The 62,338-nt window shown below is 45.2% G+C and overlaps 3 protein-coding genes across 5 annotated transcripts in view; 2 read left to right on the top strand and 1 right to left on the bottom strand.

The window, feature by feature from the left end:
• Positions 1-1,687: 1,687 nt before the first annotated feature.
• Positions 1,688-16,841, top strand: ftsj1 (FtsJ RNA 2'-O-methyltransferase 1). Of its 2 annotated transcripts, none has more exons than XM_083655077.1 (11): positions 1,688-1,731; positions 2,575-2,712; positions 4,852-4,921; positions 6,615-6,729; positions 8,431-8,509; positions 8,615-8,667; positions 9,555-9,608; positions 10,563-10,665; positions 11,726-11,809; positions 13,890-13,993; positions 16,119-16,841. In XM_083655077.1, exons 2-11 carry the CDS (start codon positions 2,592-2,594, stop codon positions 16,266-16,268), a joined length of 933 nt encoding a protein of 310 aa, XP_083511203.1. In that variant the 5' UTR covers positions 1,688-1,731; positions 2,575-2,591; the 3' UTR covers positions 16,269-16,841. The 2 variants fall into 2 exon arrangements, with proteins under 2 accessions (XP_083511203.1, XP_083511204.1); XM_083655078.1 differs by having other exon boundaries at positions 1,707-1,731; positions 2,572-2,712.
• A 5,124-nt stretch (positions 16,842-21,965) lies between these two features.
• Positions 21,966-53,388, bottom strand: hrasa (HRas proto-oncogene, GTPase a). Of its 2 annotated transcripts, none has more exons than XM_083655081.1 (6): positions 53,186-53,388; positions 32,440-32,629; positions 30,418-30,596; positions 27,165-27,324; positions 25,477-25,601; positions 21,966-25,250 (listed from the first exon to the last, which is right to left on the bottom strand). In XM_083655081.1, the coding sequence occupies exons 2-5, from the start codon at positions 32,548-32,550 to the stop codon at positions 25,482-25,484; spliced, it is 570 nt and encodes a 189-aa protein (XP_083511207.1). In that variant the 5' UTR covers positions 32,551-32,629; positions 53,186-53,388; the 3' UTR covers positions 21,966-25,250; positions 25,477-25,481. The 2 variants fall into 2 exon arrangements, with proteins under 2 accessions (XP_083511207.1, XP_083511206.1); XM_083655080.1 differs by having other exon boundaries at positions 32,440-32,620.
• Positions 53,389-56,571: 3,183 nt separating this feature from the next.
• The window catches only part of lrrc56 (leucine rich repeat containing 56), a gene marked incomplete at both ends in the record, with an annotated part of 16,590 nt that continues 10,823 nt past the window's right edge, over positions 56,572-62,338 (top strand). The window contains 5 exons of the mRNA XM_083654733.1: positions 56,572-56,730; positions 57,801-57,888; positions 58,644-58,704; positions 60,065-60,161; positions 61,378-61,575. Coding sequence (XP_083510859.1) covers positions 56,572-56,730; positions 57,801-57,888; positions 58,644-58,704; positions 60,065-60,161; positions 61,378-61,575 — 603 coding nt within the window. The remainder of the gene's footprint in view (positions 56,731-57,800; positions 57,889-58,643; positions 58,705-60,064; positions 60,162-61,377; positions 61,576-62,338) is intronic.

Genomic DNA, 62,338 nt, shown 5'->3' with positions numbered 1-62,338 from the left:
TAGTACAAATATAACAGGGCATATGAGTGCAAAAACAACAAGAGACACAACAAGCAATAAGGCAGTAGAGTGATAAGACAAGTCAGACAGTGGCATATTCACTGCACATAAGTGCACATGTCATGTGCATACTTTGGACGTACTTAAACATTTTAAATTCGACGTATTTGACGTACAGGTGCAAATAGCATATACCTAATTAAACATACAATTAAACATTAGACATACATAATGGTAGCATCTACAGTGCGGTACAGTAGCCTACAGCTACTACACTATTTGTGTATGTTAAGGATTCTCGTGGCCTGCGGGAAGAAACTGTCCCTCAAGCGATTTGTGCGTGCTTTTGGGACCCTGTATCTTCTCCCTGAGGGTAACAGGGAGAACAGGGTGTTGTGGAGATGGTTTGTGTCTTTGATGATCTTCAGGGACCTCCTGAGGCACTGCTGGTTATATAGTTCCTGCAGTTCTGGCAGCTCGTCAGCAGGCTTTCAATGGTGCCTCTGTAGAAGTCCCTAAGGATTTCTGGCCTTAGCCCAAATTTCTTTAGGCGCCTGAGTCTGTGTAGTCGCTGTTTGGCCTTTTTGACAACAGTGGCGGTGTGACCGGCCCATGTCAGGTCCTGGTGGATGTTGACTCCCAGGTACTTGAAGCTGTCCACCCTTTCCACCACTGTGCCGTTGATGGTGATTGGGGGGTGTGCACCCCCCCCCCCTCCTGTAGTCTACAATGATCTCCTTGGTCTTGGAGATGTTCAGAGAGAGGTGGTTGTCCTGGCACCACTGTTCTAGGGCCTTCACCTCCTCTCTGTAGGCCGTCTCGTCGCCCCTGGAGATCAGCCCCACGACTGCTGTGTCGTCTGCAAACTTCACGATGGTGTTAGAGATTTGAGTCGCCACGCAGTCGTGGGTGTAGAGGTCGTACCAGAAGGGGCTGGAGACGCATCCCTGGGGCGCTCCTATGCTAATGGTCAGTGGGGAGGAGGTGAGGTTGCCCACTCTCACCACCTGGCGGCGGTCTGTCAGAAAGTCCAGGATCCAGTCACACATTGCTGTGTTTAGTCCCAGGACCTTGAGCTTGCTTACCAGCCTGGAGGGTACTATGGTGTTGAATGCTGAGCTGTAGAATCTGTATCTCATATAAATCTATTAATGGGTGATCATGAATCGCAATAAGTTCACATTTCTTTAAGTTTAGCTGTAATCCAGATGCTTTAGAGAACACATCTATCTTCTTGATTACCAGAGGGATCTGTTCTGCCCTCTTGAGGAAGATGGTGGTATCATCTGCCAACTGAGTTACACTCAAATGAATACCTAGCACATTTAAAGGTTCAATTTCTGGGCTGTTTTTAATGAAAATAGACAACAATTCTGCTACTAAAATAAATAATAAAGGGGAGCTGCCACAACCTTGAGTCTGACGGTCTGACCCATTGACATAGGCCTATATCTGACCACAGCCTTGAGCCTTCGCATAGCCTTCGCCATCATCCGAAAAAAAATATCGCAGACGGCGAGAGACCAGTGCTACTGCCACGCCCCCTTAGGAGACTGCTCAGCCAATGAAACAAGCCGAGAACCACGCCTATTTAGGAGACCGGAAAAGTTCGATTTCAATTGGCGGAGCATGGAATGGGGTGTCTCCTAAGTGTCTCGTCTCTGCCAGGGGTCCTTCCACTGTCAACACGGAACACGTAGGGAACACGTGACCAACCTTGCTGTCCCAGCTGTGAGTAAAATGGCGTTAAATCCGCTCAAAACGACTATTTACGGGATACGTATTTTATATTTCTGATGTGTAATATTTACATTAAGTATTAATACATTAAACCTAATGCTAAGTATTTACTAAACATCGGACATCCAGCCCAGGTCGCCATGATTATGTGACGGTCTCTCTTGTACAGAGGACTGCACGCCAAACTCCATTCAAAAAGCGGGCGGGGTGGCCTGTCTTATCGGCAAGGTTCCACTTATACAGTCCATGGTTCCACTGAAGAGCTGCTTAGACTTGTTATGATACACTCTTCGATTCGGCATGCAATATCACTTCTTTCAATAAAATCTGCTCTGTGTGTCCAGTTAGTAGAGCAGGTGCATGTGAAGATGGGTCACTCATCTGACTAAGCTAGCTGCTGATGTGCTCTGCTCACTCTGTGTCCAGTAGTAGAGCAGGTGCAGGTGAAGATGGGTCACTCATCTGACTAGCTGATGCTGATGTGCTCTGCAGTCTGCACTGTGTGTCCAGTAGAGCAGGTGCATGTGAAGATGGGTCACTCATCTCACTACTGTAGCTGCTGCTGATGTGCTGTGCTCTGTGTCCAGTAGTAGAGCAGGCGCAGGTGAAGATGGGTCACTCATCTGACTAGCTGCTGCTGATGTGCTCTGCTCTGGGTCCACTGTCCAGCAGAGCAGGTGCAGGTGAAGATGGGTCACTCATCTGACTAGGCTAGGCTAGATGCTGCTGATGTGCTCTGCTCTGTGTGTCCAGTTAGTAGAGCAGGTGCATGTGAAGATGGGTCACTCATCTGATTAGCTGCTGCTGATGTGCTCTGCTCTGTTTGTCCAGCAGAGCAGGTGCAGGTGAAGATGGGTCGTTCATCCAAAGACAAGCGGGACATCTACTACCGTCTGGCCAAGGAGGAGGGCTGGAGGGCCAGGAGCGCCTTCAAGCTGTTGCAGCTGGACCAGGAGTTCAGCCTGTTTAAAGGCAAGTCTGCAGCATGGAGGCATGCCACATGGAGAGATGATTGGCTTACATCAGGGGTGTCAAAGATATGGCCCAGGGGCCAGAACCAGCCAACAGAGGGTCCAATCTGGCCCACAAGATGACTTTGCAAAGTCCTTCAATCCAATTTGTCTTTCAATCCAATTTAATGCATTTGTGAGGGCTAGGGGGAAGTACCAGGTTTAAGGAGCAAGTTAAATAGTAAGTAGCCTATTCATGTTTTCTGTATTTGTCACTAAATGATCAACTATTTTCATTACCCCTGAATATATAGAATTGCACCGTTGCTGTCAATTGTAATGCACAGTTACAGATAGTAGATTTGATAATTTGTTTGATAGGCCTGTGGTAGCTGAGATAACCCTATGTGAAAATGTGTTCTTAAAATGTACCTGAAATTCTTACACAAAAAGAAACTGGAACATATAGAGGAACAATTTGGTTGTTATTTATGGGTTATTATGCATTGATTTTCTTTGTCTGGCCCACTTGAGACCAAATTGGGTCGCATGTGGCCCGTGAACAAAATGTGTTTGACACCCCTCCCGTAGATGATCAAATGAAAGGTAAAGGTATAGTTCACCCTCAAATTAAATTCAGTCATTAGCCCCTGTCCCTCCCCTGATTGGAGTTGGCACTGCCAATTTGCCTGGGAAATTTGCCCATTTGAGACAGGCAAATGTCTCAAACAACAGACTGATATCACAGGATGTTGTGAAGAGTACATGGCTATATAAATTGTAAAGATTTTATTATAAAATATATATGCTGTATTCTGATCAGAATTTTTTTTTAAAGAAAATTTTATTTCAAATCATTTTATTTATTTATTTTGAATATATTTGTAATAGATTTCATGTATTTTAGTCTGTGATACTGTGAAACCATGGTATGTTTGTCCAAGGTTATCATACTGTCAAAAACTCATAACAGCACATCCCTACTGTACATACCATTTGTTTATTATTTCGCAATCACAATCGCAAATCGCTGTATTGTCCACAATCCTGTGTACTCATACAACGCCACGACAAGCGCAATGCTCTACCACTGAGATAAGTTGGCTGGCTGAGCCTGGCTCTTCCTCGTCTCTGCCTCAACCCTCCATCCATCTGCTCAGTGCCACACACTTTAAAGTGAGTTTTAGCTGCCTATATGCAGCGCCTACACGGCTTAAAGCCCACACAAATGTGTTTAAATATCTAGGCTTCTAGGTTTTTATGTTTCACAGGCTATGCAATGCTGTGGGAATATGCAATATCTTGCTTGGCACTGTGGAAATAAAGCGTTTGATTGAGCGCAGGGGCGGAGGCAGAAATTCAATTATGGGTGGGCCTGGATCAAATTGGTGGGGCAATTGCATGACGAAATTTTGCGCGCGAAGCGTGCAAAATTCCTAGATGTCGTGAAGTCGTCATGCATTAGGCTCTGGAGATGATGTGCCCTGCGTTTTTAAGCTACAAAACCATTAGCTAGCAAGGCAGCAGCAAGTTTGCCTCTAGAAAACAAACAATTATTATTTTTATTTTTTATTTTTTGGGTGGGCCAGGGCAAGAAGTGGGTGGGCCTGTGCCTACCCAGGCCCACCCGTAGAAACGGCCCTGATTGAGTGCAAAAAACGGTAGAAACGGCCCTGATTGAGCGCAAAAAAAACCGCATTTGGTAAATCTGGCATTTACAATTAATCAATTGATGGCTCGTTAATGTTATGATGATCGATTCAGAAATGTGCGTACAATTTGCATCTCTAGACCTTTTGAATTGAAAATGTGTAGGAACCATGAAATACAGCTCCTGTTAGTTAGCTCCTGTCATCTTTTTACAGCTCCAGGATACAGAACATGGCCATCAGGTTTCACCAAACATGCAGCAGAATCCAAGTGTTTTATATCCAAGACTGGGTGTGGGTGCTTTGGGCCGAGGAGTACCAACTTTTACCTCATTATCTCCTTTATTAGATCCGCTGATTTAGCCTTCTTCCTGCTATACAGCACTTTGTAACATTTGTCGTAGGAAAGCTCATCCTATTGTAGATGACTCTCTCTCTCTCTCTCTCTCTCTCTCTCTCTCTCTCTCTCTCTCTCTCTCTCTCTCTCTCTCTCTCTCTCTCTCTGTCTGCAGGTGTGAGTCGAGCGGTGGATCTGTGTGCTGCTCCTGGCAGCTGGAGCCAAGTCCTCAGCCGTAAACTCAGGTGGGTTTCTGAACAGACAGCAGACCAATCCACTCGGCCTTCAGTCAGGCAGATCCAAATCAAGTGGGACTGTTATCAGTAGCTGCTAGCCAAATGCAGCTAAATTAGGTTTGGCCAATGCACCGGACAGCTGGGCGTTTTCTGCTTAAAATAAATAAATAAATAAAAATGCTAATTTTAGATGTTTACTAAGATCATTCTATTATCTATTGGAACCCAAAATAATATTTGATATAGCCGTAAACTTAATAACTCTGACTTTAATAAATATGACATTGAACCAATTTTGGAGACTGAGTGACTCATCAATGTGCGAGCGTGTGTTTAGGAAGAATAAAGCCAGTGTGAGACTGTGATTGCGGACTGGACGGGGATTCTCCTGGTGAAACATCTTGTAATGTGTGATCCGCTGTCACAGCTCAGTCATAAGCCCCTTTTACACAACCTGTGAAAGCCATGTTCGTTGCGGCGTCATCACGCCTCGCCTTCTGTATAAAAGTCACAAGGACGGAATGGCATGTCATTTTGTTACGCCTTTCGTTCCACCAGTCGAGGTTTTATCAGCCCCTAATCAGCCTCTGTTTTAAAAGACAGAAAGACAGGATCGAAGTTCAGCTCATTCATAAAAAATGACAGGAGGACTGAGGGGAAACCACCTCCAAATTGAAGTTCTACCATCAGAAATAACTAGATATCATCAATACAGCAGTGGAAAGAAAGGAATGGAAAGAAATCGCTGTTACTGCAGTCTTGACTGTTGTGTGAAAAACAACTACGGTAACGTTATAGTATTCCTGCGGATTTATAGCCTACTAATAGCTTTTATCCCAACAAACCCATAACTCCCTATAGGAATATTTAGATTTGACGTTATGGCCGTCACAGCAATAAAAAGGGGAAAGGCTGAAAAGAAAGCGAAAAGCGATCCAATCCTTTTCTTCTTCTTCTGATTTTTACACTTCTGTGTAAAAGTGGCTAAAGACTCCTGATTACAAGACAGACAGTTGTGTAGTGTGAAAGGAACAGTGACTATATACCACCACTGAATGCATATAGTGGAAACCCTGTCACCACCTTACACCAAACGATTGAGATGACGGGAGCGCGCCACAACTCTAATAAAACTCATGATTTCATTCCTACATTGGAAATTAGTCTGCGACAGTGCTTGAAAACTGGACCTTGAAGTGCTTGAAAACTCTTTTGGTGTAAGGTCAGCATAACTGTGAGTGTGAGGGACTAAGGTATTTTCAAACTCTTCTAGTGTATTTTAAATGTGGTATTTTAAGTCTTAAAAGTCGAGCTGAAATGAAAAACAACTTTTTAACTATTTTAGATCACATCCCTGGTCACAGAGTGCACCTATTTAACAATGTATGCCCAACAATTCAAAAAATCCAGTTTATTTGGTTTTTCACATCAAAATTCAACCATGTTGTCTTTATTCATAACAAAATCGACAGTGCGCTTACGTCAGCGTTTACTATAAAATTTCAACCAATAGCATCATGACTTGACAGCTGTCAATCTCCAACTGTCATTCTCCGTCAACTGTGCGGGGTGCGATGCTGACCATCGGTGCTGACACAGGGCTAACGTTAACTAGCTACGATTTTTCTGCAGGGGAGGAGGTGGGAGGCACAAACATGTACGGCCTCTACTTGATGCTTTTCCTTTGCTTTCTCCCACCCAGAGTGAAGGAGGGAGAGGAGCAGGGAGAGGGTGAGGAGGTGAAGATTGTTGCCGTGGATCTGCAGGCCATGGCTCCTCTACCAGGAGTGACGCAGATCCAGGGAGACATCACCAAGGTGACGAGGAAGAGGGCATGTCAGATTGTAAAGGACAACACCCATGTCATTTTGATTTGCAGCCCATTTACTTCTGTCTAGTCTAGTTTAAATTTCCCTCATATTTTCTTCTTCTTTTTACTCTTACTCCTTTGTCATCATTTTAGAAATCCAACCTTTACAAACCTCTTCTAAAGCCACCTATTTCTGAAGAAAATGGTGAAAACGACATACCCAAACTAAAATGCCTACTGTGGCTGAACCGCTAGGGTTACAGACAACTGCCTGACCTTTTCTGAAAGGTAAGACGTTGGAGTTTCTGTTCCAAGTGTCAGAATGACTCTATGTGTTGCTGACCCTGAGTAACGCCAGCTCAAACACAGTGGTTGATTCTCGCCTAGAATAAAAAACACTTTTAGAGTGTAAACAGTTACCTGTGGTTGTTGTATTTATGGCTAGAAACCCATTGGAGACATAGCCACAGGCCTTACCACATCCCAACTCAAAGAAGATGAAAAAATACCAAAACATGAGTATTTGGCAGTGGTTTTTGTAGGGAGATACCTAGGCGGATTTCCAAAAAGCCATTTGAAAAAGCCAAATAATCTGAAATGTTGTCTTTGTCTTTGTACAAAGACGGCTATAACTTCCGCTGTGTTGATCTGATCCGAAACAGGAAGACATGGTTTGATGCGCAATATTCAGACGATTAGTTTGGCATGTAGCATGAACAGCATTGTTCAGAATTAACCACCTAATTCATCACGTTAATGACAGATGAACAGCAAAAAATCAGAAACGTAACGCCCGTGTTACGGTGCAATGCAAGAGTTTTAAACCTAGCTTGAAATGGCACCGGAATAGGGTGGACAACAAGTCTTCTTCTTTCCCCACTTTCAGGTGTTCTAGTTATAAAGTGGTAACATCTAATTGTTAAGCCAGGTATTACGGCAGCCCCATAGTTATGGGTGGGCCTTGATGTGCCTATAGGCCCGCCCACTTCTTACCTAGGCCCATCTAATCACAAGACGTAACACGTAAATTTCATCATGTAAACAGTAATTCCCATGGGCGTCGTTAGGCATGGGCATTTGGGGCTATAGCCCCGAATGTTTTATGAATAGCCCCGGATAAAATAAAATAAACGTTTTCTTATTTTTTTGAAAAATTGCCGCAGCCCCCAGATCTATTTATCTGTCATTCATACTTTAAAGCCCTCAAAATCAGAATCAGAATAACTTCATTGATCCCCGAGGGAAAATTGAGTCATGCTACAGTTGCTCGCACTCATGCATGGAAAAATAAATATAAACATCAAACATTATAAGAGGCATAGGAATGTACCATAAACAATAAAATAGAAGTTGCGTAGTCTATGTACAGTAAAGTGTCACAAAATATGTGCCTTCTCCAACAGTCATTCTCAAGTACCATTTAGTAGAGTGAAATGAAATATCTGAGGCAGAGCAAAACAGAGCGCTTCCGGTGTGAATGGCCAGGCTCCTGCTCGATGCTTCCATGACGCGCTGCGACGGAGACGTTCGGTTTCTGGTGTGTCCCAGGCGTAACCATGACAGCCGATGAGGCAGGAGTGGAAGAGGGGACATTTGTCTATTCAAAATGAAAATTCACAAATGAGTAATTTGACTGGTTTCCAGTGCTTGTTACAGTTTTATACCTGATAAAGAAAACTTTCCCCTGTTTCCCTTCCCTCTGCTTCAGGTGTCCACAGCGCAGGAGATAATCCGTCATTTCGAGGGCCGGCCTGCCGACCTGGTGGTTTGTGACGGAGCGCCAGACGGTGAGAAACCTACAGACGGGCCCTCTGCACGGCACGCAGCAGCTGTCATCTGTCATCTGAAATTCAAGTGTTTTTTCACACGCCGCAATTCTTTTGTTTCCGTAGTAACCGGGCTTCATGATGTGGATGAGTACATCCAAGCTCAGCTCCTATTGGCTGTAAGTATGGCGGGTGGGTGGGGAACGGTCAGTGTAGGAAATTTAAAAAATATTTTGGGGGCAACTTTTGCCCCCACTGTCTAAAAACTGGGGGCATTTACAAAAATGTGGGGGCACTTAAAAAAGTAATTGGTGCATAATGTTACTAAAGCCTAGTGCAGTGGTTCCCAACCTTGCGGCCATGACTCACGACCCCAAGTGGGGTCGCCTGGGCTTTCTGCAGCTCCCGTCTCCTCCAGCTGTGAGAGAACATGCCGTTGATTGTGTCTCAAACTGCCAGGGCACGGTAAATGTTTCTATTTAGATTGCCTGCTTAACGTTATCAGGTTCCCTATTAGCGCTGGGTCTAAATCCGAAATATTTTCGCTTTGATACCAAATCTTCTGCCATCGTCTTGTCGGTTAACTCAACTCTCACGTAGCCTTTTTTGTTTTTTGTTTTTTTTGTTTTCCGTGGAAAAAGCACTGCCACTTTTTCTGAGGAGAAATAAAAAGCGGGTCATGATAAAGTCACCTGACCTTAGCTTAGCAGCTGCTAGCTCACTAACCGGCTCGTTGGCTCTTCTAGCAGACAATACAATGTTGTGGAACAAGCAAAGGCTTACCAGATATTTCCAATACATGTCTATATATACATTTAGCCTTGTCACGTGATAAGTGAACTCTGACTCTGCTCCTCTGTGCTTTCAGTTTCACTTTCAGTTTATAATTGTAGCATCCGTAGTGTGGACGCTGGGTTTTATTTCTATTATATATATTTAAAAAAATGCTGGTGGACAAGTAATGTAATCAGTGTATGCTCGACCACCATGTAACACAGACTACCACGGCAAGCCTATCACATACTGCTGCTAGTCTCTGATGGATAAACACTTGTTTTCCTCGTAGGCTCTCAACATCACCACACATGTCCTGAAACCTGGAGGAGCTTTTGTTGCCAAGGTGCGTCCAACGTATTGAGCATTTATTCTTTTATGATTAAAAAATAAAATAATAATAGTTTTTTCCAATGAGATATTCGCACATCCAATTCTCTCCGATGCTAGCCTGGTAAACCAGCCGGTCTCATGAACTCACATTTCATTTGGTTATGCGGGACCGTCTGGCCTCAACTCTGGGAGGGCTGTCTGCAGAAACTACAAAGCGGACGAGCCAATCAGCGACCTGCCTCGTAGTTGACATCGTAACCGGTCAATCAGAACGTCGCTAGCAAAACAGTAATGGCCGCCTCCTTGCCTGTCTGCCTTGAGGAGTAATGTCAATGTTCGTCTAGTTTAAACAGCCATAACAATTAAACAAGTACAGAGTATGCAACAGCGGAGTTTCTGGGCGGAAAATATGTTTTTGCCGTTCTCCCGAGTGGATTTGGGTTTGACGGGATCCAATGCTGATTGGCTGAAGGCAAGTACACCCGCCCAATTTCCGCCCACTGCAAAGACTGTTGTGAAGGCTTCAGGCCAAATGGGAACAAAGAACTAAATGAAATGTGAGTTCATGTGACCGGCTGGTTTACCAGGCTATTCTGATGCAGGTGCGTTGGAAAATATAACCTGAGTCTTGAGGAAGGAAGATCCCGCTCTTGCTCAGGATCACAATTTATTGATGATCACACGTGACGTGATCAATAAATTGTGATGCTGAGCAAGAGCAGTCTGTGGGATCAAGAGCAGTCTGCGGGATCAAGAGCAGTCTGCGGGATCTTCTTTCCTCAAGACTAAAGATTATAAAAAAAAACTGATCACAATCAGAGGCCCACAGTAGAGTAGAGCCTGCCAGTAGAACCTCACCATAGAACCTGTCAGTTGAGCCTCTTAGTAGGGCCTCACCATAGAGCTTGTCAGTTGAGCCTCTCAGTAGAGTGTCAGTAGAACTCAGCTCTCACCCTCCTGTCCTCAGATCTTCCGGGGGAAGGACGTCACCTTGCTGTACTCCCAGCTGAAGATCTTCTTCAGTAGTGTGACCTGTGCCAAGCCACGCAGCAGCCGCAACTCCAGCATTGGTCAGACACACGCACGCGCACGCACACACAGATACACAGACCCTCAGGCAGACAACAGGACTGTTACATGATGTTTATATAAGAAAACATCCATGGAATAATAATACAATTAAAACAGAATATACACACAATCACATATACATAATGCTCTCTTACTCTCTTTTTCATTCAATTCAAGGTGCTTTTTTATTATGCTATTACAGATACAGGGTTCATGAATAACATTCAGAGAGCCTATCATTGATCTGCAACTACTCAGAAATACATGTACAGTATATGTGTGAGGCTGATTAATGTATGATGGACACATGTCCTTGAGTTGTAGGGACTGGTGCTGAGGAGGTGTTTGTTCAGTCTCTTCTAGAAGGCATGAACACTGCTTGATGTGATGTCTCCCACACCCGCAGGGGGAAGCCTGTTCCATGTAGTTATGGCAGAGTGAAGAAAGCTGCTGTCCAGGCATTTGGTGTTTGCCCTGGGGAGGGACAGGGCATGGTTTGGTGTTTGCCCTGGGGAGTGACAGGGCATGGCTTGGTGGTTGGACCTGGGACATGAGCGGGGGGTAGCAGACAGTGCAGGTAGACCGATGCCGATATGTTAAAAAATGACTAACATATGATTGCCGATATATCGTGTATCCCTAGTTGCCAAGTCTGCCTGTGAGCAGACTGCAGAGTGAACATAGCCGCTCCTCTCTGGGTTGCCAGGTCTGTCTGTGAGCAGACTGCAGAGTGAACATAGCCGCTCCTCTCTGGGTTGCCAGGTCTGTATGTGAGCAGAGTGAACATAGCCGCTCCTCTCTGGGTTGCCAGGTCTGACTGTGAATGGATTGAACAGCCGCTCCTCTCTGGGTTGCCAGGTCTGCTGATTTTGGCCACAGCCAGGCTGTGTTCACGGAGTGTATCTTTTAAGGATTTTCTCAGTCACAATAGTCAGGTAATCTACCATCGTATACTGTCTGTTTAGGGCCAAATAAGTTTCTAGTTTGCTTTTGGATTGTGTTAGTTCTCTCCAACATGTTTCATGTTTTTCTTTTTTCCTTTGTGTCTCTCCTGTGCAGAGGCCTTTGTTGTGTGTCAGAATTACTCTCCACCTGAAGGTTACGTACCCAACATGTCCAACCCTCTGCTGGATCACTGCTATGGTAACTAACACACACACACACACACACACACACACACACACACACACACACACACACACGTACACACACACATTTGAATGATTTCTTTATGTCCACATAAATACAAGTATTCACCTTTTTCCTGGACTTTGACCTTTCCCATGATCCTCAGCTGTAGCCGGTTGTCGACTTCCTGTTTACATTATTTTCGCTAACAAGGAAGTGCGCATCGCTGTCAAAGAGCTATTGTGTTGCTGCATTTTAGCTAAAATGGCTAAAAATAGTACGTGGTTGCATTCATTTTTGAACGCTAAACGTCCAAACTGGAACTCTTCTATTTGGTAGCATTTGTGACCGAAACTCAGGGCCTGAAATTCACTTTGCAAACTAGTGGGAAATTTCCCTAGATAAGGGGGATTTATAGACTTTGGGGGGGTTTCTTTGGTTTTCTTTGGTTGTTTGAAGCCAGATTTATAGGAATATCTCATTTTAAATTAACATTAGGATTACCGTAAATTCCGGACTATAAGCCGCACCGGGCCGCACCTGCAAAGTTGACTATTTTTTTCTTATATAAGCCACACCGGACTATAAGCCGCGGGTGTTTTAATGGTATTTTTTTTTTTTTTTTTTTTTTTTTGTGTTTTAATGTTTAATTACCATATGTAAGGGTTCATGCACAGAGGGGATTGTCGGGAAAGAGATGGCTGTTTGAGGAAGCTCCCATTTATTAACATTTCAACAAAACAACATAACACAACACCACCTGTGTTGTTTTTTACAGTGCACACAGTGTCATACAGTGTCATACAGTGTGGTGAAAAGAGGGCAAGAGAGGAAATTAAAACTTATTATAGTTATATAGGATTTATAGTTAGAAAGAGTGCTAAAAAAGAGAGATTTTTTTTTTTTTTTTTTTTTTTTTTTTTTTTAAATCCATAGATAAGCCGCACCGTTATATAAGCCGCAGGGGCCAAAAAAGCCCAAAAAACGGGAAAAAAGGTGCGGCTTATAGTCCGGAATTTACGGTAGATGGTTGTGATGTCATTATTCAGTCTTAACCATCATATTACTCTCATGTCGCCCCACCTGCTCTCCCCGCAGGGCTTGAAATTAACTTTTGTGATCACCAGCCAATATGGCTGCTAGATTTTAAAGTTACCAGCCAATTAGAATTTCCACTAGCCAAGATGTTTTTCTTGAAATAAACCAGAATATGAGTGCCACTGGGTTAATTTAAGTATCAGTTAGTTAGTATCAGTAAAAATATGTTATAGCATAAGGAATCTATAAATCACAGTATTTCACTGATAAATTGTGTGATTTCAAATTGTGTTTATTTATGTGTGTTACTCCCCTCACCTGTGTGTTGCCGAGATTTGGGTCTGGATCGAGGCGACAAGGAAGAGTGTGTGTGTGTGTGAAGAAGTGATGTCACTCAACTGGAAGTGATGTCACGCAATTGCTCGACTGTGATGTCATCAGGCAGTTGTGATGTTATCAGTGATGTCACTCGAGCAATTGACTTCTTATTTAGTTAAAATGACAGAATGGACCTTTAATAGTTCATCACATGTGACAAAATGATTTGTTTTAACATGCTGGTTGGCCAAGGTGAGACGGAGGAGATTTGCCGTATTAAATAAATAAATAAACAATCAAAAAAGATTATAATGCAATTTTATTAATATTTATTCAAATCAAATTATATTCAAATCTCAAAACTCGTTCCAACAGCCCTACTCCATATTGAGCGCCTACCAATAATAGCAGATGGTGAACAATACTCTTTCTCAAGGGAGACCAGCCATCTCTCTCACACACATACACACACACTGCTGCTGCTCAGCCTGGTAACTACAATATACGATTTGTGAGTTACTACCCCTACTAGCCAGATAAACTTACAAACAAAGTGAGTAAGTCACACTATTAAGTCAATACATGTAGGGAGAGATGTAAAGTTACGGTGGGGTTGGTTAACAGTAGGAGCAACACCTAGTGATTAGGTTAGGCATAACTTAATCCTAATCATAATAACGAGCAGTGATACCATTAGGCTCTTCCTGTCTGTGTAACACTGGCTTCCCTCTGTCTCCAGATGTGGACTTCAACCAGTTGGAAGGTGTGAACCGGATCATCGTTCCCTTCCTGGCCTGCGGCGACCTGAGCGCGTTTGACTCGGACCGGACCTACCCACTGCAGGTCTGACCCGTTCCACACCTCTCCCCTGTCTGGCTAGACCCAGCGGAACACTAGATGGCGTAGATTTGTACGTGTCATTACTAGCATCCCAAACACTTGGATACAAAACAACCTACGAAGCTTTGTTTTCGTGTTTCGTTTCCAAACAGCTTCTCCGTAGCTCAAATGGCCTTCAGAAGAAAAGTCCCTCAAGATAGCAAAACCTGAGAGATAAAATGGAGTAAAATATAACTAACATTAGCAAGAGCTCCCAGTTTGCAAAAGCAGAAGACCATATTGGAAGTTTAATAGTAACATCTGTATGATGCTAAGACAAAGGAGGAATGGTGAAAGTTTGAGCCACAGAGCAGCTATTTGGAAATCAAACACAAACTAAAATGAAGCTCTTGGTGGTTTTGTACAGAAGTGTTTATGATGCTAGACGGGAGACCTGAGATAAATTAATTAATCAATGAATTAATACTCTTTCATTTTGTATTCAGTCTAGTTTAATTAGTTTAATTTACCGTAGTTGATTTTCAGTGTTTGGTAGTTTTTGTTTATTTTATTTGTATTTCTTTTTTTCTTTCTTTTTATTTTTCTTACAAATCTTTTGGTTTAGTTTTGATGTATAAATTCCGGACTATAAGACGCACCGGTCTATAAGCCGCGGGACCAAAATTGACTATTTTTTTCTTCTATAAGCCGCACCGGTCTATAAGCCGCGGGTGTTTTGATGTTTAATTACCATATGAAAGGGTTCGTGCACAGAGAGGAATGTCGGGAAAGAGATGGCTGTTTGGGGAAGCTCCCATTTATTAACATTTCAACAAAACAAAACAAAAGTCAGGTCACTAATCCCCAGACAAAATCACACAACAATAGGCTATATGTGCAGCAAACCTGTAACCAGAGAAGTCAAGTCACTAATCCTCGTCTTCCTCTTCTTCCTGCGTACTGAAACCACCAAAGTCCTCATCTTCAGTGTCGGAAACGAACAGGTTCAGGGTGGCTTCGTCAACCACTCTCCTCTCTCCTTCATTGTCACTCAAAACCAACGAACTCCTCTTCATCACTGTCGGCATCGAACAGCCTCTGAAGCCTCTGACGGCCCTCAGCGCCAGCTGTGGCGGCGTCATCCTCTTCATCCCGCAGCAGTCCAGCGTTTTGGAACCCGTTGGTGATTGTGGATGTTTTCACACTCCTATAATATTCCGTGATCTTCCTTTGTGTTTGTCCTCCTGCTGCACCGTCCAACGCCTCACCATTGACTCATCGATGCCCAGGTTACGCGCGGCTGCTCTGTTTCCCTCTTTTAATGCGAGATTGACTGCTTTCAACTTGAAAGCTGCGTCGTGTGAATTTCTGCGTACCTTCCCCATGGTAAGTGAGAGTGTTGCTTCTACTGCTCGTCTTGTTGTGAATATTCCTTGATCTTCCTTTGTGTGAATTCGCCGAAGTTTGTGATTTTCTCCTGGTAGTCGGGGGAGGGAGTTGATGGCCGAGTGGCCGTTTGCTTACCGTAATTACCATATGTAAGTGGTCACGCACAGAGGGGATTGTCGGGAAAGAGATGGCTGTTTGAGGAAGCTCCCATTTACCGTATTACCGTAACATTTCAACAAAACAACATAACACAACACCACCGTTGTTTATTTTTACAGTGCACACAGTGTCCGCGGTGTGGTGAAAAGAGGGCAAGAGAGGAAATTAAAACAGAAGTGGATTTATAGTTAGAAAGAGTGCTAAAAAAGAGAGATTTTATTTGTATTTTTTTTTTTTTTTCTGAAAAAATCCATAGATAAGACGCACCGTTATATAAGCCGCAGGGGCCAAAAAACGGGAAAAAAGCCGCGGCTTATAGTCCGGAATTTACGGTAGCTTCAGTTCAAATTGTTATTATTTTTGGCAGGGTGTTCAGATGGTATTTCATGAATGTTTGCAGTTCTTTTAAAATGAAATACATTTTTCAATATATCCTCCACTAACTGCACTGTCTGCCCTGACTTCAGACCAATTAGCTCAAGTCATCCAGATAGACTTGGGTGTTTTCAGTCTGTCATTTATTTATTAGTATTTTTTATTTATATTTTCTCACATGAAAACAAATATAGCCTAACACCCTGCTTGTCCCTGTGCTCCTCAGCTGGATGGCCGGCAGCAGTACCAGTACACCCCCCCCACCCAGCCGCCTATCTGCCCTCCCTACCAGCAGGCCAGCCTGCTCCGCAAGAGCAACCTGCTCGCCCGAGAGGACCAGAGCCCAGACCAGAGACTAGAACAGACCACAGACTAGGGACTAGACCAGACTAGAGACTAGACCACACCACAGACTATAGATGAGACCAGACCACAGACTAGAGACTAGACCAGAGCCGAGACCAGAGACTAAACCAGACTAGAGACTAACCTAGAGCCCAGACAAGAGACTAGACCAGACCACAGACTAGACACTAGACCAGAGACTAGACCAGACCACAGACGGTCTGACCAGAAACTAGACCAGACACTAGACAACAAACCAGACAGGAGACCAGACCACAGACTAAACGATTTAGTCTCTAGTCTGTGGTCTGACCAGAAACTAGACCAGACCAGAGACCTAGACATGAAGAGAAAAAGACACTCAAGTGGATCTGTGGACAAACAGCTGCGCTGTTTCCAAGCATCAGAGGACGGAACGGCTGGAGGAAAGTGTTGAGTGTTAGAGGAAATGAGGAGGGAGACTTATAATTAAAGGAGAAAACTACTATCACATACATCACATACAGTTTAGTCCAACAAGCCAGGTTTCCTTATGATATTTTATGAAATGTTTTTGATTGTTTTATCTGTTTAACGTCATGTGCGGTTGGATGAACAAATAGTTAGGGAGAGATGTTAGAAATCATTTATTGGAGATGGAAGCATCTGTGGAATTAAAGTCAACTTAATTCAAAAGAATGAGAAAATGTGCATCCTGTGTGTCTAGAATTGCAAAAGCAGTTACATCTTGTTAAGTTATTCTGCAGACTGGTTTACAAAATACTTTTCTTTCAAAACAACACAAACTTCACAACCTGGCAATATTTGCATTACTGAACTGATGGAAGAAAAGGGTAAGAAGATTTTGTTTAGGGTTGTGGACGGATCCTGCAACAGGACAAACTATCGAAAGCATCTGGTTGACAACAAGGGAGTATATATGTAAGGGATAATGTATACTGAGCCGGTGATTACTGTGGAAATAATGACCGACAGGTGAATGATTTAGCCCGACGCGCAGCGGAGGGCTTAATCATTCACCTGAAGGTCATTATTTCCAGTATCCCGCTTAGAACACGGCCTACAACTAAATCATTCAATAATCTGACAAAAATAATTATTCAAATAGATTTTTTAATAGCGTTTTCAACACAAAGCGGTTTCATTCGTAATTGGCACACAAGACACCACAGCTGCAACTGGTTGGCCTAATTAGTAGCGTCTGCGGACAAAATGCTCTTACCAACTGATTAATCCAGGTGTGGCAGAGCAGCGGTCGGTTGTCGAGAAATAATGACCGGTGAATATTGTTGATTGACCAATCAGAATCGAGTATTCGAGAGAGCCGTGTTCTAAGCCCAAATAAGCAACTACACTTGGGGAGGGGGGGGGGGGGGACTACCAATATTTGTAACAACTTTACAGAAAAACAAGTCCACAGTCGATTAGAATAAACACGTGGACTTGCAATGCCAACTGTGACTGTGTGTGATCTTTGCCTTAACTCCAAGATAAACCTTCAGCAGACCTCACACCTAGTGGTCCTTTTTCACAGCAGCCATTTGGTGTCGAAAAGGCATGAAGGGTAAATGCAGGTGCAACCAAAACATTAATGAGGGCCCCAGCACTGGAACACCTAACACCTATGGATTGAAAGTTGGAAACCCTCGTTCATGTTTTGGTTGCACCTGTGTTTTAGCCTAGGTAAACCCAGCCACCACGTGACCTGCTCTCTCAGTTCCCAGTCACTATCATAGTGACTGAGAACAGGTCTGAGAGCAGGTCACGTGGGGGATGGGTTTACCCAGGCTACCTGTGTTTACCCTGCCTTGTAAACACAAAATGACTGCTGTGAAAAAGGCCCATTGTAACTCACAGTCGTGTGTGTGTGGGTCCCAAATTGGTCAGCCATGGTTTATAATACAATCAGAATCACTTTTATTGCCACAGTATGCAAGTTACATACGAGGGATTTGTCTGTATGCAGCGTAGCGGTCACATCAATATACAGAGATAAGAAGTAGGAAGATAACTAAAGACAATCACAAAGTTGCAAGTGCAATCAAATCGAGTAAATATATACAATATTTACATGAGTGGTGAAGTGTTCTGTGGATAATAAATATGAATTTACGTTGAATTTACATGAGATTTACAGACTAAGTTAAATAGGCAGTGGATTTACATGAGTTGTAACATGACCAAACAGATATAAACTTTATCCGTCAGTTAATTGAACTCTTTTAGTTTGGCACATCAGAAGGCCTAAAGTAGCACCAGGAAAACAAGTAGGCTATAGCGAGGAACCAATTAGAGAAGGGCAGATGGCACAGTGCATACAGTGTGCATTGGACATTTTATTTCTACAGCCACATTATCCACATCATTCTTATGCACAGCAAAGCAAAACCTATACATCACAATAGCTTCAGCCATAACATGAAATGATATTTGGTGAGTGCTTTTAACCAAAATGCTTTACGCATAGATGGCAAATACACCAAGTTTGCACATCGCTTGTTGTCATAGAGGGGCATGCATTTTCTCAGTAAATATAAACAAAGTTGTAAGAAATTTTTGAAAAGTGCAGAGTTCCGTGTACATTCATATAGGCGTAGAGGCTGTGTATTCGTCAGCAATTTGACAACAGAAAAATGTGATGGTTGTTGAAAACAATTGGACATACTGTAATGTGGTTATTTCTTTGTCTCAAGGCTTGACTTACTGACCCATGAAATCAGCAATGAACACCACTTGACATTGACAGACATTTTACAGGCAATAGACAAACAAATAAACCACACCAACAGCTAACAGTTGGTTTCATTTTCTTGTTGGAAAGGTTGACCATCGTCTCTGGTCAAAAACAGGTATGAATTCCTATCTGTGGCCTGTCTGTGGAAGTGTCGTGAACCTGGAAGCAACAGATTGATTAATAAGGTCTCTCCTTCATAAACAGGATGCCTTGTTTATTCTCAGACCTAAATATACAAGTGCTGAACCTGCTCTCACACTTGAAGCAGGTGTGGCCTAGACATGAATCATATTTCTCTCTTATCAGCATCAAACCTGTATGTGGGCCAGATGCACTGATGTTGTTTTGGCACAATGTGGAGACCTACTGTCTGCCTGTGTGTTACTTACAAGAAGCTTGTTCTGCCTCTGGATGAAGAGGTCTTATGCACACAGGGGGGAATTCTCCAAACACAGCAGCCATCACCTGAAGCAGACTCACTAGGTCACAATCAGTCTGATGGGAGAAAGGACAAGTCAAGCCAACATGGGTATAAGGCTTACAACTACCATGGACTGTATAACTACATCCTGGTGTAAACGTCAGTGCGTCTAAACAAGCTGTTCTTGAGGTCCTATTGAATGAACTAGCAATTTAACTTGGATGTTAAAAAAATGCACCGGTTTCTCCTGCTTCAGTGTTTATCTGTTTATAGTCTGACAGTGTGAATTTAGCTTGTTGCCATTATTCATCTCATCATCATCATTAAAACGGACTATAAAGGCGGGCGGTGTTAGTCACGATTTTGCGGTGTTAGTCACGTTTTGTGTCACTTCATGATGCAAATCGTGACATCATCAATGACTTGTGATGCAAATCGTGACATCATCAGTTACATCATCAGCGATGTCATAAATCCCACATGTTGCACCCAGATTGCACCTCCAGTCTCCACCCTAGAAATCAAGCACGTGCGTTACACAGTAACATCATCATCATTTTGATTTGTGACGCAAATCGTGACATCATCAGTGATGTCATAAATCCCACATGTTAGACCCATGGCACATCGTCTCCACAGTCTCCACCCTAGAAATTGAGCGCACGCACCACGCGAGATTGCTAGTTAGATACGGTCCTGTCCAATAATACAAAGTTCAATTCTCTCACATGCTTCCACTCCTTCAGGTAAGGCAGCATGACTTCACCATTTCTAGTGATGTGCTGTGCTGTGAGGATCATCATCTCTTGGGTGGGCTTGACATAGCATATAGGTGCAGTGTGGGGGTAGCTTTCTGCAAGCCATAGGCATACTGGGGTGTTGTAGGGCTTGGCTTGTAAGAACAGAAAGAACATGATTTAAATTAGTATACTATGAAAGATTATTCATTTTTCTCCTCACTTTCTTCTGAATTGATCTGAATAGACATGATAAAGTCAACTTATATGGTTATATTTGATGATTTGGTGCAATTGTTACCTTTATATAAGACAGGAATGGTTCCTGATACACTCATTAAGTCCTTTGTCGTGCCATTGTTGAAAACTGTACAAATAGGCAGCGTTGGTTATATCACATATACAGTAAATACTTGTTCAGATAACTGAATGACACAGTTATGAATCGCCACATGTGAATTAGCATTATGGCAGGCAATGAGTAAGCAGAACTGTTGTGCTTCTTACCATATGTATCCATCATGGGCACAAGGCTTTTGTAGTGGGTCACTGCAACATATATTTCACTCGCCACATGTTGCCGTTCAACATATGTCTTCATGAAACAAACAACAATCAGACAATGAAAAACATCTTCAAGTGAAAATAGTAGACTCAACGCTGATTGATTTTCTTACCTTCGGGAGCATTTTCTTAATCGTATCCACAGTGTGATTGTATGTCATGATTATGGATTGTCTGCAACAAAAATCTAGACAGATTACTACTTTTGTTTTGTATCCTTTCTATCACCAACTCTCAACCGAGTCTTAAGAGTTTCCTCTTGCATGGGTTTATGGATAACTACTTATCTTTTATCGTTTGTCCTTGTGGGCCAATAACTGAGCAGCCTCACAATTATGCAAATCAAACGGAGCCCTAAAAAGCGGTAACTAGGCTACAGGGCTTAAAACCTATCTGTTCTCCCAAGTTTACAACCTCCCCTACCCCTGACCACCTCCTCCAAACCATCACCCTCCCTTGAAAAGCGCTATATAAAATAAATGCATTATTATTATTAGGGCTTGAGCAAACATGACAGGAGTATATAATGTGACCCAATTAACCAACTTATTTTAGTTGGTTTTATAGATAATGAGAAAGGTGCAACTGTCAGTTGGGCCAGGATTAACTGAATCCAATTAAATGAGCCCAATATCTGCAGGTATAGACCATTTATTTCACAAGTCTGACCTCCCTTTCATAAATATTAGAATTGTTTGATCAACATGAAGAAACATCATCCAAAGCTTTTTCTTTGATGATGTGCTCTAGAGCCATGTGTTGTGATTTGAGGAAAGCTTCACTGAGGTCAGTGGAAATGTATTAGGCTGCTTGTTTACCTGCACAATCTAACAATCCATGTAAATGGCATTGTTGATAGGAAGCGTGAGACGCTTTATGCCTGTTCTTTGAACCTTCACCATGACTGTGCTTGTCCACATTATGACCAGTAAATCAAGCTTATGAGTCACAAATGCATGATCCAAGTTGTGCCAACCAGACAGTACTGACGGCAGACACAAATTTCTATGTATTATGTATTCTGGTTGCATAATAGCTCATCGTTAACCAATCAAAATAAATCAATTTGTTCCCGTCTATGTTTGGTTTGAACCACTCACATTACCCATGGTCATACCATTGGGTCATACTGACAAACACCAGATCTGCCTGTAGATGGCAGCAACTCTCAAACTGGAAATGGAGGGAATCATTGTGAAAGTTGACAGATAAGGGACCAAGAAGTGGGTTCATCTTGACATCTTTATTCCTGCCCTGCTATACATTTGCCACATCATTGAAGAGTAAATACATCTTAAATAGTTAAACAGTTGACATTTTCACAAATCCCTTCCGCACCGCTCATTCCACAGTTTGCTAGGGAGAAACAAGCCCTTAAGCCCACTGTATCCTTGTGCAAAACTCCCAATGGTCCATACAGTCTTTGTCATGCTTGCCAGCTATTCAGACATGTATACTTGTGGTTTTCTGGCTGAGTATCCCTGCTGCAACATGACAGTTATTCTTATTTCATGGGAATGCATAGATTTGTGAAATGTGATGGTACTATCGTTGATGTACTGTATAAAGATAGACACAGGGAAAGGACAAGCATACTATGGGGACTGTAAATATATGTTAAAAACACTGGGTGGAAAATAAACGTTAGTCAATACACAACAAAAACTAGAACCAAAGACCAACCTTTCCACATATCTCAATATTGTGTATTTTCAAACACAAGGCTTTTTTTGTCGAGTAAGTTACGGTAAAACAGTTCCTCAGCGCAAACCAAACAATATCTAATAACTCACTTAAACACATTCACAGTTTAGAACCTCCCTCATAAAAATAAACAAGACAACCTGACCACTATCATCCACGCATCTAGATGATCCTCATATTTCTTTAAGCCATGCCATGTGAGTACGGTAATAAGCCTCACTGTAACTACAAACTATAAATCCAAAATATTAATATCATGGCTTGCCTTGAATCTCAGGAGACCGTTGTGAAAGAGCATTCCAAGACATTCAGATGTCTGCTAACAATAGCAGGCTTTCACACAAGAGGTCTGAGATGTCTTTTGGAGGTTTGCATCTTAATAATATTGCCAGAACCTGTCTGCACTTCCTGGGACTCTTGTCACCATGCATGGTCATTTCTCAGCTCAGTGTTTGAAGAGCTTTTAAGGTTTGAGTCTCTAAACTCACTGTGCACATACAGTACCAATAAAGTCATCAGGAAGTGGATGGAAAAAGGTTGTAAAAGGATTCAAAACCGTTTGTTGTGATCAACATCACATGTTCCAGTTGAATGGACTTTCTCAAAGGAAAAGAGTTCAAAGGGCTTCAACTTCATATTCTTTTAATGTATATTCACAATTCTGACCATCTGAATGAACTATGGGAGGCAGACAGAATCACTTGTAGTGGGGCCTTGTCAAAAGCATTTTCTTACCATTGTTGTATTTCAGTCGCTTTAAACACATTATCGCGTTCAGACGGGCATGCCATAAAAGAAAAACCTTTCGATCAGTGTAGTGTTTTGGGGGGTGGCGTGTCTTTCTTTCTTGGGTCAATTAAAACATCAAATACTGTACAGTGCAAGTCTAACCTCGACACACTTCTCTACTTCTTCAGTTGCACATTATAGTCAAAAAGAACAATGAAACGTACAGAACACCAAACATGTGTCCCTGGGAGACGTCACTGACTCACTGCATACATGAGGTACTAACTAGCACAGATAAGGCAAGAAACACAGAGCGGTCATTTTCATTTAGGCAGCAAATGGATGCGGTTACATTTTGGAGAGCGCAGGCTAGTCAATATTGAGAATCAAAGCAGTGCACCCCCAATATCAATCATCTCGTACACATAACAGTTCCACATATCAGTATGGTTCTGACGACGTTAGCACCTAACTGGTTATTGTTCCTTTCGAGAGCTGAGGTGGCGATTGTGACGAGAAAGAGGAGCGGTGTGTGAGGATAGTTTGGTGTGTGGCAAAAACTGACGTTACTGTCCGACAGGTGGTCCGTACTCTAAGGCAGGACTTGTGCGTTACACTCTGCAGAGCAAACTGGTGACACGCCTACTCTTGGGGGTCCAGGACCACGAGATGGAACCTTCCCGGACCCCAATTCCTGAGCCTTATCAACAGTGAATGATCCTTGCAATCTATAAAATGCCTGTAATATCTCCCCTTACAGTACGTAACAGTTAAGACATCTAATTAAATGCAAGAAAATCATATTGTCTCAAACCATAGTCTGTCACTGTCAAGGCCTCTGTGCGACTGTATAGGATTCTAAAAAGGAACCTCTTCAGCCTGGACAACTTACTGTGAAGATGACGGCAAGTCAAAATGTCATGTACGGTTACTGTACCTCTCCTTCCTAAAGCAACGAAATACAAGAAAATAAGCAGGCGTGAGAGATGATTTGTTCCCCAGTCCTTTTGCCTAATATCAGACAGTAAACAATCCTATTGCACCAGAACCTACACTAGCCATTACTATTATTATTCCACAAAGAGTTAACCCTTAGCATGTAAACATCAGGGTCCTGTGAGGGCTGAATGCATCTGCATTCTGTCAAATTACTCCATCTTTTATTTTCTCCGTTAAAAGGTGGAACACCATCCATCCGCAAAGGACTTCCAACTGAGCCGGACAGGTCATGAAAAATGTCAACCATGTGTCACCCGAAATAAACTGCTCACTTAACAGCGCTCAGTGACGATCGCTCTCAAATCCTCCAATCACAGAAAAAGTTCCATATCAAAACAAAATAAGATATGTTTTTTGTGTGCGCGTGTGTTTTTTCTTTTTTTTTTTATGACTAGGCTAACTGTTAAAACAACAACAACAAATGATAGTAATTCCCATGTGGTGTCTCATGTCAGACTCCACCCCCTGTATCCAGTATAATGAGGTTACTAAACAGCCATTTGAGGGAAGCAAAAGGCGGAGGTGGGATGGGGCATTTATTTCGAGGGGGAAACTAATGTCCATTCCAGTCCAGTCCAGTCAGCTGTTCCAGGAGGCAGGCGGAGGGAGTGGAATTAGGCTTTCAAGGTGGGAGGGGCTTGCTTGACGCCCCCTTTAAGACCAGTGTTTAGACTCAAAACAATAAGTTAGCAGGAAGTTGTGGAGCTGCCCAGCGAGACCACACTGGAGTTGACAAGTCATTAGTGGTGTTGCTCACAGGCAGACATGGACCAAAAGGGGGGGCCGGACCAGGCTACAGCCAGCCACTTAGGCAACGGTCCACATCCTCCTGTCCATAAAGGTCTATGGTAGAAGTCAGCTCTGGTGGTTTCCATAAAGGTCTATGGTAGAAGTCAGCTCTGGTGGTTTCCATAAAGGTCTATGGTAGAAGTCAGCTCTGGTGGTTTCCATAAAGGTCTATGGTAGAAGTCAGCTCTGGTGGTTTCCGTGCGAGCTTTTGCTTCGACCATCATCTTTTCTTTTTTTAAAGTTTATGTTTCATCATTGAGTCATTTCATCTTTCGACCTTCAAGTCCATGCTGCCACTATGCGCCGTAGGACCTCTCCTCACCCTGCAACAGTGAGCTGGTAGGGGAAACAGGAGAGAGGGACAGATGTTGGTGCCATTGTATTGAAGAAAAAAAGAAAGAAGAAAAAAGAAAACATATTATGGACTACATATTTTTGGAATTTGACTGGAACAGTCATGTTCATTAAAAGCTCCAGCATTAAGGACATCATTTGGGGTCCAGCCACATAACTAGCTGTAGCTGTGAAACATGAAAGTGTAATCTGTTGAAAAATGTCGGACCTGCATCACGATACCACACAGCGACAGCTCATACAGTCTGTACCACCGTCATCTGGGGGGTTCAGCTTCCTCAGCTTGTGCTGTCTGATCTCCCTCACCAGTGTGTAGAAGGCGTCCTCCACTCCCTGCGCACACACACACACACACACACACACACACACACACACACACACACACACACAGGTTTGAGAAAAGCGTCAATGCTAACTAAAGCTACACTGCACATCAATTTTACTGATGCAAAGGCCCCCTCAAGCGTATTCACCGTTCAAAGGCTGAGCAACATCAACATGGCAACCATGACCATGTGAGACGCTGTTTATCAGGGAACCATACTATCAAAAACAGGTTTGCCAATTCTTGAATTGAAATGACTGACATGCTGCAGTTTCACTGTTGAATGTGAGTGTATGTAAAGTACATCATGTGTGACAGAGGGAGGTGACATGCTGCCGTTTCACTGTTGAATGTGAGTGTATGTAAAGTGCATCATGTGTGACAGAGGGAGGTGACATGCTGCCGTTTCACTGTTGAATGTGAGTGTATGTAAAGTACATCATGTGTGACAGAGGGAGGTGACATGCTGTTGTTTCAGTGTTGAATGTGAGTGTATGTAAAGTACATCATGTGTGACAGAGGGAGGTGACATGCTGCAGTTTCACTGTTGAATGTGAGTGTATGTAAAGTACATCATGTGTGACAGAGGGAGGTGACATGCTGCCGTTTCACTGTTGAATGTGAGTGTATGTAAAGTACATCATGTGTGACAGAGGGAGGTGACATGCTGTTGTTTCAGTGTTGAATGTGAGTGTATGTAAAGTACATCATGTGTGACAGAGGGAGGTGACATGCTGCCGTTTCACTGTTGAATGTGAGTGTATGTAAAGTACATCATGTGTGACAGAGGGAGGTGACATGCTGTTGTTTCAGTGTTGAATGTGAGTGTATGTAAAGTACATCATGTGTGACAGAGGGAGGTGACATGCTGCCGTTTCACTGTTGAATGTGAGTGTATGTAAAGTACATCATGTGTGACAGAGGGAGGTGTGCAGAGACTTGTCCTTGTGAGACCTTTTCAATAGCTCAGTTCTTGAGCCAAGGTAACCTGGCTATGAGTCACTGCCTGCAGCATAATAAAACGCAGCACACGTGTACATGCAGCCACATTCACCACTGTGAAAATGTAAAATAATTGGCCATAACACATAAAACTCAGAAATGTTGAGAAATACTATAATAACATTTGTTGGTGAGTATAGAGATAGTCGGCATGTGTGGGAACGCGAGTGGGGTAAAACCGCCCATATCAATGGGTCGACTCGCCAAAGCAAGGTGCTGCGGCTCTACACTACAGGTTTGGGGATTCTAGAGCAGAACACAAGACGTCTGTTCAGATGTGCTTTTACTGCAGTGGTCAAATCCCCGATCGTGTCTGTCTGGGCTGGGCTAGCAGCTAAATTCTATCTTTGCTGAATGGATAGAACGGGGGGGGAGACACAGGAAAATACTGGAAATGTACCCAACACCCAGAAAATCTGAATAGTGACATTAATCATGACTAATGTTCATAATGTCAGAGAGAGAAAGACAGAAAGGAGGAGAAGTGTTTTCTCTCTCTCTCTCTCTCTCCATGAGACGTGTGTGTCTCTTGATGCATGTTGGGTGCGTGCTCAATGCGTGCTCAGTACCTGTCGTGTCTTGGCGGACGTCTCGATGTAAGGGATCCCGTAGGAGCGGGCCAGCTCCTGGGCTTGCCGTGTGTCCACTGTGCGCGCCGGGAGGTCACATTTGTTACCCACGAGCACCATGGGAACATCGTCTGAGTCCTTCACACGTTTGATCTGTTCCCTGCGAGTCGACAGCAAAACAAGAGAATAAGACGTCTGGTCTAACGGTAAAATAACATGCATAATGTTCAAATATAGTCGGGGGCAGGGCCTCATCACCTCTATGCTTTACATGTTTATCTGCCATGTTGTGACTGTTTCCAAACAAATCCCAGCATTTAGTCTCAATTCACAGAGTCATCTCCCCTGTGTGGGATCCTCCCTGCTTCATACTGTAAAACAACAACAGCCGCCCCACCACCAGAGAGCCAGCCACCCGGGGAGCTCTAGGACCCTGAGGAAGAGCTGGGGCCCCGCCGGAGCTGTGCTGCACTTCTGCACGAGGGAGGGAGGGAGGGAGGCTGAGAGGAAGGGTGGGGGACGGACAGCATTACCTCATCACTACAGCAGCCAGCAGCCACTGACTGATCAATCTATCAGCTCACCCTCCACCACAGTACAGCAGCTTACATTAGCACACAGCTAACAGCTAACAGCCCCTCTGCAGTCAACACGGCTTCTGTTAACTTGTGTCACAGCGGCACGTCACTCGTGATTATAGGTTATATCCTGGCGACTGAGGCAGGTATTTCAAGTCTAATGGTGGTAATGAAAACGCCTGGGAAAACAGAAAGCAGATCTAATCTCATCTGCGTGGCGCATTGTTGTGTCGGGGTATGAGAGCGCTGGGTTAGGTTCAGATGAAGAGAGGAGTGAAAACACAGCCTGTGTAGAGCCTGGGCCTGGACTGTAGGCAGGTGATGTGTTGTGTGCCAACATCAGCGGAGACGCCGGTGAGCGTCAAACAGAAACGCACATCCTTAAATAAGTTGGCAGCTGGAAGCAGACCAGCACAGACTCCAGCATCCCAGCCTAAGAGCCAGCACAGACTCCAGCATCCCAGCCTAAGAGCCAGCACAGACTCCAGCATCCCAGCCTAAGAGCCAGCACAGACTCCAGCATCCCAGCCTAAGAGCCAGCACAGACTCCAGCATCCCAGCCTAAGAGCCAGCACAGACTCCAGCATCCCAGCCTAAGAGCCAGCACAGACTCCAGCATCCCAGCCTAAGAGCCAGCACAGACTCCAGCATCCCAGCCTAAGAGCCAGCACAGACTCCAGCATCCCAGCCTAAGAGCCAGCACAGACTCCAGCATCCCAGCCTAAGAGCCAGCACAGACTCCAGCATCGCAGCCTAAGAGCCAGCACAGACTCCAGCATCCCAGCCTAAGAGCCAGCACAGACTCCAGCATCCCAGCCTAAGAGCCAGCACAGACTCCAGCATCCCAGCCTAAGAGCCAGCACAGACTCCAGCATCCCAGCCTAAGAGCCAGCACAGACTCCAGCATCCCAGCCTAAGAGCCAGCACAGACTCCAGCATCGCAGCCTAAGAGCCAGCACAGACTCCAGCATCCCAGCCTAAGAGCCAGCACAGACTCCAGCATCGCAGCCTAAGAGCCAAACATGCGTTCACAAGTTGCACAGGGGGCCATCCTTTCAGGGTGATGTCAGCAGTTGTGTTAAACCCGGCACAAACCAGGCTGTCATGCTGTGGCAGCCGGCCAAACCAAAGCACGGGTAATAAGCTCCGTCTGAACCCTCGAAAAAGATGTTCGATAAGAGGAGAAGAGGCAATGTGTGCTCTCTCTATTTGGCACATGCCATAGTGGCAGGATATCTAATATAACGAGAAAGACAATGAGAGAAAGAGAATATCGTCATTTCCAACTGACCCCCCCCCCCCCCCTCCTTCTCCTTCTCTGTCCTTGGGAGTGCTGCTGCCTCTCCCCTCTCCTCTAATTGAGTCAGGATCGATTTCATTGGCAGCGTGCTGTAATCCTCCAGTCGGGGGCTAAGCTTTCTTTAGCCGTGTTAAACGCTACAACATGACATCACCCTACCACTGCAGAGAGCCGGCGCACGCACGCACACACGCACACACACACGCACACACACACGCACACACGCACACACACACACACACACACACACACACAGAGCTGGCTACTCACATTCTAATCATGATGTCATCAAAGGTTCTAAAAGTGTTTTGACTGTTCATTTGCAGCACAAGGATTATCCTTGTGCTGCAAATGAACAGTCAAAACACTTTTAGAACCTTGGAAAATAGCTGGTTCCATATGGTTCCAATCATTCAATAGACTAAACTGTGCAAGAGTAATAGATTAAATGCGACTAAATTAAGACTAAATGCAATTTGCATTTTTGAATTCTGATCAAAATGAGAAACAAATCATTGGTATAATTTCCATTGGTGCTTTACGCCACAGCTCCATCTTCAATTGACCGGCCACCCCTCCATGATACAAATGGTTTTGTGTCAGATTGTAACCAATTGAATTGTACAGCATTTGTTTCCACTTAAAGTTTTATTGACAACAAATATACATCTACAGACAGAAGGGGGGTGGAGGGACACGAGTAAACGCTTAAAATAACGGTGGATCAGACTCATACGGTAAGATGCCATTTTTCTCAGACATGCTGGGTTTAGGATACTGGGGCTGCTATGGAGCACAGAGCTAGCTAGTCAGAGTGTGACAGTGGAAATAGCTGCTCTGTTCTGATCGTGTGATTGGACAAGAATTGACGAGGCTTATGGGTATTGTAGTAGGTGTCATTGAAACGTATGTGTCCGATGATAAAAACAAATAAACAATAACGCTTTTTTTTGTAAAACAGGTTGAAACATTCTAAAACTGGTGTTCGCAATCACATAATGGAGCCATAAAGGATAACAACCTGACTGGATACAGATCAGGTGTCATCAACAACAGAACCAAGTGAGATGGGTGCCTAAAATGGGAAAATCACTTGTTGTCCCGCACCAAAGGCAGGGTGGGGGGATTATGGATCCCTCTCCATCCAACTGACAGTCACACTGTGATGCTGACTTTGTCCCACTAGGGGGCAGCATCGGCAATCAATGGGACTGACTCAAGGGTGGATCTACATCATTGGTCTGTAAATTTCCCCATGGGGATAAATAAAGGATAACTGAACTGAACTTATAATTATTAGTGATGTCCCCTTCTCACACACACACATACACACACACACACACACACACACACACACACACACACACACACACACCTGTATTGGTGAATATCCTCAAAGGACTTGGTGTTGTTGATGGCGAAGACACAGAGGAAGCCCTCCCCTGTCCTCATGTACTGGTCCCTCATGGCGCTGTACTCCTCCTGACCTGCAGTGTCCAGGATGTCCAGTAGACACGTCTCGCCGTCAATCACCACCTGCTTCCTGTACGAGTCCTGCAAAAAGGGGAGGGACCACCAAAATTTTGAGCAGCGGACATGTGGCGAAAAACATCAACAGTCAAATAAGAGAGAGCAGTTTTTGGGGTCTTTACTGCTACACGACCACTGGGGGTGCTACACCACTTTCTTATGGACATCCATGGCCTCGTGCACTCTACGCTGTGCAGGACCATCATGTACACATCCACACACACACACACAGCTGGCTGAGCACGCATTAGCCCATATCTGCCAGGAATCGCCTGTCCGGGTCAGATGAACAGTGAGTGATCAGAGGAGCAGGGCTGCAGGCATCAGGGAGTGATCAGAGGAGCAGGGCTGCAGGCATCAGGGAGCGATCAGAGGAGCAGGGCTGCAGGCATCAGGGAGCGATCAGAGGAGCAGGGCTGCAGGCATCAGGGAGCGATCAGAGGAGCAGGGCTGCAGGCATCAGGGAGCGATCAGAGGAGCAGGGCTGCAGGCATCAGGGAGCGATCAGAGGAGCAGGGCTGCAGGCATCAGGGAGCGATCAGAGGAGCAGGGCTGCAGGCATCAGGGAGTGATCAGAGGAGCAGGGCTACAGGCATCAGGGAGCGATCAGAGGAGCAGGGCTGCAGGCATCAGGGAGTGATCAGAGGGGCAGGGCTGCAGGCATCAGGGAGCGATCAGAGGAGCAGGGCTGCAGGCATCAGGGAGCGATCAGAGGAGCAGGGCTGCAGGCATCAGGGAGCGATCAGAGGAGCAGGGCTGCAGGCATCAGGGAGTGATCAGAGGAGCAGGGCTACAGGCATCAGGGAGCGATCAGAGGAGCAGGGCTGCAGGCATCAGGGAGTGATCAGAGGGGCAGGGCTGCAGGCATCAGGGAGCGATCAGAGGAGCAGGGCTGCAGGCATCAGGGAGCGATCAGAGGAGCAGGGCTGCAGGCATCAGGGAGCGATCAGAGGGGCAGGGCTGCAGGCATCAGGGAGCGATCAGAGGAGCAGGGCTGCAGGCATCAGGGAGCGATCAGAGGAGCAGGGCTGCAGGCATCAGGGAGCGATCAGAGGAGCAGGGCTGCAGGCATCAGGGAGTGATCAGAGGGGCAGGGCTGCAGGCATCAGGGAGTGATCAGAGGAGCAGGGCTGCAGGCATCAGGGAGTGATCAGAGGAGCAGGGCTGCAGGCATCAGGGCCAATGTTTAGCCTTCCAACACGCAGCCAGACAAACATGGAGTGCCGTCCCTTTGTTTGTTAGAGCATAGGGGCCAGGAATGCAAATACACAAAAAGGACATTGTCCGGCCAGAGGCAGGCGTGGTGAGAGAGAGAGAGAGAGAGAGAGAGAGAGAGAGAGGGGGGGGGGGGGGGGAGAGAGGGGGGGGGGGGGGGAGACAGAGAGAAGGAGAGAGAGAAGAGAGGAGAAAACACACTGACATTCTCTCTGGCTCTCTCTCTCTCTCTGCAGCGTCTCTCAATCTCTTGTTTACAAGGCAAAAAAGAAAAAGAGACGATAAAGTAGAGAAGGGCAGAGCAAATGTTTTGCCTCAAAGCAGAATTAGGGACTCCTTCTAAACCTGACCCTTTGGAGAACTGCCACAGCTTCCGTTTGCAAATTCAATTTGAGACTGAGCAGTTTTAGTCTCTGCAGGACCAAGACGGATCCATTCAGCAGTGGGATGGGTGGAGGTGGAGGTGGAGGTGGAGGTGGGGGAGCATGACGTTAGACCACTATTCTGACACGGTGGTCGGCCGTAGATGTGGGACACACGTATGACATAACTGCAAAGCGATACACCTGTGAGGCTTCCAGCTGCACACAAATCCAAGGGGGACTGTCAGAAAGAAGATAAAACCGTGCCGTTTGCAGGAGAGAGCCGTTACCTCGATAGTGGGGTCATATTCGTCCACAAAGTGGTTCTGGATGAGCTGGATGGTGAGTGCGCTCTTGCCCACGCCTCCAGCTCCCACCACCACCAGCTTATACTCAGTCATCTTCTCCGCCGCTGCTGCTGCTGCTCACCGCACACCACCGCTGCTGCTGCTGCTGCTGCTGCTGCTGCTGCTGCTGCTGCTGCAGGGAGCAGAGAAGGGGGGCAGGTTAGCACACTGGCAGGAAGCAAACTCTCCCTGACATCATATACATTGGCAAGCGTGGACGGAGCCACAGCGCTGCTGACACACGCAGAACTCTGGGAAGGAGCTTAGCTACTCTGTGCCACTGGACTCAACCTCTTTCTTTTTCCTCCCATGGCTTCAACTGGGGTGTTCCAGACAACGCAAATTGTTACATACAGCTACTACCATGTCTGCCCAGCAGTGAGAAGCATGAGTGATGTGTGTGTGTGTGTGTGTGTGTGTGTGTGTGTGTGTGTGTGTGTGTGTGTGTGTGTGTGTGCGTGTGTGTGTGGTGGGGGCTGAGGTTGAGACCCTCAGAGGGGAATGTGAAAAATGTGCTGAAGGTACTCAATGTTCCAATGCTCTCCCGCTCAATGTGAGCGTGGCGAGTGTGTGTGTGTGTGTGTGTGTGTGTGTGTGTGTGAGAGTGAGAGGGAAAGGGAGAGCGAGGGGGTGAAGAGAGGAGGAGGAGGAGGAGGAGGAGGAGGAGGAGGGGGCACGACACTGGCAGACTGATGCTGAGGAGATCACTCAGCCTCCTTCACACATGACTGATGCCTACGTCTGACTGAGACCACTGTCCCGTTACACCACTGAGCACGAGGCCAACAGTGCATTTCACAGGCTGGGAAAAACAACAACAAAAACAAACAAACTCCCATTATGCTAATATTACGGCGTACTAAATTTACAAGAGATCCTGGCAAAACAGTCGACAGAAAGCGTTTTAGTGAGATATGAGACATGTTCAAAAGTTTCATATCATCCGTGAAAGGCATCTGCATAAATTGTCTCTGTCCACAATGAGCTAGATTGAACATTGCAAGCATGTCACTTATGGATTCATGCATAGGCTGTAGAAACACCTGCTCATCTGAAGCTTTAGCTGCGCTCCGGCAAACTAAGCAATTAGACCTATATTCACACGTACGCACATGCAAACTGTGCATTTTGATGAGAAAGGAGTCGGACGCAATTCCCAATTTTGTGGGATGCAACGGAAAAGTAATATAACGAGTATGTAACAAATTACTGTTGGCATGGAGTAATAAGTAATAATATTACTTTTCAAAAGAGTAACAAGTAATGAGTAATATATTACTTTTTTAATTTAAAGTAACGAGCCCAACACTGGTCATAGCTCAAATCAGACGCAGTGTCCTTTTCCCATTGACTTCTATACAATCTGACTTTTTTTTGCACCTAATGGAGTCGCCCCGTGCTGGCCATCATTACAAAGGAAGCCGTTTTAAGGCTCCTCCGCGTTGGCTTCAGCTTTCAGTGCTAGAGGTTGCCCCTTGGGTTCAGTCTAGGAAAGGCAGAACAAGAGGCCTAAAAGATTTGATGATTCCAGGGGCCAAATGTATAAACCATGTGTACATACAGGTTTCCCAAGAAATCCACGGGCCGTGAGAATGTGCGTACCGCTACACATCTCTCACACCATGCATACTGTACGCAGTCTTCTGAGGCCCACTAGTGTGCTGTGGTGGTTGTGGCAAAAAAAGGAAAATGTACACTTACGGTGCGTTCACACCGACCTATTAAAGTTTGTCGCTGGCGTCGAGTTTACATACAAAGTCAATGCAAACGAGCGATTGAGCGTATATTCACCTGGGAGAATAATCGCTGGGCGTCCGAGCGGCAGAGACAGAGCGATAGGGAGAAAATACGTTTGTCGCTCAAGATGAAATATTCCAACTCGAGCGAAAATACGCTGGCATCAGTCGCTCGCTGTTCAATGCTGATTGGCTGCCGTGTGAGAGCGAGTCAAGGATCCCACTGGCTTGGAACAAACCGCTGGTTTATTGTGTGGCAACAAACCGCATTGACAGCTGATTGACAGGCTGACAGCTGACATGAAGTGAAGTCTGTACTACCGGTATGCAGCTCGCATTAGGAGCACGCTGATAGGCTTAGCTTGTAAACAATGACGGTGGCTCGTAGTGGACAAACAGCATGACATTGCGTAACGTTATATCCCCCACATGTCCGTCATTTCCTGTGCCTGTTGATGAGCGATTTAAACACAGCGACAGAGCGATTCCAAAGGGTTGACTTGAGCGACAGAGTGAAAAATAAATATCTCGGTGTGAACACACCTTAAGTGTGAATTTAGGTGACATTTTAGTTAGAGCTTTTTTGGGCTTACACAGATTTCTACATCTAAATATACAGAGTTGTATACATTCTGCCACAGGTGTGTCTCCAGTTGCCCTTTATGGAGCTGCTGAACGCGGTTAATAGGTCCAGTCAATATCACAGGGCTGCCCTGGCCCCTGGTCCATACATTAAGAGCCAGTCAATATCACAGGGCTGCCCTGGCCCCTGGCCCATACATTAAGAGCACATTATTAAAGAAACATGTCGGCCTCTTGACAAAACAGACGATATCCATTTCACATAGACCTGAACTTACACACTTTCAATTCCAGGCAAACCCCAACTTCACTTGAATTTCTGGACCTACTGGGGTACTTGAAAACAGAACAGAATGAAAGAATTTGTAGAACATTATAACAGCTAAAATTCAAACCACATTTCCAAAGGAGACAAAGTACATTCAAAACCTACTACATTCAATTATATCCAGTGGGGAGCTTAGCCAGCAGCACACAAGACATTTTCCCCCTTTGGATGTTTATTTGGAAATCATAGTTGTGCTGAGAGAGTAAAGCAACCATTTATGTAAAGAACATAATTTTAGCTGCGAGGGTTTCATTTCTGCAGCATATACATAGCTGTTAAATGGACTAAACGCGATATTCGGCCCTAGTAGATTGCCGCAAAACATTTTATATATCTAGCGAGACAGGCGAGTTATAATGTTCTGAGCAGTGAATGAAGCCACGCCCCCCTCTGTGTTGTGAAAACAGTTTTGTTGTTGTCAGCCTGCTAGAGCGTTGGACTGATCCTCCTCCTTCAAGTCTGTGGATTTAGCTCTTCCCCACATTTCTAAATGGACAGTGACCCAGCGAGGCTCGACAGCATGTTTGTACTGGATCAAGCCATGACCGATTGTGAAAATAAAGCAGCCATGGCAGACAGTGAAAATAAGGTTAATCTCTGTTTGTATTGTGTTTTTTTAGCGTGTAAAAGAGGACTGCGTAGCTGCAACAACTGGGGAGCTGCGGTCCCTGATGGAAGCACGAGACGTGTGGAAGGTCCAACATCGTGCCCGACGGCGGCCATCCTGGCCTGAGTCGATGCAGTGAAGTGAAGTATCGCGGTTTGGGACCGTGTGTTTCCTGGTCGTTGTTTACAGTGCGGTAGGTCGGCTGTGTTGCTCTTGCTCTGCATGCCTCAATGGCACAGGAGTGTCTGGGTTGCATAGTGTAGATAGCAGATGCTATAGCATATTAGCAGAGCAATGCGAGTGTTTACGGACGGTGGCATGGGAAGCCGTGTCTGTTTTATCGACTGTTTCTTAGTTAGATGATGTCACCGATGATGATGATGATGATGTCACCACTGATGATGTCACCAATGATGTCAACAGTGATGATGCCACCGTGATGTCATCATTGATGGCGATGTCATCATTGATGTCACTGATGATGTCACACTTGACATATGATGTGACTGTTACTGAAGGGTATAAGAATGAGCTTTGTAAGATCAGAATCAGCCCCGGCCAGTCTAGACTACGTCTAGTCTTTACGCATACAGTCTGTACTTAACACACACAGAGCCTGGTCAAAGGAAGTTGGGGGGGAAAAATGCTTCAGACCGGAGGAATTCGAACCGTTGCAGGTGATGGGAGCGATACGAGCGGATGTCCCGCCTTTCTGCTCGTATTTCTCCAATCACCTGCCTTTAGGCGGGACATCCATCCGCCTATCATCGCTCATTATCTTCCCCTGAGTTTCCCTTTCTGCTTTGGCCAAGTTTTCCCAGCTTGAAGTACGGGACTGTTATGATGCGTTCGCAGAATGTAGAAGAGACTGGACTACTTCCACCTAAGCCTACAGCTCCAGCATGGCATCTACTAGTGGGCAGAAAAATGACAGATTGGTCCTTTAACTCAGCTAGAGCATGTTGTGAATGTAAATTCACACCTAAACTAACTGACTGATGCAGCAGAAGGGAGGAGATGTGGGGCAAAGAGTGGAAATGAGCAATGAAGGGGAATGAATGACAGTGCAAGTCCTCCAGATGTCAGCGCGGCGACTCAGTTCCTGTAGAACACATCATGCGTGCTGCTGTGTGACGACACGCATGCTTGCTCAGTAAGTGTGTGATGACATGCATGCTCAGTAAGTGTGGGGGATGTAGGGACACGCATGCTCAGTAAGTGTGGGGGATGTAGGGACACGCATGCTCAGTAAGTGTGGGGGATGTAGGGACACGCATGCTCAGTAAGTGTGGGGTAAATGGTAAATGGTAAATGGTAAATGGTCTGCATTTATATAGCGCTTTTATCCAAAGCGCTTTACAATGAGTAGATAGTCTACATTCACCCATTCATACACCAATGGCGGCAGGCTGCCACGCAGGGTGCCTACACACCATCGGGAGCAATTTGGGGTTAAGTGTCTTGCCCAAGGACACAACGACAGCAGCTGGGAGGGAGCGGGGATCGAACCGCCAACCCTTGCGTCATTGGCCGACCCGCTCTACCTCCTGAGCTAAAGCCGTCCCTGGGGGATGTAGGGACACGCATGCTCAGTAAGTGTGGGGGATGTAGGGACACGCATGCTCAGTAAGGGTCCTTGCACATAGAGTCCGTTTTTTCGTCCGAAATTGACACACGAAAAAAATAAAAATACGACCTCATTTGTGTCAATCATCATTGACACACCGAGTCCGACAATTACGTCCGTCATTTAAGTTTTCGGACGAGGTTCGATTTTCTGCGTTTTTCGGCATCCATGAAATCGTTTTGACAGGTGTTTGACCACCCAGAGCTGCCATAGTGTTGCTATTCACAATGAAAAATGGCGTCTGAGAAGTTAATTCACTTCGGCTCCCAGCACAAAGCATTTTATGGCAAAGCAGGAATACAGAGATTCGGAATTAAAAGACAGAATGTGCCGGGTGATTGCAGACCAGCTTGGAATGCGTGTGTGTGTGTGTGTGTGTGTGTGTGTGTGTGTGTGTGTGTGTATGGGGAAGGTGGGGGGGGGGAGAGACAGAGAGCCACACAGACACACTGCCAGTTGTGGATCAATAGGATCGCGGTAGTTTTCTTTTCGTTGCGAATCTTCGCAACGAATATTGGATAATTAACGCATCGGACTCAGTGGGCAAGGTATCTGTGCCTGACGTTTTTTTCCCGGATGACGGATTAAAAAAACGCAGCGAACAATTCGGACTCTGTGTGCAAGGACCTTAAGTGTGGGGGATGTAGGGACAGGGACACGCATGCTCAGTAAGTGTGGGGGATGTAGGGACACGCATGCTGCTCAGTAAGTGTGGGGGATGTAGGTAAGCATGCTCAGTAAGTGTGGGGGATGTAGGGAGAAGTAAGCATGCTCAGTAAGTGTGGGGGATGTAGGGAGAAGACACGCATGCTCAGTAAGTGTGGGGGATGTAGGGAGAAGACACGCATGCTCAGTAAGTGTGGGGGATGTAGGGACACGCATGCTCAGTAAGTGTGGGGGATGTAGGGAGAAGCATGCTCAGTAAGTGTGGGGGATGTAGCATGCTCAGTAAGTGTGGGGGATGTAGGGACACGCATGCTGCTCAGTAAGTGTGGGGGATGTAGGTAAGCATGCTCAGTAAGTGTGGGGGATGTAGGGAGAAGTAAGCATGCTCAGTAAGTGTGGGGGATGTAGGGAGAAGACACGCATGCTCAGTAAGTGTGGGGGATGTAGGTAAGCATGCTCAGTAAGTGTGGGGGATGTAGGGACACGCATGCTCAGTAAGTGTGGGGGATGTAGGGACAAGCATGCTCAGTAAGTGTGGGGGATGTAGCATGCTCAGTAAGTGTGGGGGATGTAGGGAGAAGCATGCTCAGTAAGTGTGGGGGATGTAGGGACAAGTACGCTTGCTTTGATTGCAGCGTCACGTGTCAAGTTAAGTATGGAGTCAGCTGCTGGAAGCAGGCATGCTACATATGTGTGCCTAGACGCAAACACACACAAACACACACAAACACAAACATCTGCTGACATCACCCCCGCCACACTGCTGCTGCTGCTGCTGCTGCTGCTGCTGCTGCTGCTGCTGCTGGCCAGTGAAATTCCAGGAGGTGAGTCAACAGGCAGAGAGGAGAGGAGTCATATGGGTGTTGCCGGGAAAGACGGTGGCATCTGCGGCGAAGATGTGTGTGACTCAGATGATTGCCAATTCACGACAGTTAGCAAATCTACATAATTTATTACCCGATAACAGCACACCATTGTACCATAGCACATGATAGCACATATTGATGAGTCAATGAGTCAAGAGAGAAGTGAATCTGTCACAGTCCTTTGCAACATCAAATCCAACGCAAGCTGTTGCGCGTGTCACCCGGCCACAGGATAACCACAAGAAACTACTGCTGATTTCCCCATGGCAACAGCAGGTCAGGAGCCTTCCCTTGGTTACCGTTCACTCTGACATCACATTAGATGGAAGACAATGAGTGGCCAACGATGTCATCACGATGATGTCATCGCTATTGCCAGAGCCAGAGGAAAATCACTGGGAATCCCTCCACCTTCCTGTGATACAATGGCAGCTAGAGGCAGCTGAATTTCACTTTCTACAGCAGAAATCAAAAAGTCAACTCCAGACACTGTATTTACCTTACGCCACCCTACCTCAAAAATAAATATGCTGATTTACAAAATGAAAACGGGTATTCAAATCCTTTTGAACATGATTAATTTGAATATCACGGGTCAGAAAGCCAAGTCATCGCTACATACACCATAAACCAATAGGCCACAATGACATCAGCAGCAGGATCTTATTATCCCCCTGTGGCGCTGTTATCTGCATCTGTCCCGCCCTGACGCCCCCGACACAATCTACTGACTAACAGACACAATCTACTGACGCCCCAGACACAATCTACTGACTAACAGACACGCCTTGTAGTTTAGACCTATAGAGTGAAATGAGGGGCATACAAGAGTAAAAACCAGGTAGGGCTGAGAGATATTGACCAAAAAAATCTAATTGTAATTATTTGACAGAAAATTGTGATTTGAACAGAAGTTTTTGGTGATTTTTTTTTTTTTTTTTTTTAGAACTTTAGAATTGTTTGAAGAAAAGTGATTTGAGATGTCAGTGTGCAGGCTCTACGGAGCTCTGCTGGAAAACACCTTGTTTAGACATCCGTTTGGACACGCCGCTTATGCAATTAGTTGCAGCCTCTGCGATTAGGAAATTGCAGAAGTTCATAATATTGCGATTTCAATGTATTTTTCCAATGAATTGTCCAATTCTAGAACAAGACATCTCCACACAGTTCAACATCTCAACATGATCAAGTTAAACATCTCCACACAGGCTCGTCTACAGGGTCTCACTGCGTTGCATGTTCCTGCTTAAAGTCGAACTGAACCCGTTCGTCACGTGCATCGCAGTCCGTTTCAGACTGAAAACATAATTTGTCTGAGATGACAAGTTCAGAGGCGGGTCATAGTATCATGTCGATGATTTGATTTGACAATTCTGTCGACTGGCTTTGGCATTGGTCAATCATGGCGTGTTCCACCCCCAAATCCAGTGGGATTCAGCGTGTTGTCGTCGTGCTACGCGAGTGGGATCCGCGGAGTACCAGGCAGCCAGCTGCTTCGTGCGGAGCGAGCGGACAATCCGATGCATGGGTGCTGTCCGCCCGCCTGGAATCTCCGAGGGGAGACCCCTGACAACCACGCTCTCAAGCGCGCGCCTTTTACGCTATTTCTGTAAATACGATATTCCTGGAATGCGCGTTTTAACGAGCCAGTTACATTTCTTTGCATTCTTAGAGATTTTTGTTTTTTGTTCATGTTTCTAACAATTGGCCAAGTTAGTAGTTAGTTTATGGGACAGGAATTCTGCCAGATGACAGGCACTAGGCGCCATTTTCTACTTCATTTGGAAGAGAAAATTATCCTGAAATGAAGATTTGATTGACAGCTGCCATGTCGTGATATGATTGGTTGAGATGGGGTCGAAATTTGATAGTACTAGGTGACGTCAGCAAACTGTAGATTTCTGTTATCAATGAAATCTTGAAAAATGAACTTTTGATGTGAAAAAGTGTGAAAAACTAAAGAAATTTGATTTTTGTGATTTCTTCATACATTATTAAATGGGTGCACTGCCTACACCCAGGTATTTGAACTAAAAGAAAAGAAAAGTCATTTTTGGGTTCAGCTCGACTTTAACCAGTTTTACTTTAGCCACTTTTGGAGAACGGAAGCTCCCAGTGCCAGAGTTTCAGAGCGTTTTCAGTGATTTTTCGAGGCCCACAGAATATTGTGTGATATTACTATGTAAACACCGAACACGAAGAACGAGGAGACTCTCTTCTATCATCTGCAAAAAAAAGTTTATTGACCCCATTTTCCGTTCTTTAGTTATGAGCCGGAGAAGATAGGCTGTTTTGAGCAAAAAGACAGGTTTCAAATTATAAGCTGAGATATTCAGCCTTTTGTGAAATGCAGCATTTCAAGCACATTCACTGACGCTAGCTAATATTTTCTGATGTAGTGACGTGGTGTAGTTCTGTGGAGCCTGCGTGCCCCACCCCCCTCTCCCCGCCTCAGCTGCAAACTCCTCCCCACACGCACCCAGTCTATTTTCGGACCCTCTGTTTTTGCGCCGGGCGGCTCCCGGGCGGCTCCCAGCGCGACAAGGAAATGCCAAACGGGACTGCAGGGATAGGTTTGGCCCTTCGGCGTCGGGTGCTGCCTTTCTGGCGGGTAATCGTGTGGAGAAACTATATGCAGACAGACAGACAGAGGCAGAGGAGCTCAGTTGTGTGCGCGGATTGACTGATGTTCGCAGCCCGACGTCAGCTGCAGACAGAGCAATCTATATGGCTCTGGCTGCAGCATGCATCGGCTTCTCTTTGATCACGGCTTTTTGCTGCAGTTTTCCGGACCTTTCTGTAATCTGGAGAGCACTGTCGCCACCTAATGAGTCCGTAAAATAGGTTATACACCTTCAATAGCTCCCATATTTGTACAGGAGATGCCTGATGCTTTGATCCACGTCCCACCGTCAAAAAACGCAATTGACGACTTTAGTCGTCTTTGGCACTCAACGTTACTAAAGCAATTGACGACTAAAGTCGTCATTGGCACTCAATGAGTTAAGTGGCAAAATGTAGGAATAACTAACCCGCAACACCCCTGCTACTGTTAGTGTGTGTAATCAATCTGACACGATTTCATGAGCACTTACATTTGTGTGTGTATGCTGTTCTCTTTTCTCCAGGACACAAACTGTCATCATCCCTCACATATAAAGACTAACGAGAGAGACGAGAATGAGAGCTGCTCCATGTAGTCCTGCTACTCCAACTGCTCTCACACTGAACAGTGGCGCTTTGGCCGCCCTGAGTAGAACACTTACTAGTCGGGTTTCCATCCACCTGTTTTGATGCGAAATTTCAATTTGCGCATAAAAAAACTGAGTGGAAACGCTGCCTAATTCGCAAAAACCTCCAAATATCGCAAAAAAGTTTTCACGCTTGTATTAGTAGTATTGATAGTAGTATTCACTTACTATCTGCTCCGTGGATTATAACGTTATGCTTGAGTCACACCTGGTAATCCAGAAATGGCGTTATGGTACCTTTGTCTACTTGTAGATCATCAAGAAACTTTAAATGAATAACGTTAGATGTGTTTAACAGAGCTGTATATTGGGTCTAGCAGCTGATCAGCAGCTCAGACAGCCTCAAACACGAGGTGATTGACAGCTCTATAATTCGCAAAATAGCAGTGGATGGAAACGCGCATTGTTTCGCATTTTATTTTGCCGACTTTCTGAAAATTCGATTAAAAGTTGCCATACATTTGGATGGAAACCCAGCTACTGATACACATGATGCACGCCCTCTCTCTTACAGAGGTACACACACACACCTTTATTTGTGTTCACATTTACCTTGAACACAAACAATAATTATAGATGCTCAAACATCGGGAAATTTCATAATGACAAATGTATCTAGTCTGAGTCTATGGATAAAGGAAACAGCGCCTCCTCCAAATGGACACACACACACACACACACACACACACACACACACACACACACACAATCACAGCTGGAGGGATTCTTTCCTTGCAGAGAAGTAACAGGTGACATCCGCATGGCCAATGGACAGTTTGAGGAGAGCACAACACACAGAGCATCAAGAGAAAACTAACTCCTCTCACACAGAGCATCCAGAGGAGACTAACTCCTCTCACACAGAGCATCCAGAGGAGACTAACTCCTCTCACACAGAGCATCCAGAGACAACTAACTCCTCTTACATAGAGCATCAAGAGAACACTAACTCCTCTCACACAGAGCATCCAGAGAAGACTAACTCCTCTCACACAGAGCATCCAGAGACAACTAACTCCTCTTACATAGAGCATCCAGAGAAAACTAACTCCTCTCACACAGAGCATCCAGAGAAGACTAACTCCTCTCACACAGAGCATCCAGAGAAGACTAACTCCTCTCACACAGAGCATCAAGAGAAAACTAACTCCTCTCACACAGAGCATCCAGAGAAGACTAACTCTGCTCACACAGAGCATCCAGAGACAACTCCTCTTACATAGAGCATCCAGAGAAAACTAACTCCTCTTACACAGAGCATCCAGAGAAGACTAACTCCAATTACAAGGCTAATGCTGTGTCTTGGAGTCAAAAGCAATAGACACGCTCCAAGTAACTCCTATATTTGTCCCTGGGTGTGGTGTTGTATTAATAGAGTCCCTGTTTGTGTGTTTATGGCCTGTGTGTGTGTGTGTGTGTGTGTGTGTGTGTGTGTGTGTGTGTGTGTGTGTGTGTGTGTGTGTGTGTGTGTGTGTGTGTGTGAGAAAGAGAGACTGACTGTGACTGTGTGGAAGGTTTGCTCACTGATGTTAATGATTGATGGAAAAAGCAGACTTGTTTGCTTTCTGACAGACGACACACTCGTTCACACACGCGAACATAGAGACACTGCATGAAATAGGCCACGCCCATCACGGGGGAAATCGCACCGTTCACTCCCACACACCCGCGTCATTTTCCTTGAATTAAACATAGCTAAAAGCTGTTGTGTGGTGGGCTGCGCAGACAACAAATGTAAAAAATTCGCCAGTTAAAGTTTTTTTGTACTCCTGAGCAAAACAAGGAAGCCATTGAGAATTGGCCAGAAGAAAAATGTGGATCTAGCTGTCAAGGAAATAAGTTGGAGAGTTCATCTTCCCTATATACAATATTTTTGTGCAACACGCAACCATGCACGCGACATAGGAGAACGCCAGGATTGGAGGGGGGGTTTCTGTTTTCCCCCGTTTTGGGCGTGGTTTCTGAATGACGACGCGCTCCGCAGTGTCTCTATGCGATGCTGCATGCTAGGTCCAGTAAGCCATCGCTTGCCTTTAACTGGAGCAGGTAGCTGCTCCACATCATCACCAATATCAACAGTGGCCTCCTTGTAAAAGCACCCAGACTGCTATATAATTCTCCAGCACAACAGGAAGGGAATTACCCTGACCCCTCAATCTTGTGGCCAAACATTTAGTTTCCTTTTCCCCCAGTGTAAATAAATCAACCTGGCACACGGTGCAACTCGCTCAGGGCTGGAGCACAGAGCCTCTAACCAAAGATACAGCGGCTCTGGTCTGTGTGCAGAGAGACGTACGCAGGGCAGACCTGTGTGTGCAGAGAGACTTACGCAGGGCAGACCTGTGTGTGCAGAGAGACTTACACAGGGCAGACCTCTGTGTGCAGAGAGACTTACGCAGGGCAGACCTCTGTGTGCAGAGAGAGACGTACACAGGGCAGACCTCTGTGTGCAGAGAGAGACTTACACAGGGCAGACCTCTGTGTGCAGAGAGAGACTTACACAGGGCAGACCTCTGTGTGCAGAGAGAGACTTACACAGGGCAGACCTCTGTGTGCAGAGAGACTTACGCAGGGCAGACCTCTGTGTGCAGAGAGAGACTTACACAGGGCAGACCTCTGTGTGCAGAGAGAGACTTACACAGGGCAGACCTCTGTGTGCAGAGAGAGACTTACACAGGGCAGACCTGTGTGTGCAGAGAGAGACTTACACAGGGCAGACCTCTGTGTGCAGAGAGAGACTTACACAGGGCAGACCTCTGTGTGCAGAGAGACTTACGCAGGGCAGACCTCTGTGTGCAGAGAGAGACGTACACGGGGCAGACCTCTGTGTGCAGAGAGAGACTTACACAGGGCAGACCTCTGTGTGCAGAGAGACTTACGCAGGGCAGACCTCTGTGTGCAGAGAGACTTACACAGTGCAGACCTCTGTGTGCAGAGAGAGACGTACACAGGGCAGACCTCTGTGTGCAGAGAGAGACTTACACAGGGCAGACCTCTGTGTGCAGAGAGACTTACGCAGGGCAGACCTCTGTGTGCAGAGAGACTTACACAGTGCAGACCTCTGTGTGCAGAGAGAGACGTACACAGGGCAGACCTCTGTGTGCAGAGAGACTTACACAGGGCAGACCTCTGTGTGCAGAGAGACTTACGCAGGGCAGACCTCTGTGTGCAGAGAGACTTACGCAGGGCAGACCTCTGTGTGCAGAGAGAGACGTACACAGGGCAGACCTCTGTGTGCAGAGAGAGACTTACACAGGGCAGACCTCTGTGTGCAGAGAGACTTACGCAGGGCAGACCTGTGTGTGCAGAGAGACTTACGCAGGGCAGACCTGTGTGTGCAGAGAGACTTACGCAGGGCAGACCTCTGTGTGCAGAGAGAGACTTACACAGGGCAGACCTCTGTGTGCAGAGAGACTTACGCAGGGCAGACCTCTGTGTGCAGAGAGAGACTTACACAGGGCAGACCTCTGTGTGAAGAGGAGAGACTTAAGCCACTTCTTAACATGCAGTGGAATCCGTATTATAACCTGCACCTAGCCGGTTGGCCTGCATGTTAAACAACAATTAGCCGGCCTACGCGCACTCCCGCGAGTCCGTATCTTATCTACCTCGACCACCGGTATAAGATCCGCTTCCACGCAATCGCAGCTCATGTTAAACAGCTGGCAGGATATTATCCGCATATCCGTAGTGGGCAGGTGTGGCTCGTGACTCACTTCACGTTCACTAGTTTATTAATTAATGAATCGTTCGGGCAATCGCTTATATAACGAGCAAACTCACGGTTTCCTCAAGTGCTGCAAAAACGGATTGATTGATTGTTTGGCCAATGCGCTTCAGCTGCAGCCAGGCAGGTCCAGTGCATCAGGTCTGCTGCTGCTGCTGCTTGCTTGCTCCCATGTCAGAAAAAGCCTAACTTGTGTGGGGAGAAATACATTGAAAACTAGTTAGATATGACTTGAAATGCCACTTGTAAAATAAATCACCCACAGTGATTGACGACAGTCCGACCACTATTTTGACTGGGCTGCGCCTGCTTTATGTAGCAATGTGAAGCGCTCATTTTTTGGCACATTGCCACCCCTCGTTGGAATGGACTCCGTTAAAACCAACGGCATGCTTTTTGAAGTCTCCAGATTTGTCGCTAACGTGATGCAGCCAATTATATCAGCAGGCAGTGTTGTGTGCCTCTCCACTGCGTAGAGGATAGGAGCTGACTGACTGATAGGCTATCAAACTTTTGTGGGGAGAAATAGCCTACATTTAAAACTAGTCAGATATGACTAGTTGCCACTTGTAAAATAGATCACCCACAGTGATTGACGACGGTGCGACCACTATTTTGACTGCCTCATAGCTACAGCTGCTTCCTATCACATTTCTTGTTTTCGATAGATGCTACCGCGCCGCGCCGCCCCCCCCCCCCCCCCCCCCCCCCCCCCCCCCGCCCACTGGCAGAAAAAAACGGCTCATATCCAGTTGTTTCTTAACAAAGACCCCTGATGTTTAGAAAGGCAAAACCTGAAATTATCCTGCTCTCTCTAGCAGGACATGATCCAGAGTTCATGTTTAAAAGGCACTTTACACAGGGCAGACCTCTGCGTGCAGAGGAGAGACTTACACAGGGCAGACCTCTGTGTGCAGAGGAGAGCCTTACACAGGGCAGACCTCTGTGTGCAGAGGAGAGACTTACACAGGGCAGACCTCTGTGTGCAGAGGAGAGACTTACACAGGGCAGACCTCTGCGTGCAGAGGAGAGACTTACACAGGGCAGACCTCTGTGTGCAGAGGAGAGACTTACACAGGGCAGACCTGTGTGTGCAGAGAGACTTACACAGTGCAGACCTCTGTGTGCAGAGAGACTTACACCGGGCAGACCTCTGCGTGCAGAGGAGAGACTTACACAGGGCAGACCTCTGCGTGCAGAGGAGAGACTTACACAGGGCAGACCTGTGTGTGCAGAGGAGAGACTTACACAGGGCAGACCTCTATGTGCAGAGGAGACTTACACAGGGCAGACCTCTGTGTGCAGAGGAGAGACTTACACAGGGCAGACCTCTATGTGCAGAGGAGAGACTTACAGAACACAGGACAGACTTCTGGGGGAGACACACCCTCAGCACCCAGTCCACAGCGGACCTTCTTTCTAGCTGTGAGGCAACAGTGCTACCACTGCGCCGCTGAGCTGCTTAGCAACCTACAATATACCCATGTAATAATAATAATAATAATAATAATAATAATAATGAGATTGACACGTGATACAGATTTTCTTTCACACACACACACACACACACACACACACACACACACACACCTCTAGCTTTTGACATGGTTGGTTAATTATTGCTTCTTAAATAACACGATCTGTCAAACCTGAAATCCTAATATGCAAATTCAACACAGCCAAGCCTGCAGGAGGAAAAGACAGCCGTGCCATCTCCTCTCAAACGAGGCCATGTCAGCCGCTGATTAATAATCCACACATACATACAGAGCAGCTGATTAATAATCCACACATACATACAGAGCAGCTGATTAATAATCCACACATACATACAGAGCAGATTAATAATCCACACATACATACAGAGTAGATTAATAATCCACACATACATACAGAGCAGATTAATAATCCACACATACATACAGAGCAGATTAATAATCCACACATACATACAGAGCAGATTAATAATCCACACATACATACAGAGCAGATTAATAATCCACACATACATACAGAGCAGATTAATAATCCACACATACATACAGAGCAGATTAATAATCCACACATACATACAGAGCTGATTAATAATCCACACATACATACAGAGCAGATTAATAATCCACACATACATACAGAGCAGCTAAATTAATCTGATTAATAATCCACACATACATACAGAGCAGCTAAATTCATCTGATTAATAATCCACACATACATACAGAGCAGCTGATTAATAATCCACACATACATACAGAGCAGCTAAATTCATCTTTGATAGAGTTGCTGTCATTTCCTCACAGCCACTTGTTGTCAGTGGGGCTTGCACCAAATTGGTCTTTGTACAGATAGAAGGGAGGTAAGAAGGCAGTAAGGCACAGACACATGGGACATTTTATACTGATTGATCACCTTGTAAATAATAACCATGTGCTTTTAGGTAGCATGCATCCGACTCCGTGTTGCCAGATTGTTTCCATAGACCTGCATTTTATTCGGTTCTGTGTGCATTTTGGTGGCTTTTGAGCTTTTTTCTTTGGGCTGGAAACCATTGCTGTATCTGGCAACCCGACCCAATAGAGAAATAACTTTATCCCTTTCTGTTTCTGTTTCAGTCTTGCAGACTTGGTAGTTCAAGGTTCAATCAAAGCGACTAGCTAACATTTAACTTCCAGAACCGTTACCATTTATAAGCAGAATAAGAAGAGTAAAGACTAGCAAAACCAACTAACATTACTGTTAACTAGAACGACCGCAACGCGGACTTATGCCTCCGCCATTAGTTCAGTCCAAATCGCCATTTGAGGCAAATTGGAAGAAATTCCGTCAAGGCGCTCCTGAGATGTTGCGTTACAGAGCTTGGAAATTGGGTGTGTGAGGTCACAGTGACCTTGAACTTTGACCACCAAAATGTAATCAGTTCATCCTTGAGTCCAAGTGGACGTTTGAGGCAAATTCTAAGAAATTCCATCAAGACATTCCTGAGATATCGTGTTAACAAGCTTGAAAATGGCATTGGAGAGGTCACAGTGACCTTGACCTTTGACCTTTGATGACCAAAATGGAATCAGTTCATCCTTGCGTCCAAGTCGATGTTTGAGCCAAATCAGAATAAATGATATCAAGCTGTTCTTGAGATATTGTGTTAACGAACTTGGGAATGGCGTTCGTGAGGTCACAGTGACCTTGAAATTGTAATCAGTTCATCCTTGAGGCCAAGTTAATGTTTGAGGCAAATTTGATTAAATTCCGTCAAGGCGTTCTTATATTATTGATGGATGAAATGCATGTTTAATGGAAACTGTTAGAGTCTAACAGTTTCCTAACAGTTAGACCAATTACTGCTATAAAAGGTGATATAAGAGGGGCAAGGAGTGACATAAATACTGCTATAGCCTACCAGCTGGTAATTAAAAAATGTAATTAAATTAAAAACGATCGGCATGATGATCGGTATCAGGCAGATATTGCTCATAGACGATCGGTGACAAAAAATGTGATCGGTGCATCACAAAATTATCATATAAACTACCGGTAACTTGTTTTATACAGATCAATCGACATTGGTAAATATCGATTTCTCTGCAAAAACACCAATGTTAATATTTGTTATCTTATCGGCCACATTTTTCATATCAGTGCATCCCTAGTCCTGACTGTCATATCGCACAGTAATTAGTATTAGTACTAATTAGCCTCTGCTAGATTCTAATTAGCCCCAGAAGTGCCAAACATGTACACATTTGCACACACAGTTCAATCACAAACACACACAGCACCGAGATGATGCGAAACTAACAAGATATGGCCCATTTTATCATTTGCTCAAAAACGTAGCATCATATTGTGCTCATCTGACAGAAGCAATAATCCGGAAGCAAAAATGTACAGTGAGTGCCATACCAGGATAACAAGTTAGTTCATCAAAGGAGAACAGAGGCAGCATCCAGCTACAGTACCAATGTTCACACACACGTATACGCACACACACACACACACACACACACACACAGCGGTGTACAGACTCATGACCCGCTCCGCTCCCGGGTCCACTAAATCTCTGCATGGCTACTCCCTTTTGCTCAAGGAGCACTGTATGTGTGTGTTTAGGGTTATTTATAGCATTATATGTGTGTGTGTTAGGTTATTTTTAGCTCGCCACCTCCAGCCTAGGAAATTAACAGTTCGTTTTGAAACCCTAGAGCCCTGCCTGGACCAAGAGGATAATCTTACGTGACAGGTTACTGAGGGTGCGAGCACAGAGCAGCGAGAGCGATGATGGGAGAGGAGTGGCTCTGGGCGAGGGAGGGGGGAGAGGGCTACTCTTTCCATACGCCAGGGCACAGCAGACCACACGGGGGGGGGGGAGGGGTCGACGTGAAAAAGAAATCAAAGACCTCCTACCTCCCCCCCCTTGTCAAAAAGACAATATTTGGCCTGGTAATCCAGCTGTACGGCCGGGGTATCCTCAGAACACTCGATGACTCGGGGTCGACCCGAGTCAGACACGAGACACCTCTTTTTCTCTGTGATTTCATAGCTTAGGCTCTTGACATGGAAACAATGGCATGAAGTCAAACACACTTTGCACAAGAATGGCCATCTTTCTCTACATGCATCCCGCTCTCCGTTAGAGCGCTTAATTGGTTAAAGGATCCATACTGGCAGAGACACTGGCCCACTGCGGGGATAAGAGATTTTTAATGGAGCGATGATGGTAAGGAGAACCTCTCCAGGGAGGTATCACGGTCCAATACTTGGAGTCCAAGACCCATCTTGGAGCCTTAATAGCCCACCGCCCCCTTCCACTGCTCTCGCAGATGACATCATCCTCCTAAATGGCATCCGAACAGTGTTGACAGGCAGCTGAGGAATCACTATTCTATTTTCCGAGGCCAATGAAACACATGGAGGTGAGGATTTATTTAACACAATCCAGAATGATGATGTCTATCAAAATGAATGAATACTGAATATAACTCCATTACACTCATGATAGGACTTACTATGCATATGATATTTAGCCATAGCCAGGATTCCTCTTCTGGAGGCGGAACACACGCATTGAAAATCAAGACTATGTGCGGCATGAACAAAAACCTAATTTTGCTCAGTTTAAATCTTTAGGGAATACCCATAAATAAACAGATTTGCGTCCTACTGATTTCTCCCTCACAAACACACAGATACAGAAGATACAGAGCGTGTGCATTGTGTGTAGTTAAAAACCAGCAGTTCTTGAGGGGGCTGGAGTTCCCGGTGACCTTTTCCCTACTGGGTCGTGCTTTCAGCTCGCCGGGCAGGGTGAGATGGTGGAGGCAGCAGCAGTGGAGATGAAAAGGCCAGCTGACCTCCACACAAAGGGCTGCCAGTTAGAGGAACCATGAGGCTCAGATGACACCAAAGAGCTCGAAATTCATCCGTGCCCTTCTTGCAATCAGTGCGAGTTGGGCGAAGACACCGACCCAATGGCTCTTGGTGTGTGTGCGTAATAGGTGTGATTAGCAGCACTGCACAGAAAGCATCTCGTGAGTTACATGCACACAAAGCTGAACGGGCGTAAGAGCCCGCCCAAGATCAGCTCTCCAAGTCCGAAGAAGGACGACAGCAACAAACGGCACAGATTCACAACAGCACAGCATCATCGAGGACCACAGCAACAAACTGACCTCCCCTGTATCAGCATTCCCTCAACAGCACAACATTATGTGGCACTGAGCCGCCAGTTGCGATGCCGAGGAACAAAGGCCATTTCTAGTCTGCGCTACAATAGCACTTAACATCTGGAGGGCCATCCCCAAAATCTGCTTAGCAGTGTGCCCTAGAGCCTTTCCCAAGCCCTCTCTGGGCCTCGGACACACACAGGCGCTACACACAGCAAATTAAATCTCTGTGGATGAAAGGAACATGATGACCAAGTGCTCTTTTGTAAAACATGATCTTGGTAATTCCAGACGAGGCTCTCTCTCGTATACATGACGTCATGCTGTCCAGTAGTGCTCAGCATACAGCTGTTCAGCGAGAGGGATGAGACATTAACATCACACCTCTATTATTGGCTCGACTATCTCCAGGTGGCTGCCAGCTGTCTGAATTCCTGACTGACACACTGAACCCTGCACACATTGATTTCATGTACATAACATTTAATTGACGTCAGGCGATCACTGAAGGACCAGCATCACATATCATTCAGACAAGATGCTTTGGTCAACAGCAGTGATGTCATGGTGAAAAACAAGGCGGATAAACTATTGGCCTCCAGGCGGTGATCATCATATGACAAACATCCACCAATATATAAGATTCACTTCTATTTTTCAGAAAAACATCCGCTTTACCTTAAAAGACCCTCCGTGTTCTCAGCTTGATGCTACTTACGATGGTGTAGTAGGGCTAAAATGTGTATTCTGTCATAAAGATGTATAATGTCAGTCAAAGGTGGGTTAATTTAGTCAACAAACAAAAACATGATTAAACTGTTTGGGTGGGTTTACATCCCTGGTTGGCCTAGATTCTAGACTCTAGAAGAATAGAAGAGAATAGAATAGAAGATAATTCTTTATTTGGCAATTGGCTTGGTGTGGGTGGTGTCTACCAGCCCTATAGCCAGAATGTGAATGATGCCAATGTCCCATTTTCAACTTATACTGGTGAAGTTGAGCAGAATAACATTTATTCCAAGTCAGCCTTCCAAACGCCTTGTAATGGAATGTAACTTCCGCAGTGCTACATTCAGTTTTCACTCCGTGTGACGGCCGACCGGGGCGTCACCCGAGTCTGTCTGTGCCATGGCCACTGCCGACAGTCAGTATAGCCTTCTACTCTAGTTTGTCTCTACACTGGAAAACATTCATATAATAACTATATAAATACCCTCGACGATAAGGCAATTTAAACGCAAAAATCGTATTGTTTTTCAAAATGAAGTTGGGTGGGGGAGAAACAATAACATAAAATAAATCCACATCAGCCTGTTCCTCCTTGGCCAAGTTTTGAACCGCCGAAGTCAAGAGAGATTGTTTATCCTTAACAGCATGATGACAAACGGACTCGACTATGTAAAATCCCCAAACCTTGCAATCCCTCAACCAACTATCCAAGAGCAAGATAGATGCAGATATAGAGCTTTGCCGGGGTCGGGGTGTGAACCAAATGAATGTGGTCCGCAATCTTCATTGCGCTCCAACAAACGTACAACGCGTTTGTAATGAGTAACTCGACAAAACAAAAAACAGTCACTGCCTTTAGGTATTAGATGGACATATTTCACACACACAGGAATGTGCATTGCATACTTACAACAAGCTGGGGTCTAATTAGCGACGTGTTCGTCTACCCGGAGAAAGAGAAGAAACAATGTTTCAACTCAATTTGCGTCCCTGGCTCAATCAGATGAAAAGGATTATTCTCTGTCTGGTCCGCGCCGTCGTCAGATATCCACACTTTATTCACATACAAAAACAGCTTAATTTTCCAGTAGAAATTGATAAAAATGAACCCGCGATGAACAATGTGCTTCCAGAGAGAGAGAGAGAGAGAGGATGAGGAGTGTTGAGCCCACGCCCAGCTCTATCAAACATAGAACCGCCCCGGTTACCATGCATGCATGTTGATGCTGCCTTCACGTACTGTCCGAAATATGGCAACTATGATGTGACCGAACAAAGATGACAATCCAAAGCGGTAGCCTACGTGGATTAGAGGATTTTTGTTTTCATCATGAAACTCGAGTTGCCATATAGACCGACATATTTTGCTTTTGCACACACAGGAATGTGCACTGCATACTTTTCTAACAAAACGCAGTGCTGTGTCTGTGTGATTAAAGAGAGAGAGAGAGAGAGAGAGAGAGAGAGAGCGAGAGAGAGAGAGAGAGAGGGGGGGGGACACAGACAGACAGACAGACAGACAGACAGACAGACAGACAGACCTAAAAATCACCAAGGCGTTTCAATGCACGTTGCACTCGGATAGGCAGTTTACGGCGCGCACCTGAAGGCAACACCTCGCTGAGGGATGAAGCCAGCTGCAATAAGGGAACTCACTCATGTCACTGCCTCCTGCCTTCAAAATAAAACGCAAATAAAAGTGTTGTTTCAAATAAATGCTACTAATAAAAGTGTTGTTTTGCGCGTGTGTAACGGGAGACATACTGGTTACTTATGCAATTGGAATCATTCAGTTACTGGAGGCGAATGTATAAAGAAGAAAAATCCCCCCCCCCACCCACAACACTGACAGCATTTAACACAGGGAGAGATAGATACTGTACATACATACATACATACATACATACATACATACATACATACATACATACATACATACATACATACATACATACATACATACATACATACATACACATACTACATACATACATACATACATACATACATACATACATACATACATACATACATACATACATACTACATACATACATACAGTACATACATACATACATACATACATACATACATACATACATACATAGGCCTACATACATACATACATACATACATACATACATACATACATACATACATACATACATACATACCTACATACATACATACATACATACATACATACATACATACATACATACATACATACATATGTTTAGATATTGTTTGGTTTGTACTGAGGAGCTGTTTTACCGTAACTTAACAACACAAAAGCCTTATGTTGTAAAGAAAATACACAATATTGAGATATGTGGAAAGGTTTGGTCTTTGGTTCTAGTTTTAGTTGTGTATTGACATTTATTTTCCACCCAGTGTTTTTAACATATATTTACAGTGCCCATAGTATGCTTGTCCTTTCCCTGTGTCTTATCTTTATACAGTACATCCACAATAGTCCCATCAAATTTCACAAATCTATGCATTCCCATTAAATAAGAATAACTGTCATGTTGCAGCAGGGATAGTATACTATATATGTCTGAAAAGCTGGCAAGCATGACAAAGACTGTATGGACCATTGGGAGTTTTGCACAAGGATACAGTGGGCTTAAGGGCTTGTTTCTCCCTTGCAAACTGTGGAATGAGCGGTGCAGAAGGGATTTGTGAAAATGTCAACTGTTTAACTATTTAAGATGTATTTACTCTTCAATGATGTGGCAAATGTATAGCAGGGCAGGAATAAAGATGCCAAGATGAACCCACTTCTTGGTCCCTTATCTGTCAACTTTCACAATGATTCCCTCCATTTCCAGTTTGAGAGTTGCTGCCATCTACAGACAGATCTGGTGTTTGTCAGTATGACCCAATGGTATGGGTAATGTGAATGGTTCAAACCAAACAGACAGGAACAATATATTTATTTTGAATGGTTAACGATGAGCTATTATGCAACCAGAATACATAATACATATACAAGTTTGTGTCTGCCGTCAGTACTGTCTGGTTCGCACAACTTGCATCATGCATTTGTGACTCATAAGCACAGTCATGGTGAAGGTTCAAATAACATAGCCTACATAAAGCTCATGTGTAAAGCACACCCAGGGGTTTGGCGCTAGAGTGTCTCATGCTTCCTATCAACAATGCCATTTACAAGGATTGTTAGATTGATCACTTACCAATGCAGGCCATAGATTGTGCAGGTAAACAAGTAGTTGAGCCTAATACATTTCCACTGACCTCGGTGAAGCTTAAATGAGTTTCCTCAAATCATAACACATAGCTCTAGAGCACATCATCAAATGTTTCTTCATTGATAAACATTTAATGTGATGCTAATAGGCCTATCTAACAGTTCTTATAGCCTATGTATTAAAAGGTCAGACTTGTGAAATAAATGGTCTATATAGGCTACCTGCAGATATAGGCTATTGGACTCGTCTCATACAGCCTACACCCTTAATGATTTGCAGCAGGTGAAATTATTAAACTTCTGTGGAAAAGCCAGAGCAGAGAAAATAAGCCATGTTTGTTTGTTTTTGACAACATTGACTCTGACTTTTCTATTTACTGAGAAAATGTAGTTTGGTTTCTTGTTCTTCAATAACAATAAAATTGGAGAATGAATCAATTTAGCTAAATTTCATATCCATAAATCAAAAGTTAGCCATTTATAATAATAATACTACTGAGTTGCTGCTGCTGCTGAGTTTAGTGTAGCTTACACAAACTCTCGCAAAGCTAAATGTTAGCGTGTCTGTTTATCTGCCCTTATTTTGGTAGGAGGGTGTCGGTTTTGTTTGTGTTTTGTGTTTTGTGTTTTGTGTTTTGTGTTTTGTGTTTTGTGTTTTGTGTTTTGTGTTTTGAGAATGAATAGCACTACATTTCCCAGGGAGCAGCGCCGCCTGTATCCAGGAAATCGTCTGTGGTTGTCAACCAAACTTTGCCAGTGTGATAAGGTGCACTTTGAAAATGTAACGTTATGGACTAGCTTACTTTTTGGACGGTGCCGTTTTCTACACCGGCAAAGGTACGTTATATTCCGTTCAAACTCTGAAATGTAATTACTTTCATTGTCTCCTGCGGCAGGAGTCCTGCCTGCTTCATGACAACATTGAACATAGCAGGCTAGCGAGAGTACATCCACTCAGCCAAACCGACTCAGTGAGTTCCGTGCCGTGGCCTAACCTATAATAAAACACACTTTTCTAAATAGCCATTAGACATTGTTGACAAAACATTTTCCCGTTCATTTCAGGTAGCTAACCGTGAGAGATGAGTTGCTCTTATGGCTCTGTGCCCCAGGTCCGACCTGGTACAGCTCGGGTACTGGTGACTGAGCTGAGTGGGTCAGGCCACATGAACCCAACTCCTGTCACCAAGGGATATGAAGACTGTGCAGTGGTGGAGCTTTATGTCTCTCCAACAAAGCTGGTAAGGTGGTAGGGCTGCTTTGTCTAATTCATGCGTTTAGATTATGCCTTTTTCTTTATCTGAGCTTAAACCTGTGATGGCATCTGGAATTACTTGTGGACTCCAGAAACAATGTGAAATCACTGTATTTGACAGTTATTTCCATTGTAGTGCCCTTTACAGCAATGGTTCTAAGCATTAACTCATACAGATCTGTTTGTGGGCAGGCTGCATGAGCTTGAGGAATAAATGGTGATCCAGCCATTAAACTACTGGGGATGAATGTGATTTAAAGACCCCGGAAACCAAAATCCACAAAAACCTTCCAACTATGTAATTTAGGGTCTTATCTGACTAATAGACCCTCACAGGGGCCATTTGTGTTGAAAATGCAGGGTAAACACAGGTGCGAGCAAAACAGTAATGAGGGTTTGCCTCAAAATGTAGGAGACATTAGTTTTTAGTTTCAACCCAAATCCTAAATATCGCCATTTCCCTGTTGTCATTGTTTGCTGAGGCAACATGGTCCCGCCCACACGATCCTCAAGACATTGCAGCTCTTGATTGTACATACTTGGCGACATTCAATTCAGTTCAAATTTGACTGGGTGTGACAAACTCAAAACACATTTATTTTTGGTTTCCAGGGACTTTAACTGCTGTGCATGAATGTGATTTAGCTGCTGTGCGTGAATGTGATATATAAGCGAGCAGTAAGGCATGCACTGCAGCACCAAACGCTTCTCATCCATAATCATCTGTGGTGTGTTTAGTGTTGGACAGGTTGTAGCTTTCAGACACAACACTGCCAGGCTACACAATCTGTCACCTCAATTGATTGTCCCCTTGCAATTTGCGTGCGTTTGAGTGCAATTTGTGCAGAACTTAGTCTCAAGGCGAGTTGGCGAGAGCTTCCTCTCATAGGCTTCACATTATTCCTTGTGTAAAAGTTGTGTGGATATGTTTGAGATAAATGTTGAATGATATCAATTCAAAACATAGCTATGTGCACCTATGAGATCGAGGCTAAAACCACAGTAAGGATCATCATCTGGTATACTGTGTATAAAGTTATTTTCTGTTTCTCCCAGCAATCCCTGTGTGGAGCTCAGGACCTCTCTCAGGTGACGTCGCTGGAGATCCGCGTCGACACTCGTGAAAACACGCTGGGTAACTTTGGTAAGAGATGATCACGCAGATGAGAGTCACACTTCCGGACTTCTGGAAATTTACACCATGACTTAATATGTCAGACCCTATTTGTATTTTGTAATGTGCATTTCATGCATGGCGGTTTATTATAGGATTTATTGTTTATATCCAGTGTGCCTTACGTGAACCCTTGTCCTTTTGCCCTGTTTGGTCACACAGAGCAAATGTCATTTTAAATTAAATTTACTGTAAGTGTGGGGAACTTGACTAAACTGACACTAACTAATGATAAATTCACATTCTATTCACCTTATGTTCCAACACAGCCAGTTACTTCCTATTGTGTTTACACTTCCTGTGACAGTGCAGTACTAGTGACCAGGTAAAACAGACGGTGTTTTGAACAGAAAGTCATAACACAACTGGGTCAAGTGGGCGGGGCTACATAAGGTGAATACAATGATGATGTGTTACTGGGAATGACCAGAGCTAGATAGCAGTCCAGACAACGGCATTGCTGTGACGCACACAAGGTATCAGTAGTAGATTTCCCGTCATACTTGCCCTCCTCAATGCAAGCCCATTGAGTTGATAAGGGCAAAGGAGTGTCTTCATGATGCTCAGCTTTGTCCTCAGAAAACTCCTCGATTGCACAACGAGTGCGGGCATGACAGTGTTGTCTGCACGCGACTGAATCACGCCTGGCTGGCTGCTGTGACATGAAAGAGTGAGGGAGATGTTTAGAGAGAGGTGTTTTTTTATTTAATCTGATCATCTTCTAGGTGCCTACTTGCCTAAGCTGGTGCAGCTCAAAATGAACAACAGCACGATCATGTCTGTAAGGTAAGCATCAAAGTCACACAACACAAACCATCTTCTTGTTTTCTCTCTGGTGTGTATTCCCTTTGAATAGTAACCCCCCCTCCCAGCCAAGGTGCGCACGCACGCACGCACGCACGCACGCACGCACGCACACTTGACATTAGCTCATGGAATCATACAGAAACCGAACCAGCTGCAAATATGAAACGAAAAGTGAAATCCCGTATTGAGACCAAAAATGAATTTCTCCGATTGATGTACTGTATGCTTCTTCTCCTGCTACGACCCAGTTGATATTCAGCATCCATTGAAGAGAACAAAGCAGCAGGTCCAAAGCATGTAGCTTTCCCATCTCTCCACAAAGAGAGCTGTAATTGGAACCAGAGCACACAGAGCAGTGATGCACCCGTGGGGATTCCCACCGTGCCTCACGCTGGCCACACCCACGCTGGCCACACCCACGCTGGCCACACCCACGCTGGCCACACCCACACTGGCCACACCCATGCTGGCCACACCCACACTGGCCACACCCACGCTGGCCAGACCCACGCTGGGGAGACGCCCTTCAGCGAGAGGCCGGGCACGCCTTTAAATGATGCTGCTTTGAAGCAGAAGAGCGAGTGGCCACAGCTCATGTAGCGATCTGTGCCAGATGGGAAAGTGTGGTGCTATTGTAGTGCAGGTGGGGAGCTCTGCTATGCTTCCAGCAAGGTAGGTGTAGGCCAAGAGGGACTTGTAAGAATCAGGATGTCTCTCTGTGTGGAAGTGGAGATGCATGCTGCAGCTTGTAAATCAGACACAGCAGCAGATGTGGTGTGTCGTGTCGCACCGTCTTGGGTTTAGGGATAAGAGATACATCTGGAGAACAAGCTCACCTGCCTGACTTACAGTGGGATGCAGATGTCTCAGCTTTCAGTGTCATCAGTTTGGACAGCTGTGTCATCAATATCGGATGGAGGTAATGCAATAAACTTCCAGGATAGGATGTGTGTGTGTGTGCGCGCACACACACACACACACACACACACACACACACACACACACACACACAAAAGACCGTATAAACAAAGATAGGGAGCTGTCTGCCGCACCCTGAGAGGAGCAGAGAAGGGCCAGCCGGATGTCCGCAGCCTCTGATAGCATTTCCTGCTCTGGGCTGAGGGAGCTGTAGTGAAGAGGATGTTATGGTACACTGACTGAGGTTCAGAGGAGAAGAAATGGGAGGCAGAGGGGATACCTACTTAAGGGGGAAGAGGAAGGAACCTCTGGCAGCAATGGCCCAGGGACTCTGTAGTCTTTTTCTGTGATTTTTATGATGCTGTGAAAGTCCCATCCCTGCCTCTAAATCAAGTGTGTGTGTGTTGTGTTGTCTCCTCAGAGACCTGGGAACCACCCTCTCCCATCTGCAGGTGCTGTGGATGTCTCGCTGCTGCCTGCAAGACCTAGATGGCATCCCTTCTTTCTCCTCTCTCAAGGTAGACTTTATAGGCTGCAGGTGGTTCAGATGGTGCACAAACAAAGACCTGGGGCCAGATTCACAAAACCTTCTGGTGGGGGATCTTGAGCGCTATTTATTTGAACTGAATGTATTTTTGCCAGACTCTGTACGGCCGGCCTGGAAGAGTCTCAGGGGCTTACTGAGATGTCTCACTAGGCTCCTTTTGAGTTGACTGCTGCCTCGCCTGGAAAGCAGACGAGAGCAGCCAAGTGCAGTTAGGCGAGCCATCAATAAGCCCCGACCGCTCACTCACTGCTCCGTTTCTTCTTCTAAAGTTTATTTTAACAGCAGTTGGTAAACAAATTATAATGTGCATTAGCACCACCCACAGTCAGTTAAGTTAAGTTATCCTTTATTTATCCCCATGGGGAAATTCATCCTCTGCATTTGACCCATCCTCTACTAGGAACTTTCCTAGAACTAGGAGCAGTGGGCAGCCACAGTGCAGTGCCCGGCGACCTACTCCAGTTCTTTTGCCATTGCCTTGGTCAGGGGCACTGACAGGAGCATTAACCCTAACATACATGTCTTTTGGTGGTGGGAGGAAACCCACACGAACACGGGGAGAACATGCAAACTCCACACAGAAAGGACCTGGGATGGACCGGTGTTCGACCCCGGGACCTTCTTGCTGTGAGGCAACAGTGCTAATCACTGAGCCACTCCCTCTGATGATCTGGGGAGAGTTGTAGAGTAGCACATGCTTCCTCCGATACATGTGCAGTCGCCAGCAGTTTTTTTTTCTTTTTCTTTTTTCGTCAGCCGCTTCTTTTCACCCGACAGCAAGGCGTTTCGCCGGCAGGACGTAGCACATGAGAGGATCACCCTGTTCTCCCCAGTTCCCCTCCCCCCGAACAGGCCAGACTGACCAGAGGAGGCATAGTGCACCGAGCAGGACATACAGTATACTCTTAATCTGGCTTCCCACCCGCAGACACGGCCAACTGTGCCTGTATGGACGCTTGACCAAGCCGGAAGCAACACACGGCACGAACCTGCGACCCTCGTAGGCAGGGAATCTGCCAAAGCACTACCAAGCACTCCCTCTCTACTGTATATCCAAGTATTGTTATGGTCCTTCAGTCTCTCTGACTCCCTGTTTGTCTGTCTGCGTTTGTGCCTGCCTCTGTCTACCTACTGTATCACACCTGTCTCCCTGTCTCCCTCTCTCTCTACCTGTCTCCCTGTGGCAGGAGTTATACGTGTCCTACAACAGTGTCTCAGACCTGAGCCAGGTTAGCATGCTGGACAAACTGCAGCTGTTGGATGTGGAAGGGAATGATGTGGATGACCTGGTCCAGGTTCAGTACCTGGGTCTGTGTAGCCACCTCCACACACTCACCCTGGAGGAGAACCCTGTGTGCGTGCGCCCCCACCCGACTGCCACACAGGTAGGGGAACGCTAGCCTGGGGAATGCCATCCTCATGTTAATAGCATAGGTTTACATTGAATGATGCACATGTGTCACCAGCTGCAAAAACAGATGGCACTGGAACAAGGTGGCACTGGTGAGGTTGTATATCAAGTCCAAATGTTGGCTTTTCCTTCACAAGAGCTATCTGTCTGTCCTTGTCTGGGTCCTTGTCTGGACCTTCTGTCTCAGCAGACACGGATCTTTTGACAAATCAGCATTGTTCCAATTAGCCTATTCCACATGCCTGTTTTCAGTAGAAATGTAAAGTATCTGTGTCGTCTTACTGCTCTGTATCTGCATCTTCAGCACACAGGGCAGGACAGATGCAGGAGACATCTCACACATAACACACACAACGCTGAAGAAGGCCTGTTGGCTGAAACGTCCGTTGTTGCTTTGCCCAGAGATGATGGAATAAACCTGTGAAAGGACATTTTCAGTGTGCTGGCTTTTTCTCGCTTTAATTACACAGAACAGCCACACTTTCCTGTGGAGATGTTTTGACACAGACACACAGCGTTTCATAATTTGATTACAGCGCCAGCTATGTATTGTAGTAATTAGCGCGATTGCTTATTTGATCTCTCATTTGATGTTAATGTCCTTTACATAAGGCAACTCAGCAGTGACCCAGCATTCAATGATATCGAGTGTATTTGGATATAAAGGGTGCCTTTCCACCTTCCATTCAGTGTAGACACAGTATGCTGTGGCTCTTTTTGGGCCAGTGTGAATGTGT

Source organism: Poromitra crassiceps, assembly GCF_964638095.1.
Source record: "Poromitra crassiceps genome assembly, chromosome: 18".
Classification (NCBI taxonomy): domain Eukaryota; kingdom Metazoa; phylum Chordata; class Actinopteri; order Beryciformes; family Melamphaidae; genus Poromitra; species Poromitra crassiceps.
The sequence above is the reverse complement of the archived record's forward strand: the minus strand, read 5'-3'. Positions and strand labels throughout refer to the sequence as shown.

What these genes read in the sequence shown, in the direction of transcription:
- ftsj1 (XM_083655077.1), top strand. Translation starts at nt 2,592, where the DNA reads ATGGGTCGTTCATCCAAAGACAAGCGGGACATCTACTACCGTCTGGCC. An exon ending in AAGCTCAGCTCCTATTGGCT is followed by an intron (nt 8,668 to 9,554) that starts GTAAGTATGGCG and finishes TTTTCCTCGTAG; the next exon opens with GCTCTCAACATCACCACACA. An exon ending in ACCGGACCTACCCACTGCAG is followed by an intron (nt 13,994 to 16,118) that starts GTCTGACCCGTT and finishes TGTGCTCCTCAG; the next exon opens with CTGGATGGCCGGCAGCAGTA.
- hrasa (XM_083655081.1), bottom strand. Translation starts at nt 32,550, where the DNA reads ATGACTGAGTATAAGCTGGTGGTGGTGGGAGCTGGAGGCGTGGGCAAG. An exon ending in AATATGACCCCACTATCGAG is followed by an intron (nt 30,597 to 32,439) that starts GTAACGGCTCTC and finishes CCCTTTTTGCAG; the next exon opens with GACTCGTACAGGAAGCAGGT. An exon ending in CGTCCGCCAAGACACGACAG is followed by an intron (nt 25,602 to 27,164) that starts GTACTGAGCACG and finishes GTGTGTGCGCAG; the next exon opens with GGAGTGGAGGACGCCTTCTA.